The sequence below is a fragment of the Python bivittatus genome, unplaced genomic scaffold, assembly GCF_059951505.1.
Source record: "Python bivittatus isolate LINGU-HERP-01145 unplaced genomic scaffold, Pbiv_v1 ctg000330_np1212, whole genome shotgun sequence".
NCBI classification, from domain to species: domain Eukaryota; kingdom Metazoa; phylum Chordata; class Lepidosauria; order Squamata; family Pythonidae; genus Python; species Python bivittatus.
Genome location: NW_028277058.1, coordinates 18,133,557 through 18,205,645, shown reverse-complemented (window position 1 = coordinate 18,205,645; position 72,089 = coordinate 18,133,557).

Below are 72,089 nucleotides of genomic sequence, written 5' to 3'. Positions count from 1 at the left end.
GGAGTTGTGCTTTGCAAATTATAGGTTATAGCTTGGAATTTTATGATAACCCACATCTAACTGGGATTATTCAACAAAAATTATTAAGCAACCCATGCCATGCCATGATGTGTGAACTAGTCATTGAATTACACATCTGCAGAGAACATATAGCATCAGCTTTTATGAGGGTTATATGTCAGAAATAATCATTTTGCTAATATGAATAAATATTTATAAAATCTCAGTGGAAAGACTGAAAAATCAGATGAAAACCAATGGTATAAGAAATATACCAGAATCAATATAATGTATGTTTTCCATGACTGCAAAATACTGAATTATAAACAAAATATAAGAATGCAATCTAAAGACAAGGGTTATCATTTCAGTTCTATACATAATGCCAGGGCTTAGACAAGTTGGTATAGAAAAATAATAATAATTTATTAAATTTATATGTTGCCCAACTCCCAGCAACTCTGGGCAGTTATAGCTTACAAATACAATCTGAGATATAGGACCAGGCATTTTTACTGTTATAATTTTTAATAAAATTACTATTAAAAAAGGAAGTTTAGGAATTCATGGGACATTAATACACAATAGGACAAAAAGAAAATACCTATTCAGATGAATAATAATGTGCTTTATTATTTTTGTGGACATTTTTCATTGCAAATGTTGCTGTTCTTGGCCTTTTCTTTTTTAATGTAAGTGCTGTTCAGCAGATTATTTAATACTAGTAAGATATAGAAATGTATTCTTACAGGTCAACTTATCCAATGGAGCAATTATATTTATCTGACTCTAGTGTACACTTGGTAAGACTTAAAATACAAAAAACGCAGTTACACTTATCAGTGAATAGCTGTTTCATATGCAGTTGTGATCTGTTTTCTACCTGTTAGAAAGCTGATAGGTAAATGTGTTTGGAAAACACAAATTTAAGACAATTTAGTGCTTATTCTCTCCATTTTATCTGAACACAGAACTTTGGAGAAGGACAAGATAACTGAATAGTAAGATTTAGTAAAAGCCTAAACTGCAAATTGGAAATTCCCCATTTGAATCTACCATGAACTCAGTAGGAGACAGTAGAGAAGCAATTTTCTTAAATTTACTTGTCATATTTGCAGTATGGCAAATAATAACATCAATGGCATCTCTACACTGCAACTTTTCCATCCACCATCCAATGGTTTAAAGGCAATCTTTATGGTCTTCACTTTTGCCATTTCAAAAATGCTAAGACCAAGAAGCAAAAGTCATTGTCTTGCTCCAAACTGTTGCGGATTCTGAGGCATGAAAGACCCCTTCACCCCATCCTACAGCACATTAAAGGGGAAAAAAGAAAATCCACAAGATGGGTGTTTTTCATCATTATTGGTCTAATATGGGGTTTAAGGGACAGGGCAACTGATGAATCTCATGTCAATTTCACTTCTTTGGCTTGTATCTGAGCTACTGAGAGGCATCTGCAAAGCCATTAAACCAGCTACCCTAATTAAAATATACCACCCCAGCAATATTTTCAGAAATAGCTTTGTAGTGGTTTCAGCTAGAAATAAATCAGATCAACCTCCTTATCTCTTATCAAGGATAAGGGTGGTGAGAAGCCTCATATGGAAATTGGCCTGACTTATTTTACTTTTTTTTAGAAGTTAGCTAAGTTAATTACTTTAAGTATTGCCCATTTTAAATAATACCCAATACATAAATTCTTTAATCCCACCTGAATTAGCTAGCTTTCATATACTAATCCAGAGAACAAACCTCTGTTAAATAATTTAACAAAAATATAAGTGAAGGATTACTGTCAGTCTGACTATGGCCTTTCAGATTTTTCTTGTTTCTTATTTATTTTTGTGCTGTACATGATGCACAGTCATATTATTTGAGTTTGGTGGCCTCATAAATCTAGATGGTAAATGAATAAACAAATAAATTTTATTTTCCTATGAGGCCCTTCTAACATTTGTCTGTAATTTCAACTTGCATTCTTTGTAGGTTCCTCTTCAACTGCTGTTTCTACAGTCCCCAGACTAGTCTGACTATTTATTAAGTTTATGCCCCGCATTTCTGCTTGTGCAAACACTTACACAATGCAAAATATAAAACTGAACCATAAAATCAATGCTATATTTAAATATTTGTCAAGATATTTAATATAGTGAAACAAAGAAATGTTAACTGATTCAATAGAGTTATTTTTGCTGTATATCTGTGATAAAACTACAAGCCCGAAGAACAGAAAATATAAATATGTGCTCAGCTATTTGCCACAAATTAAATTAGTATCTTAGTGTGGCTTCTTTATCTTTTCATAAATAATTTGTACTGACTGGAATATCTTGGGAAAATGGTAGAACTGTTTATTTAAGGTTCATGTAGATTTTAAAAATCACTATGTTAGAAGTGCCATATTAAGAATATGGAACAGATGTAAACCTAGGCTGTGCCTGAAAATGCCTTTATGGATCTCAGCACAAGAAGCATTTTATAGGAAAGAAACAGCAGGCAAAGATTTGTTTGTACCAGAACACAGAGAGCTTAAGATGAAGTCAAGAGAGCAATTGACTATAGAGGGATTTAGTTTCCAATGGTTTTCATACTCACAATTAAGAGAAAAATTTAATATAGATAAAAATATAACTGGGATTGAACAATATAAGACAGAATTTGAAATGGAATTATGTACAAATGATGAATATGCAATTGCTAAAATGTATAAACTTTTGCTGAGATTGAAGCGGAAGAACAAGTTAAAGAGTGCATGATAAAATGGGCTAAGAATTTTGGGTATAATATACAGATGGACCAATGGGAGAGAATATGGCTAAAAGGAATGAAATTCACATTGTGTTATAATTTAAGAGAGAATTTTTATAAAATGACCATTGGTATATGACACCTGAGGAAGCTCTAAGTTGTATAAAGGTACTTCCAATCAATGTTGGAAATGTGGAAAACATGAAGGACCATTTTACCATGCATGGTGGGTTTGTGCAAAAGCCAAAAAAATATGGGATACAAGTACATACACCGATACAGAGAATTTTAAAGATTAATATTTAAATGGATCCAGGACTCTTTTTATCGAGACTTATTGGCAACCAATTAGAAAAGTCCTATGGAAGACTGGTTTTGTATATGGCGCTGCACCAAACTTAGATGCACAAAGGTGGAAAGAAATACCCACAATGGAGGAATGGACTGTGAAGATGATGGAATTAGCAGAAATGGCAAAACTGACCTGTTTGATCACGGACAAAATAACAAGTACTTTTATTAAAGACTGAAAAAACCTTTTATGGACTTTTTACTGAGAATGGAAAAAAATGATTTGGTGATTTATGGATTTGCTGATTAAAAAGGGTTGAATAATGGGAAGAAGGGAAATATGATGTAATTTTAAACAGGGAGATAGGAAATGTGGTTTGCTTGTAACTGCTGTAAAGGAATTTGGGAGTTGCTTCTATATATACTTTTCCTTTCTTGTTTCTATTTGCTTTTTCTTTCTTATACTTTTCATACTGTTTCATTTTACTTTTTCTTCTTTCTTTCTTTTCTTTAATTTCACCTTATATTACTTGATATTTATCCTTTATATCTGAGAATTATTTTAGATAAAAAAATATTATATAAAAAAAGGAAAAGGGGAGAAAAGGCATTCATTACAAACAGAGGACAAATTGTCTTTAACTTCCCTCAAACCATGGCTTAGTTTAACAGGCAAGTAGTATGTTATGAAAGTAGACTAAAAGTACAATTATCTTAGGTGTTTATGCTTCAGGGTTTGTATATGTGTTCTGTAGGGAGCAGCATTTTAAAAACTGCCATGAGTCGTTTGTACAGATGCACCTGGGAGGGGAGAATCAGAACTTCTGTATTAGAGCAACATCTAATTTTGAGCAGATCTGGGGCTTGAGTTAAACAGCCTGAAGTCTGCTGCAAGATTCCTCCCTTGATCTGAATTTGCTGGGGAGAAACGAAAGCATATGCTAATGACCATATGCATTGTGCATTTCACTGTAGTTATCATAATTCTCAAGAAAGCAAAATATTATATATGCTAAAAATAATGTGGGCCAGCTGTGCTTCTTCTGGGATATAAGATACCAGCACTTAATTGGGTAAACCCTTCTAATATTTTCCCCATGGTATGCAAAGTAGGCTGCTTATAATTATCGCCAGCAACTCCACTTAATTTGGGATTGTATTTTCTCAATATTATTTTTTCCTGTAGCTTTCTTTTTGTATCTGCTTAGTTATCCTGTTGGAAAATTGCCTTCTTTGTATTTTTAGCTCCTGGAAACCGTTGACATATAGTATTCTATAATTAATGATTCTTTTATTCTGTATGTCTGAAGGTTTTAAATTTATTGTCCAAGATTAACTCATGGATACAAATACCAAAATATTTAGATCTGAGTTTGTAGTCAGTTTCCTTCAAATGCATATTGTTGTAGAAAAAAGAAACCACAACATGCAGGGTGGCTATGATCATAAAGAGACAGCCTATTTGTGACCAGGGACCCTGCTGTGAAAATATGGAGTGTTAGTGTCTATTTGTTAGGAGGACTGCAGAGACAAGCTGGGGGTTCTGCTAGTGTATCAACCACTCTGCTATCTAGCAGGATCCTCCCCAACCTTATGGAGCTGTTTCCTGGCAGCAGAGGAGAATCTCTCCCTTTTTAGCTTTAGTCCGCTGGCTCTAGAGGTAGGCTCTGGTAAAGCTCAGGAGTTCATGGCCTCTTTAGCAGGTCATCGCTTTGGGTAAATGATGCATCTGAATGCTCAAGCACCAGAAGTGATACCTGGAGCATCAGTGGAGAAAGGTGAGGAGTGAACCTGACTAAGCATGGCTACGTGTCCCTGTTCAGACCTACACCTTGGCAATAAGGGAGCCTACTCCTCCTTATTGTGTCAGTGGGCTGTCATCAAGCAGCCTTGTTTAGGATTTGTGTGAGTTGTGTTGTGTGTGTCTATGTGCTTCGGAATCACTGTTGACTCCTGGCAACTGCCTGGATAAGTCCCTGCAGTTTTCTTGGCAAGATTTCAGGTGGTTTGCCATTGCCAGCTTCCTAGGGCTGAGAAAGAGTGACTGGCCCAAGGTCACCCAGCTAGCTTCGTGCCTAAGGTGGGACTAGAACTCAGGGTCTCTGAGTTTCCGGCCTATTGCTTTAACCACTACATCAAACTAGCTCTGTTTAAGATTACCAAATCTTTATTAGGGAGGAATCAATCTTGTGACCTCCCGCTGAGTCAATTAGACTGGTTTGCATAATTGATTGATTGACTGATTATGTGCCATCAAGTTGGTGTTGACTCTTAGCGACCACATAGATAGATTTTCTCCATGATGATCTGTCCCTAACCTGTTCCTTCTGGTCTTCCAATGGTGCACCCATTGCCACTGTAACTGAGTCCATCCACCTTGCTTTTCCTCTTTCTTTCCACCTTTCCTAGCCTTAGACCATCAAAGGGACTTTCCTTGATGCCATCTTGCCTTCGGCTTCTTATTTTATTCTTTACTTCTTGTTGTTTTTGTGTCCTTATGTTTCTATGTGGGGGTGATGTGGTTATCATTTTCATTGTTATGATTGGTTTGATTGATTTTAACATCGTTGTGGCTGTTTTAACTTTTGTTTATACTATAGCCTGTAATTCTCCAAGAGTCATTTGATTGTGGTAGGGCAAAAGTATAATAGATAAATAAGTCACCAGTATTGTCATATAATTGGGAAAAATCTCTTGGGTTTTTAAAAAAGTTATTAAAATATTTCATTGCAAATAGCATTATTCTTAAAGAAAGAGTGAAATAAATAAAACTTGATATACAAACAATATTACTTTTGTTAGCATTTTAAAGATAATATTTTGGCACTGAACCATTTGCACCTGTTCACATCTTTTGTAAACATGCTAGATATAATTACAGCACCATATGCTACCCAGGATTGACATAATATGATTAATATAACACCGGTGCCGGCCTCCTAACATTGCTGAAGTGTTATGGAGTACTTAACATTTCACTATCCATTAGCAGTTTGTTTTTTTTCCATCCATGAGTTTTAAAACAAATGTCTTATATTTGATATTAATCTAATGATGTTTTCTAAAAACAAAAAAATAGAAAACCCACCCCCTTCATCAAGTATATTCACTCTGAAGAGAGAGCACCAGCTCATGAAACATGCATTTCTTGCCTCTCCGTCTCCCTTCTTCCCTCTCTCGATCATCTCTCTCTCTCTCTCTTTCTCTCTCTCTCTCTTTTCCTCTATACATTACATTGTTCTAATGAACCTAGAAGGAATAAGAACAAGCTGTTGAAGAGCTGCTGCCAAAAAACTTCAGTTGCACATCATTTGGGCAACGTGCCACTTGCAATCTGCTTTCTTGGAAATGTATGCAAACATACGCTGAAGCCCTGTTCAAGCATTTGCCCGAACATGAGAGATTTAGAGTAGATAGAATGATGTGACTGCACATTAGGGTTGTGCAGGTCTTCAAAAGGGTGCTTTGCTTCGTCAAAGGTTCAAGTGAAGCCCCCCTTGAAGTTGCCTTGTGACGCAAGGGGCTTCCCTTGCCTCTCAGTGTGAAGCAAAATGGTCATATTGCTTTCCTTTGCCTGGTTTGATGCCTTCCCCAATACATTTAACTGCTAGATAAGTCTTCCTCGTGGATGTCATGCAATGAACAGAAGCCCGTTCCAGCTATGGAAACTCAAGTTAAATCTGGATGCATCATGCCTTGGAGTGGCATATTACATTGTCTCTTTACTTTGACAAAGAGAACAGTTTTACCTAAGCTACCCAGAAATGCTTTGGAATTGTTTGTAACTAGGGCTGTAACTAGGGCTAGGGAGTTCAGAGTCTGGACTAGTCCTGAAAATACCAGTTTGGGAAGAGACAAAAGAGAGCCACAGGGTCATGCTCATTTTAACAGCCAAGTGTTGCAGTGGCAGATACAGTATTGTCATTAGGATTAGTATTGTACATTAACTCCAGCCACAAAACAGAAAATCCCCAAATTATTCTGCGAGTCATCGCACAGTTTAGCAGTCCGTAACATCTTGCAAATTGGGGAATTTTACCAAATGGAAACATGTAGAATGTTCATCAGGATAAGTATATAGAAATAGCTTTGATACACAGAATGTGTTTATTACTTGGTTAGGAACAGCAGATACAGTGTCAGCAATTGTCACACTTGGAGCATCATTGACCAGGTATTCTGAGAGCAGCAACAGTAACTGCAGATGGCTTGACAAATGTGGGTGGATGTGCTTTTGCAAAAGTTGACATGCTAAAAGTAGATACTCGATGTATCCATATGGCATAACCTTCAGCACACATGGCTGCGTAGGCGACATTTGTATTGCTATAACTGCACACTATGGCCTGGCTGCTGAACAGGAAGTCTAGGTGTTGGGCACATCAATTAGCCTTATCAAAGTGGCCCTTTCTAATGTTTCTAAATTTGGCTCTGTCATTATACTGACCCAGGAAAGAGAAGGGCCAGTACTGACTCTGTCAAATAATGGTATTACTTAACTTTATCCTAACTTAAAGGCAATCAATTAGGGAAAAAACTATTTCTGCAAGTTCTGCAATTTAATGTATGCTTTGCCGTTTCAGTTTTAAAAATTTCAGTAATTTAATTAGTATTTAAGCAGATGGAAATATGCAACATTTGCCAGACACTAAAAAGGCAGAATAAAACAAGTGCTTATATCATGGGTCTGACTAACTCTAGCATGCTGTAATGCTCTCCCTACAGCAGTTTTGGAGGGCCGATACAAAAAGTCCCATATGAGTTGAGATTGTGCCCCTGTGGACAAGGAGCTATTGAAACTATAGCACATGTCCTGTTATACTGTTTCCTATAAGGACTCACGAACCCATTTAATAACTCCTCATCTGATAAAATATCCAGGGAATTCTGATCTTTTTTACTTCCAGTTGTTGCTATCTGATCAGAATGATTTAGTTTCCCTGAACGTAGCTAAATTTTGTTATACTGTCTGCAAAATTAGGCAGATTTTGACTGCCCACTGATGATTGCACCAATCTGTAAATATATCATCATGTTCTGTTCACTTCATTTAATGTATTTTTAATGTATTTAATGTATTTTAATGTATTTTTATTTGTAATTCTGGTCTGTGACTGTAATAAAGATGATGATGATGATGATGAAAGACTGGAAATATTTCTGGATTAAAGAAAATCAAACACTTTATCTTGACAAAAAAATCAGGTTTAAACCTTTAATGTGACTGTCATCTTTTCCCACTCATAGCAGCGATTTCATCAAGAACTCTATCTTTACTAGCATACTAGCATGGAGATACTGAAAAGCAATGTTTGTTTATCGAAATCCCTATCAGCATGAGAGTCAGCACTTCAGAAAGAGAAACATTTTCATTCTGAATTCTGTAACTGAGCAAACAATTTAGATTAGATTTTGAAATAATAAATCATGGCTGCTATAAAAGATATTCATCTGTACAAATTTGATTCTGAAAAGATGATGTAAATAATAAAATAAAATCCTGCCAACAAGCAAGTCTGTACTCCTCATTTCCTTCCCTTCAAATCAGCTTACTACAGTGAAATGCAATTTATGTTATAGAGGCAGCCCAAGAGTGACATCCCTAGAGATTATGTCAGAAACTATAGGGCTATCTGCCCCAAATATTTCTTTAGTCTTTATCCTTTAAGTCAGTCCTAGTCCTTTATTTAGCCCAGGAACTGAGACTGATAATCTTTCAGAATGCAACAATCATCACGTAGCATGTAGGCTTTGGTGAGTGTAGTGGCTCAGCGTGGACAGTTATGACAGTGTGACACCTCTACTCTGCAAGTTGCATTGGTTGCTGGTATGCTTCCAGGTATAATTCAGGATGCTGGTAGTCCTCTTTCAAGCCCTTCATGGCTTGGGACTGGGTTACTTATGGGATCGTCTCTTCCTGGTTGTATTTACCAATTCCGTGAGATCCAGTAGGAGAGGCATGCTCCAGGTCCCATTTTAGGGAGTGTCATCTGGCAGGATTAGGAATACAGCCTTTTTTGACATGGCACCCATTCTCTAGAATATCCTTCCCATGTAGATCAGTCTTGCCCAAAACCCTGCTGGACTTTCCAACACCTTAAAAGCCTGGTGTTGTCAAGCCTGGATTCTGATCATGTGGGTAAGCCCGTTGCTTGCGTGTGCTAACTGTTGTGAAAGATTGCTAGCTGTCTTGTTGTTTTCTCAGATGCCATTTAGGTTATTTATGATTTTGTTATACTGTTTTTAATTATTGTTAGCCACCCAGAATCACGTATTTGAGATGGGTGGCCATATAATTCTAAAAAATAAATAACATAAATAAAATAATTTCCTTGGTTGTAGGAAATCTTATTAGCAGTACCTGAAGAATAACTCACGTCTCCTTTCCCCATCTTATTAGCTGTTCATTTGTGTTTCACAGTCCTATGACCCTGCAGGTTATGCTGGTTGAAAGGTAATGAAGCAACTATCATATAGCATCAACATCAAAATATCAGAATATTTTTAAAACACGGAAATCTTCACTGTGATTCTTTCACATGGAGTTATATTTCAGAACCTAATTTACAGACAAAACCAAAGACATTAGGGTTATGATTCAGCAGTAAAACACAGGTTTTTCTTTGGACCTAGCATAAATCTCTCATATGTAATATGTATTGTCATTATATATGTATTGGGTGTATGTGTATACATGAATATACTGTATGTGTTCTTGGGAACTGAATTGTTATGAGCCATAGAAAAAGCTCATAAAAGATGGACTTGGCCAATTTTTCCCAATCTGTAATTGAGGGTACAGAACCTGTTTTAAATTCCAAAACTGCCCAAGTGAAAAGGAATAATTCTATGTATTTATTTAAATTTAAAATTATTTCTTTAAAATTATTTGCCTACCATTCTGTTCACTAGGCAGTACACAGTGTCTTTTGAAAAAGGATTTAATTGCAGTATAAAACACAAGATGACATACTGTAATAATAAGTATTAATAAATAATAATAAAAGACATAAAATAATACAATAATATTTCTGATGTCACTTTTATCCATGTTTTGCAATTACAGTTTGCTCTTTTGATACACTTACATATATCTCTGTAACATTTAACAATTAAGAGGATGATTTGAAGCAAAGGAACTGAATTTCTTGAAATGGATCATAGATTTTAGAAAGGAAAAATTGGACCAAGTGGGTTGTTATCTGGGATCTTATTCTCATAACTGCTATTAGGATGATTTTGTGTGTGTCTGTGTGTCTGGATGTGTCAGTCTGTATGAGCCCCTTGCAAACAGATATACTAGTTGACTTCAATCTAGTAATCGTTTCAAGTCAGCAAATTGGAGAGTTCAAGATGCTGTTTCTGAATATTCATTTTTCATTCCAAGGAGAGAAGGATTTGCATAGCAATAACACCATTTTGAGCAACAACGTTTTAGAAGATTTGCTTTTGATCAACAACATTGACTATCTGCTAATAGGATCATAGCAGAAATAAAATGAAAGACTCTTTAAGATGAGGAAAATTGCAACTGGCCATGTAAGTTAAATAAAATTAGGCATTACTATGCTTGGTTTATAAATTGAGTCAAATTGATAAGGCTGGTAATTCTAATCAAGCTTTTCTGTTACCTTGTATAAAACGTATTTAATCAAAAAATGCCTTGTATCATTCTTAAGTTAAAAAAGAACTGAAACAGTGCTCCCTCCCAGTACAGTACTCCTTTTGCCCTTATGTTGCCTCAAGTGATTCTGTCCATTTGGTTGGTGAGTTTTACTCCTTTCCAGGTTAACCCCAATGATTCATTGGCTACTTTGCTTACGCAGGAACACTCCTTTCATGGACGCAAAGATTGCTGTAGTCTCAAATGCCTTCTAGAACTTTGTCAGAAATGCTACAATAGTACAATGGTTATAATACCTGCCTTGCAAACAGAGGGCTGATGTTCAAACTTGGCAGAAATGTGAATGTTTTAAATGGTATTTTTCTTTCCCTGAAATATCTACTTTTCTCTGGGTTATTTTTAAAAATAAGCCCAGAAATACATTGTTTCATTATTTTTCCAGACAGTTGAGATAAGAAGCTTTCACTCCTAGCTACAAGGCAAATGTAATAACCATTGCATTATTGTAGTGTTATTAGTAATGTTAGCTCTGCAGGACAGCAGAGGCAGTACTAACAGCTCAGTAAGAAAGGAATTTAAATTTATAAATTTAATAAATAAATAAATAAATTTTATTTTAAAACTGGTTTTTGTGCCTGCATATATGTGCATTTTGATGCTTTACCTTTGTATGTATAAACTAAATTTAACTAAATTTATCTAAACATACAGACCTTTAAAAATATATATGTTCAGTAAGACCTTCCCACCAGAAGAAAGCAGTTGGCATTTGCTTTCTGGGGCCAGAAAACTGAGAGGGCACAGCAGCAGGGGAATTGTTCAATGGTACCCTGCTGTCTAAACTGAATGCCTAGCCAGCTGTTGCCTAACTGTCTCAGTCTGGAAAGGAAAGCTGGCATTGACTAAGCTATGCCCTTAGACCAGGGGGTCTCCAAACTCCAGCTCATCAACCTCTTCATGAAGTTTCAGATTGTTCATCGACACCCCCCGAACATTATATTATATGAAAATAATTTAATAAATACTACTTTAACTAACAGTACTACAAATAATCATAATAATGATACCTTGAACACCATTAAACAACATCTGCCTATCCTAAGTCCCTGGCAAGGACTTGATAGGTGGCTAAAAATGCCAGATCCAGTCTAAATATCTGGCTGACTGTGCGATCAACAGTAACAACAACAACAATGGATAGTCTCATTGACCCTTGGGGGTCAATATTGACCACTTTGGAGAATCCTGCCTTAGAAGAAATAGGTGGTTTCTGTTTTGTTCAGTGCAAGCAGTGGACTTCGGAGTCCGATGCACCCTGCTATGGTGCTTCTTCCCTCTACTCTCCAGCTTCAATCCTCTGATGTGAAAGAAACAAAGGGCTTTCCATTCACATGCATGTGGGGAATAGCTTTCAAAGCAGCTGCATGATCCTTGCTAAGGACAAAGCTGGGTTAACACTTTGAGTAGAGATGCTTTATTTGTGCTTATACACTTTGCAAACACTTTATTTTGAATGAGTTTACATCTCCAATTCTAGATGGATTGTCCTGATATGAGAATTATACTGAGAGATGATGTATCAAGTTTGTCATCAAACTGGACGGAAGCATTGAGAGAGATACAAAAGCTTTCTGTTCTGGAGCCTATACTATTCTTCAACATTGTTATTAGTAAGTTGGCTTATGATGTGAAAGGAATGAGCTGAAAATACAGCATGATTTTTAACTAAGACAAATGGAGAGTTTTTCACATATGAAACAGAAACCAAGTGCACAGCTATAGGATGGGGAATTTTGGCTTAGTAATAGTATGTCTGAAAAGGTTTGCATTTGGAATCAATCACAAGCTAAATATGAGTCAGCAGTTTGATCTGGCTACTAAATAGGTAAATGCAGTTAATGCATTTCTATACCAGTAGAAATACAGTTTCTAGATCACAAACATTAGTCATTCAACTTTATTATTTATTTGGTCAGATTCCCCACCTCATACATTGTATCTAGTTTTTGACATTTTCAGAAAAATTCAGATAAATTGGAACAGGTTCAGAGGAGGCCAGTGAAGATGATCAGTGGATTAGACCCCTAGCCCTATGAAGAGAGGTTAAAAATGTTTAACCTTGAGAAGAGTGAGAAATGTTATAGAATTCCTTAAATACTAGAAAGGCTACTCCATCAAAGAAGATCTAGGCCTTTTCTGTATTATTCCAAAATATAAGACTTGGACTTATGGAATTAAATCACAAGCAGATATAGTCAGATAAATTTTAGGAAAAGCAGTTTGACAGCACAGTCAACTGTCCAAAAAGGGAAAGTGTTCCCCTTCAGTGATTGTGCCTAACCATCATTTGGATGATGCCTTGATTTGAATGTATGCACTGTCTACAGCAGTTGTTAAACTTTTTTTTCAGGAACCCTTCCTATTTTTAAAAATTATAGAGGACCCCAGAAGAGCTTTTGTTTGTATGGGTTATATTTATCAATATTTACCATGTTAAAAATTAAAGTTCAGAAATTTACTGCTGTTACTGCTTCTCATGATTGTTTGATGGGATTGTAATACTATATTATTTTTCAACCTGGACTGGCAAATAATTTTGATTTTGAGGACCCCTGAAAGAGTATTGGGGGACCGCCAGGTGTCCTAGGACCCCACTTGAACAAACACTTGTCTAGAGGGCTGGACTCATTGATTAGTGGCCCTACAACTCTGTGATTCCATGAATCCTGGCATCATACTTTGGATTTCAGCCAACATGAAGACATTTTGGGGAATTTACATGAACTCAGGGTGCTGATTCATTAATGCCATTCTGTAAAACAACCTTTTAAAATCTATAAGATGGTTTTGAATTGTTAAGGAGCTCAGCTTCATTTTGCTCAATGTTTGAATTTCTTTACTATGCTGTGTGTTCTAAAGCTTCTGCTAGATCTATGAGGCCTTCATTTTATACAATTGTTTCTGCACATTTATTCTGTTTACAAATTCAATCTTCTTTAAAGTGGAAAACTATTGACCCATGCTAGGTTAAGCATATAAACACAAAGTATTCTTTGAATTGGAGTCAGCTGTGGATGATTCTCTAATTCAGTGAGATTTTAAATTCTTTGAGCAAATACAAGCAAAAGCAACATGAACACGATCAGGTTCATTATCCAGTTGTTTTTCAAGAACTTTCATGGAATAAGTATCCTATATTACCTGTTTAGTTATGAGGGTATTATAGCCTAGAACACATCCCTCCAGCAGCCAACACCCAGATAAGCACCAGTTAATCAGGAAAGAAACAATACTCTAATTAAGGAACCATCACGGAGGAAGCTACTCCCCCACCAAGACTGGCAGGGCTGTTGGAAAATATGGGGTTTCAGCCAAGCCTGTCTCACAGGAGCACAAAGGGAGGGGTGACTTTGCTGCAGCCTAGCTTTGCTGCTTTGTGTGGGAGGGGCCTGGATCCCGCCTTTTTTCCTGTTTCCCTCATTTTCTTTCTCTTCTCCTCATGGCTCTCCATGAGGTAGGAATGAATCCTCTCTCCTCCTCATGGTTTTTGTACTAACATTTCACAACCCCAACAAGGGCAAGCTACTACATACAGTGAACAAACCTCACTCTCCTTTGCACTGATGATGTTAGCTAGCCTGGTAATGAAACATCTGCAAAAAACCACACCGAGCCCAGAAAGCGCCAAGAACCCAATATAGTGTTGTGTGTTTGGCTTATACAGTAGGATTCCCGTCAGGGATGGACAGTTTCTGAATATTAAGTAGAAGTTAGATATTGCCTGATAACAACTATGTCACTTTATCATAAAACTGATAGGCAACTATTATGAAAACAAAATAAGGTATATTTGGGAGAGCCACTGGACTAATTAACTGCTGATGAGCACAGCCTTTCCCACTGTTAAAAATAACATGTTCTTAGCATAATTCTATCCTTTTATCTATCAAGTATTTCTCTGTGTTCCAGTGTTTGATGGAACGGTGGGACATTATTTTATGAATTTTAATTCTATATCAGTTTTCTTTACTATAAATGTAAGAATGCTACTATATTTATAATCATCTGGGAGGTAATATTTGAAGATTAGCTGATGCAAAAGAGATTTCTAAATTTATTGTTTTGTTGTTGTTTTGTATAATAATGACAGGGAATCAGCAAATTACAATTTTATAATTTCCATGATGTGTTTTAGAAGAAAGCAGATTTCTTCAAATACAGATGTAACTCATTATTTCCCTACCTCAAATGGAGATAGGGAATCATATTTTAATCTCATAAATGTGGTTTGTGGCATAGTTATTGGGTGCAGGTTACGTTGTTTTGAAATGCTTGAAGTGCTGTTAGTTACATGAGGCTAGTAAAACTTGTTACTGTCATAGATTTTTGGGAATGTAATTTAGTACATTTTTATCCCTTTGCTTTAATATTTACACTGAATGTCTTGGAAACAATTCATGTCAGTTCAAGTAAACTCACATGATCTGCTAAGAGGGCAATGTGATTGAGCAAACTGTATGTTTGAAATTAATAAGTGAGAGACCTTGGACTAAATTTAGTTGAACTAAGGTTAAATGGTATTGATCAAACACTATGATTGGACAGAATGATTCTGAAAAGCTTTCGTATGATTAATACTATATAAACTGATTGATTCAGGGGAAATGCTATTCCCCTAGATATGAAGCTACCATAAGAAAATGGACATCTTTGCCAATTGCTATACAGATTTTTAGTGATTATTCTTTGGATGGGTTTGTGCATCATTACACAAGAATTTCATAAGCAAACGCCTGAGTATTAGAACAGCATGTCATTTAAAATTTATATAATGTCTATGAAATATGCAGGTAGTACGTAGGCCAGGATTAAACTTTTTGCTCTCAGGACCCCTTTCCACTTTTAAAAATTATGGAGGACCCTAAAAGAACTAGTTTGTATGGGTTATATTTATTGATATTTACTGTATTAAAAATTAAAATTGATGCATTCGTAGAATATTTATTTATTGAATCATGTAAAAATAATATTACATCTATTATATATTAACATAAATAAAAAAAATTCATCAAAAAACCCTACAATAATAATGAGAAGACTCACATTGTTTTAAATTTTTACAAATATCTTTAATATCTGGCAAATAATTTTGATTTCCCAGACTCCAAAGAAACACTGGCATAGGTATTATTGGTGCTTTCTTATTATAACAATCTGATCCTCATGCTGAAATACAGGGTTCTAGGGTATTACTATGGTTAATGACAATCTTACATAGGTAATAAGTACTGCACATATTTTGCAGCCTTATCCAGCATCTGGATTTGGTGAGTGTACCCCTGTGCCTATTCTGCACGATAATGTCAGCCTTGTGAGGTAGTCCAGACAGGAAGCATGCCCAGATGAACTAATTCTACTTTACTGTATGGTTATCTTAATAGAATCTTGCAAGTCTGAAAGTACATTTCTTCCCCTTCTCCTTTACAGCCCAAGAAACTAGGGAGGGTCCCGACTGAAACGTTTGCCACTCCCACATTCCTGCTGTGGGCTAAGCTGCCTGTTATCCAACTGCTCCCTTGGCTGTGGCTCTTCCCCCTGTCTCCCAAGGTCATTCCCACATACCATTACAGGTAACACTGATCTTTGGTGAGAAATGGAAATAAGTTGCTATTTCTTTAAATGGTTTCCACAACATTTGATAGGGATATATTCACACAATAAATGGAAAAGGACCATTTTAGTAACTTATCTTTTCTTTTTTATCTTTGTCAATATTAACTTTTCTTCCTATTTCTCCACTTACCTGGTATAAGCAATAATTATGTAAACTCTGCAAGGATACTTCAAGGATGGTTTTATATAATGTGAGCTTTTTGACTGGCATGTATAAAGGAGTATTCTACAGAAAGAAAAATTATCCAGTTGAAAACAAAAGACATTATTTTTTTAAACATTCTATGAGAAAATATTCCGCTCTATAGCTAGAAATTATGGTTGGCAATACTTATTGCTTTTAATATACTATACATGACTATTCACATCTAGCGTGATTCTGGATGGCACTAACAAGGAAATCATCTTTGTTTAATAATTGCCATTATTACTGTCATATGACTTCGGAAACATATATGAAAAATTGAACAATAAGTATTTAATAGTTATTTTATATTGGCTTTATTTTATGTGAATGTATTATCATTGGTCCGCATTTCTGCCCAAAGGACATTTTCAGAGTTTTCAAAGTTTCTAATATTGTAGCCCATGAGAAAGCATATAACTTAATAAAGCAGACAATCAAGCATTTATAACTCAAATTCACAGACCACATTTAGGAGAATCCAAATAAGAAATAATTACACAATGCACTTCTAATGAAGATGGATAAAGATGCCCAATCCTAGGTTTGACTAGAATACCATCTAAAGGACTGTATTTCATGAAGATATTGACCTGCTAAATCCCTGTCTAATTCTGCAAAGTTCACTGTACTGTGTCCAGCCAATATTACCATGCTGATGAAAAATGAAGGAAGCAAACGGTTTGGCTAAACACTGAATCACTGGGCAAGATGCTGATCCTTAACAGGGATCTTACTTTTATGTATGTAAAAGACAAACAAAAATGTATGCATGCCAATCATTTTGTTACTGCTAGATGGGGCAATAATTTGCCATCATGAATCCATTAGCCAAGCTGAACCTTACATATGGAGACAACAAATGATTTTCTTATAAGTTATTTGCTTTGCTTTGCTCTGCTTTATTCTTATTAGTATGGAAATTATGAAGTCTTGCATAAATAGGCATTTTTTACTAACCCACAATTGTGAATTATTCTAGTTCCATAGGTGGAAAACGTAATTTCATCTTTGTTGGTTAGCTTTCATGAGACAAGGCTCATACACAAATATTTCTTCTGAATGGGATTAGCATAATTTAGAATAATTTTCATTAAAATGTTAGTTCCTAAGGTAAATTTTCAACAGTTACATGGATCTAATGTTTTCCTGAATATTCTTCAGGAAAATTTATTCATAAGAAATATTTTGTCAATGACAAAATAGATGCTTTTTTTTTTTTTTTTTGTAAACCAAGAAAGAATTTTCAGATAGCGGGATCAACTATTTGCCAGTGCCATCCTATAGCACAAACGTATTTCAAACATTTAACATTTTTAAAAGGTGGTATAAACATTTATACTTTGTTGTTTTGGATACTTTTTATTCTGTAGTTTGCTTTGATTATTTTTATGAATAGCAATATACAAATTCAGTAGACAAAAAGAATAAAACGATATTAGATCTCAGAAATGTATTTTATATTCAGAGCAGGAAATCACTATAAAATATAGAAACCAAAGTCAGAATATGAGCAACATCAGAAAATCACAGCCTGATCACAAATCAGAAATAAGATTAGGTAGCCATCTCCCTTAGGAGAGGGAAGGACAGCAGATAGCCAGGAAGTAGCAAAAAATGGAAAAGCTGTAGGGGTTACCAGTACCATATTTAATGATGCAGCAAAGTGGAGAAGACAGAATGATATGACAAATGACCTTATCATGCTTGGACAGATGATGATGTTATTGGCAACATGAAATATAGGATGTGACGTATTGTGCTCTACTGCTGGTAGTAGAATGCCTAGGATCAAGGTTTAATTCAGAAATTTATTCAGGAACCAGATTTAAGAGATATGTAACAGTGAACCAAGGGAGTGTGTTCTAAACAGCAAGGACCTGTAATTCTTGTTGAAACATCAGATAGTCCTAACTCAAATGGGAGGGACTGAATTCAATGAGAAATATTGATCTGTAATAAGATAATGATTGTAAAATGTGGGTTTGCAGAATTTTTGCTACAACTTCTCTTGCTGCTTATGTGATTGCCTTCCATGTGGCACTGAAATACCACATCTTTGCTGAAGATAGTTCTCACAAGGTCTGTGCAGATCTTTGAAGGAGTGCTTCACATTGTCAGAACTTCAATTCAAAGTCCCTCTTAAAAGCAAAATAGTGAAGCAGTTTAACATGTGTACATTATGAGGCCCATTACGAAGAGGCAGATTGTCTCCACCATGAAGCTTTGTCATGGCAGACATGATGAGCACTTGCCACAGGAGCAGATACCATTAAATTAAATAAAAAATTACATGAACCCACATGTAATCTGTGTCATGAATTGTAATATATTATAATGTGTCACTTATAAGTAGGTTATAAGGAGTGTATAAAAGAAGCCAGTCAGCTCTGTGTGCATTTACAAGTGACTCTCAACTCCTCATGTAGCCTGCAAGCTGCCAGTAAAGCTGACTTGTGCTTTCTATTTATTTCCTATATTTGTTGTGCTAACAAATATAACAACCTATACTCAGGCATTGCAGGGAACACATACAAGCTGCCTTCTTAGAGTCAGTCATTCCACATAAGTAATTAATAGGTGGTACAACATATAACTTCTCCATTAGTTGGAGTATAAAGCTTGCAATAACTGACTTTCTGTATAGAAAGCTGCAAAGGTATTCTACAACTGAATGAATGTGAAATTTGACATCAAAGATGCTGTGACAGTTTGTGCATAAAACTGACATTTCACTAAGTAATGTGTGAAAGATCTGTATGTATTGAATTTTCTTCCCTCTTGCTCTTGCTCCTGTTCCTCTTGCTATCTTTTATTTATTTAGTCGGTTTTGCTCAAATTCTTGTTCACTTAGAATTGCAAGAGCACAGAATCAACTCAATAATGTTTGATGCTGCAAAACTTATCAAACCAGTATCAGCAGTTTCTCTTTATGTTAACAGGAGGTAGAAATGATTGAAAGTAACCTTTGAGCTTTTTAATCACTTAATACCATGTGTTCTCAGAACAATTCAGAATTACTAGAAGCAGAGTTTATTAAAATCTGTATTGGTCTTATATTTTTTAAGTAAATGGGATGTAATAAACTATTGCTGGGAATATGGAATGCATAAAAATATCTGGTTTTAGGGCATTTTTATAATTCCCTTTTCTGCCATCTTTTACTTGGACTCCATCTGTCTCCTTCCTTGCTCTAAGACTTGGGTAAATTATATTATTAGTTCCAGTTGCAACTAGAATCTCCCAGCCCTTCCTAACATTGCTGCTGCAGACTTTTCACTGTAATTCTTTTTGCTCTCCTTCCTGGTTGAGGCACTCAAGACAATTACTGAATAAGTCTCCCTGTTGAGAGAAAAACCTGAAAAAGTATGTCTCAACAGCAGTCAAAATTATCCTTGATAAAAACAGCAGTCTTCAGATCTGGCACAGTAAGATCTGACACACATCAGATTTCTGAAAATGCTAGCTAGGAAAATAAGGAGCGTGTTTAACCAACACAAAGGAATGTTATATCTGATTAGAATTAAATGGATGAAGAACTGGGATAGGTAGTCCTTTGTAATAATCTTGGAAAGCATGGATGATTCCTTCTAAAATGAAAGCTGCCTTGGAAATGTTAAACACCATTCTGAAGCTTTTCATGGTTTCCCAACATTTCTCAAACTGGGAGAAACAAAACAAGTATTGGCTTGCTTGTAAAGATATATCTTTTCCCCCCATGAATCTCTGTGTGACGAATACTTGCATTATTTATAGATCTACTAACACACTACTTGTGTATATCTCTTCCAGCATCTCTCTTTAATAGGCCAAGTTTTATCAACACCAAACACTTTGTTTTTCAATTCTTCTCACAGTAAAATCATGCAATATTTTTCACAAATATCCTTTGCTTTCATTTGATAGCGATGAAACAGTCATCATGATTCTCCAGATTCAAATTTTGATTAGTGTTTGCTTGCTAAAATTTCTTCCAGCTTTTGCCAGAAATCAATGCAGTTGCAAAAAATCCACAGGGCTTTGCACACGTCATGGAAATCAATTGTTCTTGTTTTTATTATAGTATTAGTAGTATAGATTTGTGTAGGACAATCCTATTTAGGCTTGATGAGGAAGTAATACTATGTGCATTGTTCAAGTGTAAATGGGATGCTATTTGCTTCAAAGAGGCATTTTATTTCACTCCAACCATTTCATCCAGCATATCCAATAGCTAGAAAAACCATCTGCATATCTTATACAGAAACCTTTTCTAGACTTTCCAACACCCCATTAGATGGAAGCTCACTATTTTGCATTGTCCTGTTATCTCATTTAACACTGTAAGTAAAGGTAATACTTCATATATGCTAAAGATATATAGTGCTTGTCCCTTCCCCCATCTATGGGTAGTAGGCTCTAGAACTCATAATTCTTTAGAGCATAGCATGTAGGAAAGGGCAAAATTCTTTGTCTCTAAAATTACAACTGCTAGTTTCACTGAAAAAAAACTTTCTAAGTTTGAAATCTTTTTCCAAGTTGTACGTATGAAAACCAGTGATATGGATGTCCTTCTGGTATCAAATCCTCTATTGATTTTATTTTAAATTCTCCTTGGGGAATATCGAGGATATCGCCATAAGTTAACTATTTCTGCTTAATTACCATTTCTTTCCTATAAAATGCTTCTTGTGGAGATAACCATAAAGGTATTTTCGGACACAGTGTAGGTTTATATCTACTCCAAATTCTCAAAATGGCATGTCTAATAAAATGATTCCTAAAATCTACATTAACCTTAACTTTATCATACCATAAATAGTTGTGCCACCTAAATCTCAATTTGTGTTGTTCCAAATCCAATAGCCTGGTATTTCTCAACAACACCCATTCTTTCAAGCAAACTAAACAACAAGCAGCAGAATTTGAGATCAGGCAAGGCTAAACCTCCTCTTTCTTTAGCATCTTGCAACACCTTATATTTAACTCACAGTTTTTCACCTTGCCAAATAAATTTAGTTATATCCTTCTACCATTGCTTCAATGGTGCCAAATATTCATATGTTTTAAGGCCAGAGTCATGCCCAAACCCTTGTGACATTCTTGATGACTTGCTACAATAAAAAGTCATTAGCTTTGTAGCATACTATCCATCCAGGCATAGTGCAGCTCTCATAAAGATGTAGAAGTAACTATCTGGAAGAATAACACAGCAGAACATTTTATTACCACCCATTTATTATCCTTCTGTCTTAGATTTTCTCTCGTAATTTTTCCAGGTAGTTCCTTGATGAGGTTATTCTAATTCCATTTACTGCTCTAGCTAAACACTCATCCAGTCAAAAATGTTTCTATATCACTTTATGAGATGAACTGCAAAGTGTAGGCAGCTCACTCTAAAATGCCAGCTATTCAAGTTATTGGCCATGGCTGGAGAAATAGGCTTTCCTCAGACATGAAAAGGATATATGCTTTTCTACTGTTGTTTTTCGCAGAGCAGGGCACCTGCAGGCAAGCAACTTGAACAAATTCATACCTTTCAATAAAGCAAAGATTTTAAAAAGTGAGGAGTTTTTTCCTTATTTCAGAGCTTCCTCTTCTCTCCCTCTTTTCCCTGAAGACTACAATACATTTGCAAATGTGATCAACAAACGGGAAATGCAGCTTGGAATTACAGTGCCTAGGGAATGTGTTGCAAGTCAAATGTTTGGTATAGCAAGTCTCCATAGTGATAGAAGAGGATTCTTAACTATAATACTACGTTTTTGACTAAAGGCGCCTGAGGGAACTTGGCCCCTGAGAAGGGAGTACCTATGTACTCATAAAAAGATAAGAATAGTCCTGCTGGACCAGATAAGGTGATCTTAGCTCAGCACTTTTTTCCTTACAGTGGCCAACCAGAAGCTTCTGGAATGTTTGTAAGTAGTAGGAGGAAATGCAATCTCCTTTCACCATTGTTCTTTTACATGTGGTTTGTAGACCACACTATCCCCAACACAAAAGGGACCTTGAGTCTTAAGACTAAGAATCCTTGATAGATCTGTCTTCCTTAAATTTATCCAATTCCCCTTTGAACCCATCCAGGTTAGTGGGTCTCACTATGTCATAAGGTAATGGTTAACTATTCACTGTGTTTTCTGTGGCCTATTTCATAAGTTAAGATAAAAGAGAAGTCCACTTTCTAGGCTCTCAGAAGAGAGGTCACGGTCAGAAGAATCCATGAGTTTCTGGACGTTAAAAATGTGGCTTAAGTTTGGCTAATTTAGAAAAGTTTGAGGCAGCAGCCCTAGACTCTTGTTTGGAGGCAGGAGATGGATGCTGACAAAAGCAATTACAAGAGCTACAAATTCAGGTTTGTTTTTGAGCACTTTTAAACTAAGAGTTTCATAGTTGCAGATTATAGCTTTATTCTTATGTTGTCCACACAATTCTGTCAAAGTCAGAGCAATTCTCAGAACAGATTTTAACACCCACAATGTTATGTACAGTTTAAAATAACCCTCTTACACTAAACAGTTGCTCTCAACACATTTTAGTTCCAAATCATATTTGCACCTTATGTAATAAGATGCAATATGTGCTGTCATTAGGTGTTGAAAGAAAATATTTCTTATTAGTTTAAATAAATTTCAGATATTTAGGATTGTTTAGAACTGTCTTACATTTTAAAAAGAAGTTGGAATGTTTACTATTCTATCCAGTTTACAAACCACTTGTGAGAGTATGCTTCCAAATCCATTTTTTCTGGATTAAATCAATGTCATAACTTTTCTTGATGACCACATTTTACAATTACAGCACCCCCTCCTCAAGTCCTCTTTATATCCTTTGTGTTCATTTTTAATAAGCTGTACTAGTGAAATAGTTTCCATCATGCTTTCCAGTAGGAATGGGCAGCCTTTTTTCTCTATGGATAATGAAAGGCCTTGAGAACTGTAGAATACCTGCTGGTGGATGGGATTTAAAATCCATGGGTACAGCCTAAATGATGGTCTATCCATTTTATCTTTCATATTCTGCATTTTTTCCTCCTGTTTTTGCCAACCTCTTTTCTCCAGATAGGAAATCAGGGTGATAGCCTTGCAGTCACAGATGGGCTAACCCTACCTTATGATATATTAGCAGTATTTAATCCCACATGAAGGAAAGAAACATTCACCATCCTATTCACATTGTTTCATCCTTACCAGATGGTCCACCCATCTTGTGTTGCCAGTGGAAACTCTGAAACAGAGCTTTTAATCATGTGACAAACCTTTTCACTCTGCCACAGATCTTTCCTTGTAGCAGAGAGAAGATAGGATAAATGAATGGGACCCCAAAGCATGCTCTTAATTGCCTCTCATCCAAGCCTATTTGTAATGGAAGGCTTGAGTGAGGAAGATACTGAAATGGAGGATCAAGGTTATCAGGAGGGAGGGGGAACATTCCAGAGCAAGTGCTTTCTCAGTCTGCAGCAGGGCCATGGGAAGAGAAAGAGGATGAGGCTAGCCCCTCCCTAGAGTCTCACGGGGTATATCCACTAGTTGCTTTAGCATAGTTTTACCCTGGCGAGATTCTGTCTATTAGGTGTGAGCTAATAAAGGAACTGAACTGTACTGGATTGTCTCGTTGCTGTTCTTGGGCTGAACCTGACATCAATCTTGCCAGACTAAACCTATGCTAAAGCAACTAGTGGCTATACCCCATGAGACTCTAGGGAGGAACCAGCCTCATCCTCTTCGTCTTCCCATACTCTTGTTGCGGACTGAGGAGGCACTTGCCCTGGAATGTCTCTCCCACCTCCTGACAACCCTGAAGTTCCATTCCAGAATCTTCCCTGCTCATGCCATCCATTACACACTAGTACATGAAAGCTTTAGCATCTGAACAAGTCTAGATGCCTTGTATGCTGTGTCCCAAAAAAAGCACAATTTTTATGCAGTAAAAAATTAAAATCCCTTATACAAGCAATCCAAATAATACCAGGATATACTGGAATCTGTAGTTAGTTAAATCCCCCAAATTGATTAATTCTGAAGATTTTCTTTTCCTTGAAACAATTCATTCTGCTATGCATGCTTCTTTGAATAAATTATACACATTTGACTTATAATGGAAGGGGTGAAATGTTATAGCATGGCCCCTCGGCCCTAGAAATTCTGCACAGCTGCTGAAAGTATAACAGGGAACCTTCTCAAGTATATGCCATATGTCTGGTGTCTTGCTTCTTTTTTGAAAGAAAACAAAAACAAAATTCTGAAACATATTCACAGAGTAATCTGGACTCCAGTATTCTGTGATTTCTGTATCCGCCAGTCCTATCTCTGACTTTGGGCGAAAAAATAGATAAGAGAAAAGGAGATTACTTTTCTGAAATTCAGGACTAGGCCTGTTCAAATCAGTCTTGATTTAATTTGAATTAGTGTTTTGGAATTTGAAGATAGCATGATTCAAGATTCAAGGCAACCCTGATTAGATTCAAGCCACTTTGAGAGTTGAGTCCAAAAAAGATTTACCCATAGCCCATAATGGGAAAGCATTAAAATGCCTGCAGATTATTTTTGGCAGACTGAGTTGAAAATTGCAGGCATGGTAGGTCTTTCATGATGTTGATCCTGCCAAGTTTCAGCTAGTATCTTGAAGGATTTGATTGCAATATATATTTTTTAATATTCTCCCTGCAGCTCTTTTATAGCAAAGATAGCAAATCCAGGAAAAGCTACCATAGCAGCCTCCAAATATGTGGCAAAGAGCCTATGTTGTGCTGAACCAATGCAGAAATGTCCTGCATTTTAAAAAATAAAAACTTTAAAAAATGATTGTAAAAGTAAGCTCCTGCTTTTCTACCCACTTTTCTGGGGTGATAAAGTTGGCATGACACTGAAGAATGACCATTAACTTGCTCATATAGACTGGTGTGCTTGCTACCCCTGATCACTGGAGTTTCTGGGGTGCTAGGAGAGTTGGCATGGGATAAACCTTCTCATCACTCACTTCAGTAACCACCAAGATGGGGAGGTCATTGTGATTAAATTGGTTTCTAGGCAAGACTTGGAAGAATAATCACTGACTTGCTCTTATGACTACAGAGTGTTTCAAAGCCAGTTAATTTAATCTGCTGCTTTGAAACAGGTTCCTGCCTCAGTTCTTACTGCTCCAGTGGGGTAGTTTGACTATTCAAAGCACCTTTTCAAAATTTTGCACAATCCAACTCAGTACTTCTTTATGTATCATGAAATGTAATTATATAATTGCTAGGAGGCAACAGTGAGGACAGGCATTGTCTTCCTGATTATTTTTGAGGCATCTACTCTGGAGATGGGATGCTGGACTAGACAGGCTGTTATACAGATCCAGTGGAGGTCTCATATATTCTTAGGAAAGCAAGACCTTTTAAATACTTTAAAAAGTTTCCCAGATTCTTAAATAAAATCTACCTTCCTCACTTTTTTTCTCACTGCATCTTTGTCAATGTACTTTTCCTCCATTTTTCCCCATTGAAGGCAATGTTCCACTAGGTGTGAGTATATGACACACCTTAAAACACTGAAAAAAACCCTTGAGATTATTCGACAACTGATTAGTTTTACTCTAAAGGATTGGTCCCAAATGTCCCCTCAAAAAAACAAAAACAAAAAACAAAAACTTCCAGTGTCTTCTAGAAAAGCTTCTGAATTATATCCAATTGCTTGCTTTGGTTTGCCATCAATGCACTCATAAAGAGATGGAGACAAAAATCTTCCCTTCCCTTCCCTTCCCTTCCCTTCCCTTCCCTTCCCTTCCCTTCCCTTCCCTTCCCTTCCCTTCCCTCTCTTATTTCTTTCTCCCAAAGCCTCTTAGAAGACTTCTCATACTGCTCTAAAAGCTACTAGAGAAGATTGGAAGTAGCTTAAGATGATATGGAGACAATGAAGCATCAGCACAATTTTTCTACTCATCTTTCTTTTGTGAAAGTCTTCACTGGTACAAGTAGAACTAGACTTGGTACTGAAATTCATGGTTTAATCATCTAGGCTTCCCCAACATAAGAGCTCAAGGCACCTTTTAAATGGTTACTCAGGGAATGGTAGATAGGAAGGCAGCAATAAACAAGTTTATCAGGAGTTTTCAATCAGACATGGGCATGCTGGTACCCAGTGTATTTGTTTTAAAGGGACCCCCCTCTCCCAATGTTACAGTTCTATATGTTCATTTATTGTTTTTATTTAAAAGTGCATTGTTGTTTTTAATAACAAAAGAACATTTATTCTCAAGTAATACACATAGCTGTCCAAAGGGATCTCCTATTATGACTTAGTTAAAATTTAAATTAATGATACACTGGTAGTTGCAGCTAGACTAAAATGAAACTCAGGTGGATCCGATATAATTTTTACCAATTATGAACACAAATATCATGTTGCATTTATTTGGTTGTTAGTTATTATACGTTAGTAACATGATTTTTGGAAGCACATGTGCATATATAAGAACCAGTGTGATGCGGTGGCTAAAGTGTTAGCTTGGGACTGGAAGAAAAATAGTTTAGTCCTTCAACCATTGGAGCTCACTAGTGACTTTGGGTCAGAATCTGAGTCCAGCTCATCTCAAACAGAATTATTTTTATGGGGACAAAATAGGAAAAGCAGAATGTAAATTTAATAATAATTATTAATAATGTTTTTATTGTATCATAATAGACCAGCAATAACAATATATTATTACAACATAATAAAGTATAAATGGCTGGATGTAACAATAATAATATTTTATTAAATCCAGCAATTTTGCTGGAGAGTTTATGGATGAAACTTTAAAGTGAGTCTACTATCTTCTTCATGGGAAGCTGTAGGATCTGTTAATGAGTCCATCTCAGTAGACTAACAGCTTTGGATCAAGGTCAGCTTCCATTTGATTAATTATGTACAGAAAGCATCTTGGCTATGGGGACTATCTCTCTTGTGGCGCACCTTCTTTACAATTAGTCAGAGTCACTCAAAAGCTTCATATAGTGAAGTCAGCAAAAAGACTCAGCAAGAATTTGTCAGAGAAGCTGAATCTAAGTAAAGAAAGATGCATTAACTGGTGAGCGTATACTGACTCTTTCTAAAGTAATCTGTATTGCTCAGAATTTTCTTTTTTCTGAAAGAATAGACTTGAAATTGCTACCACCATCATCCATTTGAAACAGTTCTTGAAGAAAATATCTTGAAATGACACCAACAAATAGACATTTCTTTGATTAATTATTGTTTTACAGATATCTATAAATTTGAGTACTATTCTTTTATGATAACTAAATCAGAGAAAGATAGTGATTGGAAGTGACTGGTTGAATTCCCTGCCAGTGTAGAAATCCACTGCTAAAAAAAAAGAAGAAAAAAAAGAAAAGCTTTCTGAGATAGTGGTTTTCTCCGTTACTTCAAGAAATAGTTCCTAGAGTTTTGTCCAAAAGACTTTATAATTTGATTCCATTTTTATTTAATCAAGAAATGTTTCATCATCCACAACAACTGTTCAAATATTTGTAGGGGCTATTTGTAGATGTCATACCTTTTAATATTCTCTTTTCTAGGCAAAATGTGTCAAAACATTTAACTTTATTGGATTAGTCTCCAGATAGTTAATTATATTTGTCACTTTGCTACATAATTTTCCAGTTTATAATGTTTAACTTAAACTGTCATATCAGGATTGTTACAGATATAGTCCAAACAGAATTGAATGGGACCATTCTTTCTTCCCATCTACATATGTAATTTCTGTGGAGACATCATAAAAATGCATTTGCCTTTGGAGCTATATGTGTCTATCTTGTAATCCTGGATCTCATTAACCTCTATATTTTTTCCTAGATAATTATTTCAAGTTTAATACTCTATTTTATTTGTGTAGAATTTCATTTGCTTTTGGGCTTTGTTTAAGGTTTTTCATTCCAAGTGATATGGAAATATCAGCAAAGACTGAGAGCCCAGAAGACCCCAAATAACATATCACTGCTTATATCCATGAGTACTGGAATCACATCACAATGCTGATTACTTTATTTATACTGATTTATACCTTACTGTATTTATTTTGATTCCTAATCAGGTGACTGGGGGGTGGGTAAGAACACTAACCACACATTTTCAAGCTATTCACTACAATAAAGAAGGAGAGGCACTCATTCTTCTTAAAATAAAGCTGGTGTCTTTTGAATCTGTGATAAGAATGTGGCGAGAGCAGAGCTTACAAAGATAAACAAGGAGCATTATTTCCCTTACATTAAATTATTATAATTTTAAATCAAAAGAGGTTCTAAATTTTTATGTTGGGTCACTTTAGTAGGTAAAGGTGCACCTATAACAAGGCAGGTGTGTTCTATCTTTATCCTCTAATTTTCCAGGGGTTCATTCATCCACATCCAAGTTCAGCCCACAGATATCAGCAGAATAAAGAAAGACTGCAAGAATAATCTGCAGTGAGAGACTGCTTCCCTTTGGCTTCTATTTAAGGAAAGGTAATTCCCAAGTGAGCAGCCTTAAAATGGATCGTCCAAGCAGACCATTCTCTGCCTCCAGAAACTGTTTTACAACTAGGAGTTTTCTGCAGCACAAGCAAGTTCCTTTCAAGCATGAGTTGATTCCGCAGGAGGATGTTTGACTTTCAAGCAATCTGATATTTTCTGGCGCTAATTCTGAAGGGTATATTTAAGCCTCCATTTGTTGGCAGAGACCAAGCAGGGCACTGTAGAGATGGAAGCAATGCAAGATCATTGAATGAAATTGTCATCTTTAATTTTATCCTCATTGAACAAGCCTATTTCCTGTTTCGGTCAGTTTTGCATTTATTTAATAATAAAACCTTTTCTTTTGTTTCCATATAAGCATGAAATTGTTAGGGCTGTGCAAATACTAAAAATGTTTTGGGAGAAGAGTCCTGAATCCTATGTGGGTCCTATAATGAATAAGCCCAACCTTGTTCAGGCTTCCATGTGAGTCTGAAAAAAGGTGTTGCTGTTTAAGGATTACCTTAAGTTTAATAAGTATATTCTTTAAACCAGGGGCACCTTTTTCAGGTTTGCATCAAAGCCTGAAAAAAAAAAATTGCTTCCTTTAATGTATTGAAGAAGGGGACTCTGCTTGTCCAGTGCTCTTCTTCCAAATCATGTTCAAACCCTAGTGCACATTTCCTCATTCACACAAACATTTGTATTTAAATTTCAATGCAGTGTTCCTTCACACTATACTTCGCTCCATCTTATCCATTTTTTATGCATTTTTCACAAAGCGAATGCTTTATATGCCCTTTAAGGTATAGGTTTATAGGTGCACACCCTTGTCCCAATATACACAGTTCTGTTTTCAATTTTTGCATCAAGGACTGCATCATAAATGCCAGTGAGAAGGAGAACTGCATCCTGACTACAAATCAGTTTGGGAAAAGTGAATGAAAGCAATTCATTTAAAATATGGACCAACAAAGAAGTGGCCCCATCTTTAATTTTAAAATTGCTTGTTCCATAATTCTGTATTTTTTTTTCATAAATCATTTTCTAGCACCACAACCACATGGACATACCTGTAGTGCATTTGTTTTTTAAAAGTATTGGGTTACAAAACCACTATGATGACAATATGTTCTCCTAACCAAGCTATTCTAGCTGGATTGTTAGGTTTATTTTATGGATAGAAAAATTAATCTGGAAAAAAGAAAAGAAAGTTCTTAAAATTTAATAGCCCTGATTTGTACATGTCTTTAAAATTTTATTTTCCCCAATGGATATTGATATTTTAAATATTAATGTGATTTTTAGTATTGCACTGAAAAAGACAAAAGGTTGACACTTTCTTATAATTCCTTCAAAATTAGTACTAGTTATGCATTATTGAGACTTTGATTTAGTTAGTGGCTTTGCAGTGAAAACTAACAAGTATCAGCCTTGTGAACAACATTTCTCTTATATTATTCATCCTAATCTCTTAACTTCAGAGCCACACAAGGCATGAAATGTATTGTCAGAAATACATAGCTCAGAATACTAGCCATTAAATATTGTATCCAATTGGCTACGGTGCTAGAAATGAATTAAATCTTAAAGTGCTTTCCATTCTAGGAATAAGAGAAAGGTAATGACATTTCAGTGTGTTTCCTTGCTCAGCTTCTTCAGATATGTTCTATGTCAGCAGTTTTTTTCAAGTAGAGTATAGCTATGTTGTACTTGTTACACAGCGAGACCCCAGTTATTACCTAAAACATCACCATTGCATTAATTATTGATCTGTTACAAGCTTTCATTAGAGAACTAAAGTATTTTTTTCCATGTTGGAAGAAACTTTAGCTTCTTTTTATTTTTTAATTTGTTTTGTAAAAGAAATAACACAAAATAGGAGTACCAGCACTGTTTTCATTAATGTTTCAAATGATATCTAACACAGTAATCATTTACTCTACTTAAAGTATTCTGAGGTTACAATATTATAATCACCAGTGTATGTATGTCTTTTCATCTAATTTTTTTCTGTAGTCAGGAAGATGGAAAAGAGAAGTGCTATGACCCTGTAATTGATCACTAAATATATAAAGCTATTGAAAACTTATTTCTCATTTATTTATATCTACCACATAACCCAATCAATGCAAAATAGTACATGTTAAAGTTGTGATGTTAAGGTTAAATGCAAGATGAATATGTTACAATGTAATCCCAGATCGGTCTATTCAGAAGTACTGTGAATTTGGTAGCCTTCATTAGGACAGAGATCCAAGGGTGAGTGAATCTTACAATCAGAACATATCTTGGCAGAGCTTGACAGAAAAACAGATTGAATAGTGTATCTGCATGATTTTTTTAAACAAAGACTATTGAAAACTGTTAACATATGACAAAACTAGACGACGTGTGTTTGATGGAATGTATCTACGAAGAGTGTGTGTGTGATGTGGTGGATTGCAGTAGAGAGCAAGGTTATCAGGAAGGAGGGGGTGCATTCCAGGAGGGGAAAGGAGACAAGAGGCAACACAGTCCACAGGGGGAGCATGAGAAGAGTAAGAGATTCAGGATAGCCACTCCCTAGAATCTCCCAGGGTATATCCGCTAGTTGCAATAGTATAGATTTAGTGTGGCAAGATTCTGTCTATATGGTGTAAACAATAAAAGAACTGAATTTGGATGAACTTTTTCCTTCCTGTTCTTGGACCAAGCCTGACAATGTGTAAGGAACTGATATCAGCTAACCAATGGCTTATGCATCCTGCCTAGTGGGTCCATTGCCAGAATGGGCAAGTAATCGTTTATAGAGGGCAGATATGGGTGGTATCACCCTCACCAGTCACCCTCAAGGTGTTCTCAGGATGTCTTTTTCTGCTGAACTTCTGAAGTACACTTTTCTATGTAATGTGTTACCTTGATGGCTCCTGTCAGTTTGGGATGATGCACTCCAGTTTGTTGCAGGCTAACTCCAGCAATTCCTTGGCTGTTTTGCAGAAGAAGGAACACCCCTTCAACTGAGTTAAGGCTTACTATTCTTTAATCCTTTAAAGCAGCCTTTTTACCATGAATGTTCTAATAGCACAATGCCTGTAATTCTGGCTGCTGATTTCAATTGTGTGAATTCAGCATGTGCATTCTAAGGCAGCTACAATCCAATTGGCCTGGAAGGCATCTGACCATGGAATATTTTTTTTAAGGACTGTAATCGTAGCAATAATTTTAGTGAAGACTTTTCAATGCAGTGTGATATGTCAGTGCTAGGTATTGAACAGATCCAAAAACTGACATAGCTTCTAAGCAAAGGAATTCCAGAAGGACAGAGTTGGCATGGTCTATAAAATAATTTTTAACAGAAGAAAATTTCAAGTAGAATAAGATATATGGACTTGGAGGTCCATTGGAGATACCAATGAAAATAAAAGACTGCATGGTTAGATAACATTATACGGCTACCATTATGCTGATTTTATTTTATTTTATTTTATTTTAATTTCAATCAAATTTATAAGACAACTCAAGTCATAAGAAGCCTGAGTAGAGTACAAGTGAAAGATACACTTAATAAAAGAAAATTTAAAAAAGAAAGCGATAATGTAAGGATAACAGAGCCAACACATTCATACAATTCCCTTAGAAGGGATATACTCCTCTATGCTACTGCCATGGAGAAAAGAAAGGTCTTCAAAGCCCATTTAAAGGGCATCAGGGTTGGGATTATCAAACCTTTGGAAGATACAGATGACACTCTTTTAAAGATGGGACTTGGAGCATGTCCACTTTCTTTGGATCTTTCCAGAGAAGTGGTCCCTCAGATGGCCAGGCCCAATGTTCTAAAGGGCTTTATAGGTCACAGTCAGCACCTTAAATTGCATCTGGAAATGTATTGATAACCAGTGCAGCTTGCATAGTACTACCAGTACCTGGTACCTACTTGCATAGGTTTTACATGGGCATACCAAGTTATACCCATAAGTGCTCATGCTGCTGCATTCTGGACCGGCTGCAATTTCTAGTGGTCTTCAAGGGCAGCCCCATATAGAGCACATTGCAGTAGTCCACATACAAGGTGACTTAGGACTAAGTGATTGTGAGAAGGGACTCCTGGTCCAGGAAAGGGCACAACTGATATATGACAGATATCTGGCTAAGGGTCTCTTTGAGCAGGAGCTGTGAGTCTAGGAGGCTCCCAACTGTGCACCAATTCTGTGTGGAGAAGTGCAACTCCATTCAGAACTAACTATGGAAAATCCATGATACCAGAAGAACCAGAAACATACAGCCACTGAATTTTGTCAGTGTTGAGCTTGTCCTTATTCCTCCTCATCCAAATCCCAGGAGCCTCCAGAAATTGGGGTCAAGATATACAACTGAGCATAATCAGCAACTGATATATCTTACCCTGTGTTGATGGATGACTTCACCCAGTACTCCATGTAGATTTTAAACAGAAGAGGTGTGCAGTGGGCTGACAGGGTGAAAGTGCTAAGGCCTTTGGCACCCACAAGTCAGGGGCCTCAAGCTTACCATCATGTCAACACTGACTGGAATTGGTCATGGAGAAAGGGGGAGAGGCATTGCAACACCATGCCTCCCACTCATAATCCCTGCAGTCAGTCCAGAAGAATACCATAACTGGTGATATCAAATATCATATCACATATATCAAAGACTGCTGAGAAATCAAGGAGGACCAGGACATTTGCCACCACCTCCATCCCATGAGATCATCAACAAGCACCATAAATGGTCTCTGTACAATATCTGGCCTGAAAACCATCTGGAATGGCTTTTTCCCCAACAGAAAGCCAGGGCTCTGGCTGGTTATTTGCAGATGCAGTAAGAGCAGAAAAATAAGCATATTACACCATTGCCATGGTGTAAACTCCAATATGGGCTCTTCTATATGTTTTGTTGGACTTACTCTTCATCATCTTCCAATGGCAGTCTAGGTAATTTCATTTCCCAGAGCTCTTGGAAAAATCAGAGAGCTCCCAGCATCAACAAACAGGGAGAGGTTGCATAAGAGCAGTCTGATCTAGGCCTCATTTTGAACAGACCTAAGAAATAAGCAATATCAATTGTTCTGATATTGATTAGTTTTACATGGGACAAATCAAAGTTTGCTTAGCCATTAGGTGTTGAATGAGTCACAATTAACTGGATCTGTACAATACAGTAGATGAAAGCCAGTGCAGTGTAGTGGTTAAGATACCAGCCTAGAACTGAAGATTCCTAGGTTCAGGTCTATTTTCAGCCATGGAAACTGGGTTGGGCCAGTTATTCTCTCTTGGTCCAGCCTGAACACAGGGTTGTTTTGATAGTGAAAAAATGAAGGAAAATCCCTGCATAAGCTCCATGGTGGGGTAAAAAGAAAAGTGTTCTTGGTTTACAATCCAAAATGTGTGTTCATGCAATAGGTTTAGTCAAAATCAAACAAGCTACATTTTATAGGTATTGAACCTATGCATTGATTGCTGCTTTGAAATTATATTTTAGTAAAACAGAGAAGTCTACTTGTAGCACAGCTTTGATTTTGCTTCTTCCTCACATAGTTATTTTTGAAACAAGTTTTTGAGGTCTGTAACTCTAACTATTATGTGTAGTGAGTTGATTTCCTTAGTTCTATATGAAAATAGAGTACCAATTATAAATATATAGAGAGAACTTCTACAATTCCTACAAATCTCCTAGGTTTCTTCCACATTGTTATCATTTTTGTTCACCAAATCTTCAAAAACAACTCTAGTCTGACACTCTATCTACTGTAACATGCTGATTTTCATTATCCTTATCTTTATTTATAATTATACTATTCTCCCAATAGTAAAAATACCTCATAAATCAGGGACCCCATTAAAACTACATAAAAAAATTAACATTAAAACTAAAGGCATATTAATGACGGACAAAGATCATAAATGATTTGAAAGCCTTTGCAAATAGCAATGAAAAGATTATAAAGGTAATGTTTAGTGAACTTCTGTTTTACAGAGTGACCCCAACTTTCTCAGAATTTGGGCAGTGAGGGAGGCCCTCTCATTTTAAGAACAGCAAATAGTGACCAGATTGCACAGCAGTAGCAATAAAAGTAAGGAGTGTTAGGCAGGGAATTTGGTGGGCTGATTACTTTGCTCTTACAAGAAGTTGGGAAAAGTGAGCTGGATTGCTGGATGGAAAAGAAAATCATCTTCTGCCCCCACTGAGTCCTGCAGGACATCTCTTGGTAATGCTCTATTGTGTGTATAATGTGTGTGCATAAGTGTGTTGTTCTCAGCTGCATGTTGTTCTTCAAGCCAAAAATGTTTTCCAGCTGTAGTTTCAAGGATTAAACCCAAACAGTGATATATGAATTTATGGTGTGTGCATAGGGAACAGATTAGCATAATAAATTTTGGGTTTGAAATATTGTTTAAAACTATTCACATTATATTTACTGGGTCTTCCATTCAAAATGTAAGCAGAAAATTCATCTTCAGTATAGATTTTAGAATTTAACCATTAAACCTTTGCACTTTGACACACATTTTACCAGGAAAAATGAACTCTAAATAAGGAAAAGCTAATTAAATCGCCCATTCCCAAACAATCTTGCTGATGTCAGCGAAGTGCAAAATAGGCAATAATTCCTTTTGGAATACATTTTCATTACTAATGAGATTACAGCAGCAAGAAAACACAAGACCATCCTCAGGGGACTGATAGAGCAGCAAATCTACAGGGTTGCTTTCATCTCTCTGGGTTAAATACAGTAAACTTAACTTGGAGGCATGGGAAAACAACAGGATTAGAGTGGAATCATCCTTTCCTACTGCATTTATCCTTTACATTATTTTTTGTAGGAGTTTATTATGCTGGACTTGATAAGAAACATTCCTAAAATAAGAAAAAGCTATCCTAAGCATTTGAGAGTTATTATCAAATAAACACCCTCTCCCTGGTTCTGAATTAATGCAGATAAAGTATCTTTCCCTAATTATCTCATCCTCTCCAACACAAAATAGTGAGGCTGGTAAATAGATTTTTTAAAAATTTAATTCTATAAATTTACACTAATATTCAAATCAGAAAGAGAAGAAATAATAATAAACATGACAGATAAGGATTGTAACATACTTAAAAAGCTGATATATATTATCATGAAACTGTGCTCAGTAGAGGCTGTATTTCTGTGAATGACTGCCAAATTGTCTTCTTTTTCTGATAGGAATATCACTGATTAACAGGCAGCTTGATCTAATGGTGCTGCTATGCTGAACACTCATCCTGATAATGGCAATGTAACATGTTCATGATCTCATACATCCCCAGGAGCAAAAGAGAAAGTGAAATAATACTAGTACATTCAAGAGATAACCACACAATTTCACAGCAATTCTATTGCCACCCATCAATCACAACACTATACACTGTTAATGGCACAATATTATTCAGGCATGAAAGGCATCAATCAGTATACAGTAATGGCAAGACAAACCCAGGAGGTCAGCTTAACCTGCCACAGGGACGCCCACAGCAACCACCTAAACATACTGCTACAGTGCAACGAAGTAGAGTTTGAGAAATACAGTACAGCTATCTCTGCATACCGTTCCATTCTTGTGTTAAAATGCGTAATACGAATCAATGTGATTTATTGTGTGACTGCTAATCCATAAAAACTGAAGAGATTGTAACTGAAGCCTAGCTGATGTTTTGTAACTGGTATTTACTCTAGTTGAAACATCACAAAGGAGTGCTTGTGATAGGAGAGTTAAAGAGCAATAGATTTTCAATTGTCTTCTATATGGTATCCACAAGTACTTGAAAAGTGCTACAATATCTCTCCCCTCAGTTTTATCTTCTCAAGGCTAGACGTAAGAAGTTCTCTCACTTTTGGTTCACAACATTTATTTTCCACTTCCCTGGTCATCCTTAATTTGCCTTTCTCTGCACCTATCATAGTTTCATTGAACCTTTCTTAACATATGATACATTAAGATATTTCTTAACATACTTGAGGTCTCTCTGATCAATGCAGAGTACCGCAGAACCATAGCATCCAGTGAAGTGGGAAGAATACTTCTGCTGATGAAGCCTAATACTACATTTGTCTTGTAGCAACTAGGTCATACTATGGACATATATTCAGCTTGTGATCAATTATACACTGAATATATTCCCCAGTCTGTGTCTGTAAAATTAATATCTTTTTTTTTCCTAAGTGAAGAACTTTGCATTCGATTCGGATAAATTTCATGCTGTTATTTTCAGCTCTACCCTGTCAAGTCCACATTGAATTTTATTTCTGTCTCCTAAAGAAATGAGTTATTCCATCCAATTTTGTCACTGTCTCTCAGCCATCCCACCCAAGTCACAAGGTTGTAGTTGAGTATGAGTATCATTTTACTTATTATTTATTACACCAATTTATATAGCTGCCTATCTCACCACAGGCTACTCTGGGTGGCATACGACAACTCTAAAAACAGTCAAATACATGTGTGTGTGTGTGTGTGTGTTATGTATGTGTGTGTGTATACACACACACACACACTTTATATTCTGAGTATGATTTTCAGACTATTTATTCAATGAACTATCTTACCATCCAACTCATAGTTAGCTAGTTTGGTTATCTGAATGTCATGAAGTACATTGTCAAATGCTTTCAAGAAATCAAGATATATTACATCCACAGCATTCTACCATGATCTACTTAGGAAGTGACCAGATCAAAACATGAAATAAGATTAGGCTGGCTATGCTTGTTTTTGATAAACCCATCCTGACTTTTTGTCACTGTCACACTCATTAACACCAAATGAAATAAAGTCAAATAAGATCCCTTTATGATCTGCTGTAGAATCTTCCCTCCTATTAATGTCAGTTTGTATAGTTGTGTACATTTTGAAAACAATTACAAAAAAAAATTCCTTTGGACTATGCATGAATCTATCAGCTATTCATCTGGCTCCAGATATTTAAACCCATTCAAAATAAACAGGACTTCTATCTACATTTGACTCCATTTCTCATTAGCCTCTCCTGTTATGGGATCATTATTACCATGAGTTTACTAAACTTTATTAGAATCTGTTTTCTTGAAGTCCAAAGTTAAACAACATGGGGACCAATGTTCCAAAATATAGTAATCAATCAAGAATAATTGATTTCTTACTGTTTCCTGCAGGGTCAGTCATGTCATTTTATAGTGAAATCTGAAAGCTAATTTGGGAATTAGTATAGTAATATCAGAAACATACATTATTTTTAGATAAAGCTTTCACAGGCAATTGCTTTGTGTAGATTTTGACTGGAAAAAGAGACAGTAATGGGTTCCAGTCAAGGCTGCTGTCCAATGCACAATGGAGTCTACGCTGACACCTACTGCAAATGCACTGTCATAGAAATCCATGGTTGAGACTTTCACTGTCATGTGTATAGTTCTTGGGGAAAGGCAAATCACTCAGGTCTTCTGCCCAGGGACATTTCTTTCATTCTCATGGGGAAGGAAACATAATTGCAGGACAAATGAGAGAGCTTGATGGCCTAGTACTTGTAAAAGAAAAGAAAACACACCTCTGAAGTCTACGAAACTGAAACTTCTGCACCGTCTTTTCCTTTCATTAACCTTCTTCTCCCATCTTTCAGCATCAAAGTAGAATATCGAATGGTAGTAAGGCCAATGGGGGCTTACAGGATTATCAGTGCACACAGGCTATGTTGAAGCTTTGTATCAAAAGTCCAAATAGTTATACTATTTTCTTCATATTTTCTCTTATATATAAAATTGTTAAAGAGCAGCATATGTATAACCACAAAGTACTAGACCCTGAGTGCTTACTAGTCATCGGTGACGGCTTTCATTCTTAAATCTGGTGTCCTGCCCTTTGGGCATCGGCCTCAGAGATTCCAAAGGTGAAATCTGTAACTGTAGCCAGTTTAGTGGTACATGTCTTATTCTTCCAAGCTGACACTTCTCACTCCCTGCTGAATGCACCTGCCTGACCTATAACACATCTTGGCTCTCTGAGAGTGTACACTGTCTCATGTCTTGTACTGTTTAATTATTGAAAGCATTTTGGGGTAAAGATGTATGGCAGTTGCTTCACAAAGTAATCTTTGTTTGTATCAAGCATGAGGACTTTCAATTGACTTTTTTTTTTTTAAGAAGTGTGTGTTTGTGCGTAAGAGAGACAGAGAGAGAGAGATGATGATGAACATGCCTTTACTATGTGAAACATAGAAAGCACTAGCTTTCTGTTGCAGAAGCAATTTTTTATTTTGCCTACAGGCATCCTTTCTAGCGGATGCATTTGGCTTCAGATGAAACCAGATGGGAGCATTTTGCATCTGGTTCAAAAATCAGAATTGCAAACCTCTTAAAGACACTTCTGCAAGAAACACGACAGGAACATTATATTGAAAAATGAAGTGGAAAAACTGCAGGTGGGCTAAGTTTCTTTCTCATGTGCAGGAGTAAGAAAATGGAATGGAATGGGAGCTTTAAACCAGATGGATACATGCAAGACTCATATTACAGAAATTCAAATACTGAGAGCTGAATAAGCTTCCTCTGCAGATATATATGCTGTATCACTGGATGTCCTGATTAGGTTGATCATATATGTCATTGGCAGAAGTATTTATGCTGTGAATTCTTCCTGCTTGGAATGTACAAAAATGGCTACAGTTATTCTTTACTTTTTTTCTGGGTGATACTACCCGCACAATTTAGGATGATTACCAACAACAATTGAATTTGGAAGAACACATGGGTACTCCTCTTAGATCATATAAATGTGTTTTGCAATGTTCTATCCCTTACAGAAAAAGTTAAAAATTTAACAACCTTAGATGAATTCAGATCAAAATTCTGGATCAGTTCCAAGGGCTATTTAGTACAATTGCGTCTTTCCATAGTGGCCAGTCCAATGCCTACAGGAAGCCTCCAAACAAGGCAAAAATGCAATGCGATTCTTTTAATCATGTTTCCCCTGCAGATTATATTGGAAGCCTTACAGCCAGTGCTAACTGGGGATTAGGACCATGTAGATCATTGTAAATCTGGTCATGCCAATGTTGCAGGGATTGAGGTGTTATTCATTCCATCTTTTTTTTTTCTTCAGTGAATCATGTAGTCCCAACACATTTGGTACTGTATAATTTTTTTCTGGATATTTACAAGATAGGATAGTTTCTTGCATTTTTGTATGCAATGCACATCACTATTATACTTCTTGTATGCAACTACCCCAATAAGCACTTTTTTCTATTCAATTCTTCTTAAACTACTCATTCTCTACATTCAGTTAGACTCAAGATATGTTTCCATATGCAGCTTTCCCAAATTCACCTGTTTCTCCATTGCTTCTATTATTCCACAAAAAACCTAAAGTTTTATGCAGAGTTATATGAAGGAGATATATAAATTCAATATCCTAACATCTTTCCTTTCCTTTCCTTTCCTTTCCTTCCCTTTCCTTTCCTTTCCTTTCCTTTCCTTTCCTTTCCTTTCCTTTCCTTTCCTTTCCTTTCCTTTCCTTTCCTTTCCTTTCCTTTCCTTTCCTTTCCTTTCCTTTCGTGGAATAATATATTTTGGTTGGTTTTACATAGCTAATAATAAATGGAGATTTAAGTCACAAAAATAATTCACCTGAGAGGAACATTTATACAGAGCAGAACATATATATTTGTTTTAGTTTTCAGAAAGCGCCCTATCTCAATTCTTTTCTCTTTTCTCTTTTCTCTTTTCTCTTTTCTCTTTTCTCTTTTCTCTTTTCTCTTTTCTCTTTTCTCTTTTCTCTTTTCTCTTTCTTTCTTTCTTTCTTTCTTTCTTTCTTTCTTTCTTTCTTTCTTTCTTTCTTTCTTTCTTTCTTTCAATTTTCAGAAACTGTGTTCAAGAATTTTCACATTTTAGGATTCCAGTTGGAGTGTGTCTATTTATGGAGACATCTTTTGAGATTTTACTGGATACTTATATATTTTACCTAGAAGACTGTTCAGAGCAGATTTGTAGAACAAGAAAGAAAAATCTACCCCAGAAAGTGCTATAGAGAACAGGATGTAAAATACCAGCTATGTAGAAAACATTTTTTTAATTTTTGTTTTTTGCCTTTATTTATTTACTTTGAAAAAAAGATAAAGCACAAAAATTAAAAAGGAAAAGAAAAGCAACACAACAATAAAAATATTGTACAAACAGGGGTTTCTCAGGGCATCTAATTTATATAAAGTTTTATACCACAGTTTCATTAAATGATGACCATATATAATTTTATTTATTTTAAAATATTCACTTTGGCTAGCTTCCAAGAAGCAGCAGTAGAGATAAGTTTCAGTTTGAATGGAAAAAAGAAAGGAATTTTAAAACAAAAACAGAATTATGCTTAGACTTTCGTATCTTGGCCTGCAAGTACATGAACTACTTAGGACAGTGAGCTAATGAAACTTGTGGATAGTTCAAACATGGCTTCTGTAGATATGTATGAATCAGACCCCGTGATCGATGGTTCAAGATTCCAAAAGGAGAAGGTTAGAGTTGGGCTTGTAACTTAAAATTTGATGGCAAGCCAATTCAATATGAGTCCCTCTAAGATTCAGTTTGGGAAAATAAGCCCATAGGTTATAATAGAGAAGTATTATATGCCTGCAGCTGCTTCAGTTTTTGGCAGAAGGAAAATAAGATAGCAGGGATGATAGATCTTTTAGAGGACATTGACCTTGCCAGGTTTTCAGCTGGATATCTTCAATGTTTTGCTGCCATAAATGTTTTGAAATATTTCCCTGCACACCTTGCTTAAGGCAGAGAGAGTAGATTGAGAAAAAGACAGCAGAGCAGCAGCTTCCAATTGTCTAGAAAAGAGCCTAAATTGTGCTGAACCAATGCAGAACGTGTCCTAGTCTACATTTCAAACAAAACCTTTTAAAAACTATTTAAAAGATGAACTCTTATTTCCCATTTCTTGGGATGACAGGCTTCATGTTACAGGGGAAAATCACCACCAACCTGTCCTTGCAGCAGTCTGGGTTTCGGGTTAACAAGATTTTAGCATAGGTGCTTGGCAGGATCCTTTCATTAGTGGCCAGGCTCACTTGTGTTCAGCTTATACATTAGTTAGTAGCAGAAGAAACAACCCAGCACAGTGACATATCAAGCCACAGAGAAAGAAGCTGGCATAGAACAAGTGGCATTTGTAACCTCTTATTCTTAAAAATAGTAAAGGTTTAGGCCAGCATCTAATAAATATTAATCTGACACCCATTCATCATTGTCCGGAGATGTGACATTGCAAAACTTAAAAAGTTAGATTTGAGTCAAGAACATATACTGCTTTGATAGAATCTCTTACATGAGCAAATGGAGATTTTTAAGATGATGAAATTATTTGAGAGCTTTGAAAATAAAGAAAGAATGGTTACATTTCATACTCTGGAAATGTGAGCAAAATTATCATCTGGCAAACCCCCATTATATATGGATTTAATACTATCCCAGAACCATATTTTGTGTTCAAGCTGAAACACCAGCTTTCTATTTCACATTTTCTTCAGTAAACTAAGCTTCAATAATTAGTTTTTTCCCCTTATGTTAAAATTGAAATCAATGCTTTCTACCTAATTTTCTTTTGTCCACTGTCTGCATATATGCACATGCATTGGAAAAGACATAATTGTTATATAAAAATATGCTGAGAATAGTTAGGATATTTTCCATATTTGACTAGAGTGATATTCACAAAGCTGGTCTTTCTGGCAAATAGCACAGGGAAGTCTGTCAGTATTACTAAAATATATATTAAAGTGGAGTGACAGGTACTCCTCTTGGGTAGATCTACAAGAAGCTGCATTGTATAATGATTACCAAGTCTTCATTTCTTTCCTGCTATTAGCCTGAATTGTCACTGATAGGACACAGAGGTAAAAGCACCTATTGACTAAATCTGCATCCAGTATTTCAGCCATAATAAGTCTTAATACACTGTGTTAAAATGCCTTCTCTCTGCCTCAGGGAGCAGAACTCTGGGTGTGGCTTCTAAAATTGCTACTAAGTTGTTTTTAATGAAATGGAGAGATGAAATGGTGTGAATCTGTGATTCTGTGGCCAAAGGTTTCAAGACCCTTTCAGGAGCCATAACCTATATTTCTAATTTTATTGGATCAAATAAGCACCAATTATATGGTGAGAGCAAGCAAAAAATCCCATCACATGAAATTTCATTACCATCTTGAGACTTTTCAACACTGGCATTTGTAGCCCTGCAGTCCCCCAACCTTGTCCCCTCCACTTACAGAAACATACACCACTCAGAATGCCAGTCAGCATTTCCCTTTGCTATGGTGGCTGGTGAATTTTGGGAGTCACAATCTCAACATATCTGGATGGGAACAGGATATGAAAGGTTACTATAGTGGAATCTCTCAAAAACCTTTGATTTCCAAAAATCATAACACCTAGCCTAACATCGAAAAATCAAAGCAATTAATATAATATTTCAGAATTTGTAATGCTGCTTAGAAGTCTCCAATGGAAACTAAAACACTGGAAGCGATGCTGAAGAATCTGCACTGCAACATTTGAACAGTATGCATAAAGGATCAAGTGGCCTGATTAGCCCCAATTTCATTTTAGAGGCACTTTTGATGCAATGTAGGCTTTGGATGCCCTGGATTTTGCCCTGGGGTATTTATGTGAGAGAACTGAACAAACAAAGCATGTTAGAAAAGAAACTTAAAATCTCTTTTGGGAAAGGCCACATGTGGATACACACACTTCCTTCCTCCCACAAAGTATTAGCATACCTTTTGAACGTCATTTTGATTTCATAAACAGCATAGGTTAAAAATATACTTTTTTGGCACTATGTCTAAAGGCCTTTTGAGAACAAGCACCTTTAAGCTGTTTTCGTAAGAAACCCTGAGTTTCCTATCTATTTTAAATTCCTCAAGACAGCCTTTAGAACTTAGTTTAAAACCCACATCTGGTGTTTATTTGCATGATTTTCCCCAGCATACTTTTTTTTCTATAGAAAAACAGAGATCAGGAGTGTAACAACTATTGAAAACACCTGGGGTAATCAGTATTTCTCCTTTTTCCTTTAAAGAAACTTGTACCTAATCAGTGGAATGGAGGGCTTTTTGGTTCAGGAGAATCTTGCTGCCTTATTCAACATATGGACAGCCTCTATAACTATGCAGTTGCTGGAATCACACATAAATGTTGACAGTAGATATTGCAAATTGTAATAGGGTACTGGTACTTTTTATTGAAGAAGAAAGAAGAAAAGTAGAAAGGCTAAATTTCTTTAAGTATTCTTATATCTATAATATATTGGAGCTTTATTGCAGGTCACCCATGACTTGATCAAAAGAGACTTGGTCTGCTGCATCTAAGCTGAAGATACTTATGAATATGTGATGCACACCAAAAACACATTTCACCATAATTCAAAGTGCAGATATTTGATGAGCAGCAAATCTTGCAAGATAACACATAGAAGGATACAGAAAAAGAAGCAGCAGCAATCTTGCACCATCAGTGCTATCATGTGTGGGTTGAGTGTTTTTGTCTACCCTGCATATTATTTATGGAACAAGAGATGTAGCATAGTAATTTGGAATTGTCTTTTAAGCAGCTACGAAAATACAGCACTGGATTATATATTTCCAATTTGGTTGGAATACATGACAGTGCTTCCAGTTCTTGCTCTGGTTTGGAATTAGCTGAAATGCACTGCAGATCAGTGTTGACAGGGTATATTCACTTAGCACTATGCTATTTTCCAGGTAGTGATTTGTGAATAACTAGTTTTTCCCCCTCCAGGCTATATTTGTTCTGAATGTGTCAGCCCATCAAGGTAGACCAGACTAAGAAACCAGTGCCATATAAGTCAGGACTACTTTTTTTTTATTGTAACAGCTTTAGTAGCAGAATCTTGCAAGTCTGAATGTGCTTCCCTCTCCCTCACTTGATTTTCATGTGAACTAGGGAGGGGCTTATCTGAGACATTTTCTTACATTATTTTCATGGCCCGGGCTCAAGTCTCTCTTATCTGACTGTTGTCTTGGTAGCAGTTCTTCCTCCTGTCCAAGACCATTCCCTATGCTGAATGTAGGAAGTCTGTCATCAAGTGTGCCTTGATCTTCCAGTCATTCCTATCAACATAATAGATGGAAAGGAGCAGTATAAGCTCAAAAATGTGGAAGTTGTGGGAACAGTCAGCTCTTACTATCTGATCAAGGGCTGAGTGGACAGTTCACTGATGAGTAGTGGATGGTATAATGATGCAAAGTGTTAATACTTAGCAGACTAAAAGTACCATAAGTGTAACAGCCATTCTGCAGCCCACAACATCTTGACCAAGTATGGTGTTGGAGAATTCTAAGATGGTGGTCCTGGGGTACTTTAACATTCATGTCATAGCTGCTTTAGCAGTGCCAGGCACTCAAGAATCCATGAGATTCCATTACAGCCATGGACTTGTCTCAAAGATTACAGGAGCAATTCATAGGACGGGTCACACCACTGAGTTATTTTTTGCCTCAGCTTGAGGGGAAGTGGCTTAGATATTGAGGATGTAGTTTTTCCTCTGTCACAGACCACATTTACAGCTGGTAAACTTTTGTATTATGGCACCATGACCCCCCCCCCCATAGAATCTTATGGAATCTTATAGATTCTTGAATTCTCTGGGGGAATTTTCGGAAGTCAGAGCCAGTGATCTTGTTGAAGCTGTTGCTTAGCTCTGGAAAGGGGAAATGAGCCACTGACACAATTGTCCTTAAGTGCTCTCTCCTGTACTGTGGAGCCCAGTTTTTTTTTCCCCCCCGAGGGAGTTACCGTTACCCCTGTGCATTGCATGTAATGAAATAGGTCAGGAGACAAGCATAAATAGTGTGAGACTTGCCAAGAGGCCAACAGGATATGTCTCAGTGTATATAATTGTGCCTACTGTGTGGCAATGAGGGCTGCAAAGAAGTCTTACTATGTGACCTCCAGTACGTCATCAAACAGTTGTCCAGCTACTATTTATTTATTTATTTATTTATTTAACTTATATAGCCACCCATTTTATGCATAATCCTGGACAGATTACAAACAGCAATAAAAATAGTAAAAAGCATAAAACCATTCAAAACCTCCCAGTGCCCCCCCAAATGCTCCCCCCCATCACATCAACAATCAACTTTACTCAGCTCCACCCTTACTCTACTCCAATCCTTGCTGGAAGAGTGTTTGAGTCCTCAAAGACTTGCTGTGATACATTTAAGGATTTAAAAAAACACACAAAAAACTTGTATTCATGCTGATTTGGATGCTGCTTTTAATAGAAAAAGTATGTCGTTTGACCCAATTGTGTGGTATCACTTTCAGAGTATGAGGCCTGTGGATATGGACAAATAACTTGTAGCTGTCTGGTTTACTACATGCTCTCTTAACTTATGCAGATGTGAAATGGACATCAGAAGGTTAAGTGGTATAAAAATGTATTTAAAAAATAACAGACCACCTGCAGATTCCAAAATATGCACATTCCACAAGAGGGGTTCTTAAAAAGGGAAGTAAATAGGCAAAATTGTCAGGATGCCAGTTTATAAGCCATTTTAGTTACTCATATATATGCCTGCCAGATAAAATGAAGAGAGATTCAGTCTTGAGGGGCAGATCTGCCAAAGGGAAGGCGTGTAGATTGGCTGTCAGTGAAGTGAGCTAGCATGCACTGTAAACCACCTCTTAAGCTAGTTCAGCTTTTCCAGTCTGGTGCCTTCAGATATACTAGCATTGCAATGCCCAAGATTATATTGGCATGCTGGTTGGGAATTCTGAAAATTGTAGTTCCTTGGTTGGCCTTCAGATTGGGAAAGGCTGAAATAACCATTTGCTGAGGCAAACAGAATTCAAACTACATTTCCTCTTCATGGTCAGTAACATACCCATTAGGGTGTGGCTCAAGTTACTGAGGCTTTAATGTGCAGGGGCAGTCAGATGATTACTGAGTTGGTATTATTACCAAAGCATCAGGAATTGTGCATTTGATATGCTTAACAGTAAGCTGTTTTACAAAGTTGACCAGGACTGAAATATAGATGTAATTCAGAACATTGCAGATGTATGTTAGGATGGGAAAACACCAAGCAGTAAACAAGTCTTCATAAAAAAATAATAACATTTTATATTTCTTTTGATTTTTTTTTACACTGAGCAGGTATGCCTTTTTCAACTATGTACACTTTATGCAGGAATGTGTAAATTAAAAACATTAAAAAAAAATACAATTTTAAAAATTATGTAAGATGGCAGAACTAATTTTCCTTCTCTTTCTCAAGCTTTATTATTATCAGCTACTAGATAGAAATGATTGCCTTATCTCATGGGTTTTAATAAAGCAATTGGCTCTTTAATGGGCCTTGTTAGGATTTCAGACCAATGCCTTTTTGGTCCTATTTTTTAGCGTTAGTGATACACTACCTGCTGAGTCATCAGCATGGAAACCAGAGGTTAATTTCCTTTCAACTAAATGAAGCAGATAATCAGCCACTAGAGGACAGCTCCTGTGCTGTAAATAAGTCTTGACAAGCCAAGGGACAGCACTGTGCATCATTCAGTCCTATTCGTACCATCTGTCTGCAAATTAAAACAAAGTAAGGATATTAATTTGTTACATTTCAAAAGCCATATTGACAACCCCACATGGACATTTTAAAATGGCAGTGAATAACAGAAGTATTTCACTAATATTTCATTGAGTTATGGGTTACCATTCTTACCAAATTTCATTCTAACAATCAATATGTCAAAATGGCTTTAACCAGATGTTCAGCTAGTGTCTATCAAAGGAGAGGCATTCCAAACTGTTACACCAAGGACTGCCTTTAAGCATCGACCATTGTGAAAACAAAGGAACTTTAGTGAGGAATCAGGATATGTTGGCCCCATATCTGAATCTTATTTTCCTGGAGGGTGAGACTATAGGGTCATAAATTAGAAGATTCTCAAATTAAAAATGCTTAGGAAAAAATATATATAAACCTACTCTTTTCCCCCAAAAAGGGTGTTATAGGACTGAAGATGGTTGAAAATTGCTGAAGGAATCCACTGCTGTCTAATCTTGCTTATTTAAGTCTATATAGCATGATTCACAAATAATTTTTTTTGCGGGGGGAGGTATTTTACACAGTAAAGGAAATGGACAGGTTGGCTTTCAGTGAGTGAATGAATCAGGCACAGCAGATAACAGCTGATGTATTCATAGTATATGGTATTCTTGTTCAGTCCTAGCCATTTCCTTTAAGTGAAATATTCGTGGTGGTTAAAACACTGACATAATAAATACATCTTAGAAATAATAGTAGCAATATAACTGTAATAGTACTATGCTTTTATATTGCTTTGAAGTGTTCAAAGCACTTTGTTTTCATTATATAGTCAGAATCTTTATAACAGCCCTCAGAATAAATGGACCTCTCACTGTTTCTTTCAGGTCTGGGATTCTGATCTTGTAGGTGTGGCCACTGAAAATAACTATTTTTACTGAAATTGAGTAAAAATCTATTTAACATTATCTATGATGAAACATACATGAATGTAAGTTTCCCTGTGTACATGTGATCACTATAGCATTCCTATAGTTAACAAACTTTGAAATGATAGGTAAAGCCTTCTTATCAAATGAATACTGTTAAATAGATAGAATATGGTCCCTTTGGTCATCATATGAAAATTGAAATATTACATTAGCTTGAGATAAGCGATAAGAGATGCAGTGTATCAATATATGATGATGTGGGTTGGGCAATATTTATATTTGGCAGCTATTCTCCTGTCCAGCTAGCTGGTAGCAAATAATTGACCTTGGCCAATCAGAAAATAAATAGGGTCAGATCTGGTTATTATTTGGAGGAGCAACTACCAGGGAATACCAAGCCTATAGGTTATACTGGAAGCTGAAAACAAAAACATCTCAGAAGAAAACTATGGCAATTCCTTCCACAATGGTACTAAGAAAACTACACATATATGAATGACATATCCATGAAGACACCAGAACTCAAACTAGAGACATCTAGCTAAGGTAGATGTCAAAATAAAGACATCTGTGCTAAGGTAGATAGGAATCTGTGGTGTAAACAAATTTTAAAAAAAGATCAAGAGAAAGAAAAAGGGAGAGTGTGCTTTGTGACACTTCAGGACTAACACTTTTTAAATGATATAACCATAATAGAAAGGTTATTCCTAAGTAAAGCTGTTAATAATGTTCCTGAACTAAAAAGCTATAATGGATTTTTCTCTAAAACTTGTAGAGAATCATGTTGTTTTCATCTTGCTGCTATAAATAGAATAGGACAAAACTTGATTGATAAAATCAACTTCAGATAGTTCTAACAAGTAATTCTGGCTTGCCTAAATGGAATAATTGAACATAGCACATTATTAAAAAAAAGAAAACTTTACTTTCATACAGAATTCTCTTTAGTACAATCTATCTTTATGCCAAACTACAGTCAATTAGCAAATGGAACCATATGAATTGAAACGGAGGCAGGAAGAGCCTGCTTGCCTTTTCCCAACACTTTTTTCCACAGATTATAGGCATGTTTTGGAGTGAAATATGGCAAAAAAGCAACTGGATGAGGAGTTATTGGAGAAAATGTAAGTGTAGGTGTAAAGTTGAATGCAGTTGGCAGCTTCTAGGCTTGAGAGCCTTACGGTGAGCTGCTGGATCGCTAGCATGTGGATGTCTTTAGGAAGACCTAAGCCAACAGTCTGGTGCTGAAATGAAGGGCAAGAGACATGCTCTCCTCCTCTGAAAAAAAAACTGGCACTCAAATATGATTTTATTTACTGGCATTGTAAAGCCACCTAATTATCAAATTACTCAAGATCAGAAATGAGTCTAATGACAGATTTCATACCAGTTTTGTTTTTTCTCACTTTTTTCAAAGTGCTGTAAGACTTCAGTTCCAAGGACTTATGTGTAAGCTATTCTGAATTTCTTAGAAGATGAGTCAGTGTTCATATAAATGGGATAGTTTCTCTCTTTCCTCCTATATGTTCATTGATGGAGCTGATTAGATTTTTTTTCTCCTCCAGATTTAATTACTTGGATAGTGTTAATAAAGCCTCTGATGAAATTTTATGAGTTTTTGAATCACAATACCTTTTAAATCACTCTGCTCCTGCCTTTCATTGCATTTACATTATTTTTCAACGGGTTTAGAGTTTTACAGAAATCAGCTAACTTTATTCTGAAGGTAATATTCTCCATGGATTACAAAGGAAGCTAACTTCTCTGTATGTAAGTACAAATTAAATTTTCAAAGGTGTATTTCTCCTCCCCACTTTTTAAAAAATTCATGTTGACTTGGATAATCAAGATGAAACAGAAGTGGTTTAAGAATAAATTAAAATTTAATTCTCATGCTATCAGTGATCTCATTACCATGGGCAAATAGCAGCCAGGTTTGCTTTGGGAAGTCTCTATATTATTATGACTTTAAGAGGCAGCAGCTTCATGTCCCTTGGAGCATTTGTATGTGCCGGTTTTCATTCGACATAAGCACTTGAGGAGACGTAAAGAAAGCTATTCATTTGTTTTTGAAAGGGCTTGATCAAAACACATATTTCTCTTTCTTCTCAGATGAAAGGTCCTTAAGTGTGGTAGCTAGATAGGGCTACTAGTAAGCAGGTGCTAATCTGCTCTCTGAACAGATCCCTCAGATTGGGCATTACCTCTGTTAAGAGAAAGGGATCCTACATATGATCCCCAAGAGTTAAGAAGGCCACTGGAGAGCAAAAGACCACATTTGGAAAGCTTGTTGCACTTCTTTGGTTCACACAGCAACAAGCAACTACAACCTCAGAAACTAGACCACCAGGGAGTCATGAAAAGCTCAGCTGTCAGAGGCAGCAGTTATTCAAGCACAAATGGAGCTGGTCTTTTGCACTGCTTCTTGGTCACTTTTATTCACTTTCCACTTCAACAGTTTTTTGATTTAATTTTATTTCTGTATGAAATCCATCCACTCGCTTAATCAAAAGTGACTACAGTGGTCACCTTGTGATCAGCAATCAGATCCTTGCACTAATTACCTTGTGGCCCATTGTATATGTTCTAGTGTATCTAGTATTTGTTTAAGAGGCTAAAACAGGCTGCTTCTTTTCTGCCAGCTTTGATTTAGTTTCCAGAATCTTTTTTACCCAGCAAAATCAATGAGTCTTGTGTCACTTTAAAGACAAATGCATTTATTGTGGCACATGCTTTTTTTGAATCACAAAAGCATTCGCCAAATGCTTGAAGGATGTGTATACTGTATATGTATGTGTGTATGTATGTATGTATGTACACACACACCCATACATATATACCATGGCTGATCTCAAAACCTATGCAGGGTCAAAGCTGAATAGCCCTTGGATGGGACACTATCAAGGAATAGCTAGGGCTGGAGACTAGACTGGTAAACTGAAAAAAAAATCTTGTGGCAGCCAATGGTAAACCACTTGTGGTAAGTGTTAGTGATTATCTCTCTACTATCTCAAGACAGAGTAGAAGAGAATGTCCATACTTCAAGGAGTGGATAGCCTAAGTATCATGTAAATAGAATGGATTGATCTCAGACACCTACTCCATTGATCTGATTTCTTTACCCATCCATGCGCTATGGAGCAAAAATGTCTTTTGCTGTCCAGAGGAGAAATCTGGGTTGTAAAAATAAAATGTGGATTAGAATAATTAGCTTATATCAATTATTATAGAAGTGCTTTAGACAATTAAAGGTAGAATCACTCCACATAGCTAAAAAAAGGTAGACTTGTAATGCACAGGAATGCAGGCAGAGTCTTAATCAATCCCAGAAAATAAGAGTGGTGTACGATTTTGGTAGATGGAAGCAGCTGATACTTTACTGAATACTGAAAGAGACAAAGAAATATGGTAATAAATAAGAGCAAACTTGCATCTTTATCAGCTACTGGGAAATCCTGTTCAGAGGTAAGTGCATCACCTTTCTGGCCTTGGCTTGCACTGCAGTTCAACCACGGTTTTCCCAGTAGCTACTTTTATATGCTTTTGTTACAGAAAATATTTATATTTTGTTGTTCACCTCCATGCTAGGTGTGATATAACTATTAACTTTAGCCCCTAAAGCAACAACACCTGAGTATAAAAAAGAGATAAATGAAGGTGCAGGGGAGAGGGGAAACAGGCAGGAACAGGTTCACACAACAGCATCTCTTTGTATAAGAATCTTCTGCAAGTCCATTTACAAGAATCCCTCAAATTAATTGATTCCTGAGGATCATATAATTTCCACAGCAAGGTTATGAAAGTGGCTTCCCACTGTTGTTTTCCAGGATGATTTTTTGACTTCTTGGTCTAGCCTGCAGCCGTGAGATTTCGTGGTTATTTCCTATTCAAGTACTAACCACATCCTGCTCTGCTTAGCTTTTTCAAATTCAGTCAAGGTAGCCTAAGTGCTGACACCCATTGTGACTAGCATCTTATATTGGGGTACATCTTATTTATTCTTACATTGTTACCCTGCCTTTCTGCTTGTATCAAGGAGGTTAAGCCATTAAAAATACAGAATAAAAAATATAAAATTAAAATTAATTATCCTTAAAAGAATTAACAATTACAGCTAGTCCTGTTTGGCGACTGTCTCATACAGCAACCGTTCACAGTTATGACAGTGATGAAAAAGTTACTCTGTGACCCATCCTCGCATTTATGACTTTCACAGGTTTGGAAAGGAAATGAAAGCTGAAGTACAATCATAAGCACAATCGTGGTTTCACTTAGCAATTCCTTTGCTTGACAACCGAGTTGCTGATCCCAATTGTGGTTGCTAAATGAGGACTACCTGTAAAAGCTTAGGGCTAATGAATGGAGTCTAAATCAAGGTGAATTCAATCAGCTTTATTTGAATGACAAAAATTGCCTCCAGCTCTTCTGGACCCCCTCTCTTAACGTATTGATGAAGAAGAGGCCACATAGTAGGAAAAACATGGCTAACCTGTTCTAGGGAGATGAAATAGAGGCAGGGAAGTAAATCTTCTTCATTCACCCATTGCCATGGGTGAAACATGCAGCACACCCCTTTTTAGGCCCATTCAACATTTCAGTCTATGTTGAACGGGCCTGAAAAGTGGTGTGCTGCATGTTTGATCTTTGATATTATGAGAATTCTTCCACTTGTACTCCAGCAAGTTTTTTCAATGTTCCCTGCCATAGATCACCTTTTTCTCCTGAAAACTTACTGAGACTTTTTTTTTTTTGCTTATGTTGATGTTCCTTTAAACATTAATATGGAGTTTTTCTGTTTTTTTTAATTTACATTTTTAACAGGTATCAATGCAGGGAGCACATATAGAAACAAAATAGATAAAACCTTATTTAATTAGATTATTTAGGAACCTGGACTGGGTAGTAAACAGTCATTATATGTTTGTTGCAGGTAAATAATAAGTTTAAATCAGGTGAAGTCAAAATCATCTGTGTTATTGTAAGATTGCTGTCTTTTTTTAAAAAAAAAATTTTCCATTAGAGCATACTTACTGCCATGTGGAGATATCTATTTTTTTTTTCTATTTTCCAGGATGTGGCTACTATCTGTCTGTAGTCAATGAGAAAACTATGAATTTCTTATGTTTTAAAGTATCATTTGGCACACACACACTTAGTAAGGCCAAGCTACACTGAACAACTTTAAAAGGCTCCTACATATTGCAATAGGAATCTTTCTCTTTACTTTTTCTGTAACATGTGGGGCGTATGGTGTTAAACACAGTCTTTACAGAATTAGGTTGTCTAATAAGGAAGCAATTCTGGCTTGGAATTGACTACATCTTGTGATCAAGATGGTATGTAATACTATTTTTTAAAGCAGGGTTTCCTGCCTTGCTTTTCCTTGAAAATGTTTCTACTGGATTTTGAACCATTGATCATTTAAAAGTATTTGCTACAACTTATGCTTCAATCTTAAATAATGTTCCAGCTAAGGTCCTTGGTGGCACAAGATAATTCTAAAATGCATTTGCTGGATCAGCAGGTCCTATGATATAAAGACTAAGAAGGTGATTGGCATACCAATCTAGACAAAAAATTGTAACAATAGAATAGTGTAGCTCAGGGTTGAACTATGGAGTCCTTGGACTTCTCTGAGCTTGACTGTTTTCTTGCAAATGTTTCATCACCTGGTTGGTAACATCTTCAGTACTAGAATTCTAGCACTGAAGATGTTACCTAGCCGGGTAATGAAACATTTGCAAGAAAACAGCGAAGCTCAGAGAACTCCAAGGACTCCACAAAAAATTGTAATCTTACCCTATACTCTATAAAGATGCATTCACTGTAACTCCCTTCTATGCCTTGCCTATTTACTTATTAGGGTCTTGTTTTACCCACTTTTTTTAATTGGCCATCCATCAGACTATTGATTAATGCTAAAGCTTCATATGTTGCACAGGTAGAAAGTAGGCATCTAGGAAAAAAATGTATGAATGCATACCTAGTTCTTCTGAGCTACAGCAGAGGAAATATCCAAGATTGTGCTTTTCCTTTACTAAATTAGACCTCAGACTAAAAATTTTGTTAATAAATATAACCAACTTACTTTATGTTATATTCTAACTCAAATGCCTAATAAAATAATGAATAGAATTAAAATACAATATTAAAGTATTAAATTTATACCAATGCTTATAATGAAACAACAACAAAAAGGCAATCAACAATTCAGTTACCCTTGATCAGAAGAATAAAGAATATAGGAAAATCAAATTACCCCAAATCCTTTTTTTAGAGAGCTGGAACATTGACGGACATCTCAAGGTCCAAATACTGGAAACAACTGCCAGGCAAGAGAGTTATGAGAGTATTTTACTCAACTCAGCAGCAAATGGTGGACAAATTGTGGCTCTCCAGATGTTGCTGAACTACATTTTTGAGCATTCCTCACCATCAGCCATTTTGGCTAGGGCTGCTGGAAGTTGCAGTTTAAGGGGAACATTGGGGAATCCAATGGCTTCTCACTCCTAAAATAGACAATGTAATTTTGTTTAACTTGGGCAAGAAGCAAATTTAGATAGGATGGGTTTGACTAATTTCCAGTGTCTGCTGTAAGTACGGATTTTAATAATAAATGAAGACATGTAATCAACTTCATTTTATGGATGTATGCAAGTCTGACAGACCTAAAGCAGCACTCAGATATGTTTTACAATATGCATTCCAGGTGCTTTGGGAACAAGTTTTTGTTGATCATTTGTAGTCACTACAGATGGGCTCATTTAGGGTCTTTCAGGTGGGCAAGGATTATACATGATTTGCATGGTTCAGAAAAAAAAAATTCCTTTTCTATTTCCACAATTTTACAGATTTATATTTGTGAGGGTGGATGCTTGTTAGTTACCCCATCTGTGCTGCAAAGTTTCTGTCTCTTTGCTGCAATCAAGTTGCCATCTCTATTTTGCAGCCCAGATCTGATAGCCCTTGAAGGATGGTAGTGTGAGGTATTTGTTTAAAGAGCCTTTATTGATCCTGTTTGTAGGATTTAACTAAAATAGGATGCAGCTAATTCCAGATTCAGGAGCTGCTAATGGATGACACTATTAACCTCAGAGGAGCACAGTTATTCATCAAGGGAAATTGCTCAAAATTCAGCAGTATCAAAGCAAGCTATACATTTTTTGAAGTTGAGGTAAAACATGTGCGTATCAGAAACAGAAGACATAATAAGTAAAATGTGTATTGGTTGCAAAAGAAGATTAATAATCACTAGCTCTATACATAAGGAAAAGAGCATTAGATCCAGTTATATAGTCTGCTTTATTCCTCATTACATTTTTATATATAGTAGACCAAATATGTTTAAAGCTCTGTAGCAAATTCTTTTAGTTTTAATGAAATCTAACTGCAAAGTTCCATATGCTGTATGCAGATTTTAATGTTGGCTGAAGTGCTGCATTTAATTGGCAGGGAACCAAATCTGCAAAACTGCCTATAAATGGGCAATACAAGATAGAAGAAGGATTAAATTGTTGGCAGCTCAGTCAAGGGGTTAATAGAATTCTACAAGGGAAGTTATTTTCTTTCTGGAAAAGTAGATGCCTATGGCAGATTGTTGACCCTGCTATGAAGCACTATCTTTCTTTCTGTTGCTAAAGGAAATACAGTTCCAAAATATCTTTTTAAAAAATCCATATACTCTATTTTGTTCAAGAAGAGGAAGAAAAACAAGTCTTATTTCCAAATTTAGTCATGTACAAAGTATATGTATATATATATTCCATTTCAAATCCTCCAAATTTACTTTTTTTAATAAAAATTGACACAGCTTTTTGAGTGTTGTGTATTGCCAAAGGTATCAAATCAGAGTTATATAAAATAGTTGGAAATAGATAAAATCTACAAAAAAATTATAGTTTCAAAAGCCAGTCACAGCCTTATATAATAATTACTAATAATAATTTACTAAATTGATACGCCACCTGACTCCCAGCAACTCTGGGTGGTTTACAGATTGTTAAAAACATTTAAAACAAGAAAACATCACAAACAAAAATGTTCAACATTTGGTATATGGACCAACTACCCTGATTTACTAGGAGCTATTCATGTCCTCTGCTATATCTCTTATTATCACTTTCTGTTTTTAATCCCTTTTCTATTTTCATATTTGAGATGTCACATTAAAATTTTGTTAGCATGAATTGCTAGAGCTGGGAATATAGATGTATATTCCTAATTCTTTTTAGAAGATGAATATGAGGAGGCAGTGTTGGACCATGTGGTGAACTCCTGTGAACATCAGTGGTCTTTGAACCACAATTTGAGAATAACTGGTCTACAGGTAATTCACCACATGTACCACCTTGTTCTTTTAATTCAGGAAAGGATGAAGAATATTATTGAACTGTAGCATCCACAAATAATAGTATGGCAAATGGACAGGGTTGATGGAAGTTGTAGTTCAACACATTTTGAAGGAATGGAAGAGGATGTTCCAATGGATCAAATCTTTTGATTAAGTTTTGTCATTGTAATTAATCAAATCTCAGCCAGGATGGGTCAATATATTTATTATTGTTGGTTGCACAGTCAGCCATTTAATTTTGTTGTACGAGGTACAATGACAATAAAGTTTACAACAACTAGACTGGGTTTGTCATTTTTATCCACCATTCAAGTCCTTCCCAAGGACCTGGGATAGGCAGATGTTGTTGTTCGATGGTGTTAAAGGTATCATTGCAGGATGTAAGCTGTTCCAAGTAAAGCTGCCTTTTGCAATTGACTGATGGTGATTTTGTCAATGCCAATGGTCTTCAAGTGGTGCTCCAGCTGTTTTGGGATTGCACCCAAGGTGCCTATAACTATTGGTACTATCTTTGCTTTCTTTTGCTGTAGTCATTCTTCTTCTATTTGCAGGTCTTTATATTTTATTATTTTTCTCCAGTTCTTTCTCTTCTATTATGCTGTCTCCAGGTATTGCAATGTCACTATCCAGACTTTGTTGTTGTTATTTTATTATTATTATTTACTATGTAGATAATAGGAGTATGTGAATTGCAGTTGATCTGCCTCAAGCGCTTGGTTTCAGTCAGCAGATTTGCCCTGTGCATGTGTAGAAGCCACTGTTACTGAGTGAAATGGCTCCTGTGCTGTGCTGAATAGAAATGGGGTGCTTTGCTCAGGTATCCAAAAAGGCAAAACATCTTTGCTGATCTGCACAGCCTTACCAGTTACTGGGGATGAAGATATCTAACTTGATAAAAAAAACATAAGCATTAATTCAAATGTTACGGATAATGTAAACAATGCCTTCCAATTAATTGTCAGCAATTAGAAAAACAGTGTCCTAAATAAGCATTTATTTGAGGGTCGTTTGCCAGTTCTGACAGATTGTCTTTACACTCACAGTTTGTGGCTTTTTCTTCTGTAAACTAAAGTTTTACAGTTCTCATCATTCTTGCATACAATCTGGGTCTGGGCTCTTCCCCAAACAGATAGCTTTAGAACTGCAAAAACCCATCCTGACACTGAAGATATCAGTCTTTGCTTGTAGCAAAATTCTGAGTGTGACAATACATTCTTGTCTAGTGCCACTACTTCTCCTATCAGTCAAGTTGCCAACAAGCAAGTCGTTAGTTTTTCCTCTGTGTGGGAGGAGTGGAGGGCTGGTCTCTTGCTGTTCCTTGCCTTCCCTCCATCAGAATCAGATGTGCTGGGCAATGTCCCCACTTGTGTAGTTGAGGTCTACAACGCTGACCTATTTTTTATGTGTGTGGGGGAAACTCAAATAAGCAGAGAGGCCAAGTCTCCATTACAAACTTTTTCTAAAAACAGAAAGTAACTGTATATTCTCTAGTTTACAATAAATGTGTAGTTCAGGGACTTCTAAAGGCATGGAATAGGTGATGACTTGCTGTTCATTGTATGACTTTTGTTTCTTCTCTCTCTGATGTAAGTCTGCATAAAGTATTTGTTGTAGCACCAGATGATTACATTTATATGGATAATTCTTAATATAAAATGCCCAGTTTGCTATTCTACCCATGTCAGATGAGGAAAACTATCAAGGATTAAAATCATTATAGGAATCTTTTGGCTCGCCTATCATCTACGTTTGTATGCAATATTTGAAGTTTTCCAAATCTCATTAATGTGTATATCAACAATTCCTTACAAAAAATATATAAGCAAGCTTATATTATAATCTTTATTATATTATATTATTATATTATATTATAAATACAATATAATAATACCAAATCAAGCCAAGAATCTTAGTCTCACTTTAAAATATAGTAAACATATAGTGTAAAGCCTTGCTTTCTTTTTTAAAAAATCTGAGTTGCAATGTTTATTTATTGGTATTTTCGATTCAACTATATGGCTTAAACAGTTCCCACTGCCAACAGTGGAGGCTCCCAACCTTCCTGAATATTGTTGTTATCAATGGGATGATAAAATTATTCATAACTGGGAAAGAGCTGTGGCTGGGAAAGAGAAGAATTAAAATTGCATAGGAAATGCCTCAACAAAAATTGATTCTCTGAAATGTAAAAGTTGGAGTTCCTTGCAGAAGATTATTCTCATATTCATTTGCTTATTTACTTGGTAAGGTAAGGATGTTTATTTTATAATACTATTTATAGATATATATCTATATCTAAATTCAATAGGTGCAGTATTTTTCTACACTGTACAGTTTAAAAGGTCATCAAATGCCACTATAGTTTCCAGCTGGTTCAGTTTTTTCTACAGGTTTTTTTTTAAAAAAGCAATTAGACATGAACATATCTTCCTTTGCTTCCTGTTTTGATACATGCTTGCAATATATTTATATAAACAACTACATAAAAAAGCTGAATGTGACTAAACTAACTTACTGTGCTGCAATTTTCAGAAAACGAGGCCAGGCAAGAAAATGAGCTACTGTATTTTGTGAATTGTCATTAAAAACTAAGCTAAACTATGCCAAGCTAGACTAAGCTAAGATAAACTAAGATATGCTGAACTGAACTAATTTCTCAAGTTTTGGCTCAGGATAGCAGGAGAAAGAAAGTGGCTGAAAAGTGATGCTCCCCTATAAACGGTTTGCAGAGTAAATCCTAATAATATATGAGCATTTTTTAGGTTACCGTTGCTGGAGCCTTAACTGTGTTAGTATTTGCATGTAGACAGTAGGAGTTGCCATTAGAGAATTTAATGTTGATAATTTAGAACAAGATGCTGGCTCTGGTGGAAATTATTATTCTGCTGTTAGTTCTTAAGAGTAGATCAGTGTGTTTAAGAAGCAATCTGTGTACTTATTCAGGTAGTTATTCTCTGAGGGGTGAACTCTGCCTTCTCCAGATCATCTCTTCTCTTGGCTTTATGACAATCCTGGCCCTTTAGGTGGGCAAATTTCAACCAAGAATACTGACAGATGCTTTTCTGATCCAATAATTTTCTCCATCAGTAATTACCACCACTTGCTTAGTTTAGATGTTTCTAGCTCCCTAGATGAAACAAGTAATCCTGTTAGCTTTTTTAGTTTCTGGTTGGTAATTAGGCTGGAAAAACCTGATAGCCAGGCCTGGCCAGTGACATGGTCCTCAAGGAATTCATCCTCAATTAGCAGTTTAGTCAGTGAATGGAAATAGGAATTTTAATGATACACCAAATAACAACAGTCATCCAAAACTGGGTTTCTTGTTTACCTACCAAACTGATATAACCTAACCAATGGCATACAAATAGACTCTCTGTTGCTACTTCTTTTAAAGCCCTTTTCTTCCAGGGAACTGATGGATAAAACGCTCTTCCTAAACCAGTGCTGATCCTCCATTTGTATCTCTTTTGCAATTTTCATCAGCAATCTCAAAGCCAAGTCTCTTTACTTCCCATTGTTTTCCCCACCTTCTTCCACAAGGCTGAAGTCCTTTAATTCCTTAGTTGTGGTCATCACATATTTTTCCATTACAGACAAAGTAGCCAGGATATACAGTATTTGCACAGCAATGGTAAAGGGATAAAGTACACATCCACTGAGCCTGTGAGAGACTGGCCTTGGACTGTCCAGTAGTTCAAATCTTCTTTATGCATTATTTAATTAGGCATTATATACCTTCTGTGTCCTCAGGAGGAATGGAAACAAATACAAATACACCTCAGAGCTATTGCAGGTTCAGCTCAAGACCACCGCAATAAAGTGAATATCTCAATAAAGAGACTCACACAAATTTTTTGGTTTCCCAGTGCATATAAAAGTTATGTTTATACTGTACTGTAGTCTAGTAAGTGTGCAATAGCATTATGTCTACAAAAAGAATGTACATACCTTAATTAAAAAAATTCTTAAAATAAGACAACAATGAAGTTTGCTGCATCAATTGATTCTTCCTTTCTTGAAGAATTGAAAGATTTCTCTGTAGCATGCATTGCTGTTTGATAAATGCAATATCTGCAAAGTGCAATAAAGCAAAGTGCAATAAAATGAGGTATGTCTGTACAGTAACTTGCTTTTTGTGTCACCCTATGGATGTTGAGAGCAACTATTTGTGATAGAGAATTTGTGGAGAAATATAATGTGTATTATGGCAATTTGTACATCCATTGTAACTAGCCATACCAAAAATCATAGGTTTGTATGTAGCCATTTCAATGATTAATTATAGAATGAGAGGAATGTTCTCAATGGGTGAAATAGGGATGGGAAAATCAGATAACACTACAAAACAGCAGATGTGGACAATAAGAACTAGGTCAGTGGACCAGATAACTAGCAGAGATGAACAGAGAATGTCAACATTATCAAGAAATTGGTAACGTGTAATGCCCATTAAAAAAAAAAAAAAGTACCAGACTGTTATCTGGTTGAGTGTTTATAATATACCCATGCCCGTGAACTGTTTTAGAGCACAGTCTAGGAAGTATCACTATCACATTCAAAAGGAAGGTGCAAAAAACCTGGTGTGTTCTTATACTGGAAATGGGAATTCTTCTTAGAATGATGTTTGAGATAGTGACAAATAAACACATAGACAGCATTAAGATAACAGAATGTTCACCTCAGGCAATAATAATAAGGGAATAAAAAATCTCACAAGTAAAGGAGTTTCCCAAACTGCCACAGAACAGCAATGAGAGATATTTCCTAATTTTGATGCTACTAAGGAAGCAGCCAAAAGAATAAAGATGTGGAAATGACCAACCATCTCTCTTGTATGAAGAGTTGTATGAAGGGTTCTTAGCTTAACTTGAAAAAGTTAATAAGTCTCAGATCTGGCTAGTACTTGGTTGGTTGGGAGACCATCAGCAAATCCTAAGAGTGGATTGAGCAATCAAATTTAACTAGTCACCCAAAGTCATCCAAAGGAAAGTACATTGAGGCAGCCATTCATCATGAAATTTTTGCCTCTCCAGATTAAAATAAATTATTAAGATTAGCCATTTGGATTGCATGTTTAATAGGTTTAACAGGAAACACCAACAATGCTGAAAACATAATCAATTAATCATTCATATATCATCTAATAATATTGTGTTGCACTAAATTTGATTGTGGTTTGTCTTGTATATAATCTTGCTTCTTCTGTGAGGAATCTTGTTTTACTTCTGTTTTCTCTTTACATCACATAAGAGGCCTCCCATAGAAAACATTTCCTCTGGAATTCACATTTCCAGTATAAGAACACACCAGGTTTTTTGCACCTTCCTTTTGAATGTGATAATGATATTTCCTAGACTGTGCTCTAAAACAGTTCATGGGCATGGGTATATTATAAACACATGAATTGTTAAGCCCATACAGCAGTTTGAATTCTTAAGTTAACCCACAAGAGAACTGTTAAGAGACTTGGAATAAATATAACTTATCCTGTATTTTGACTTTTGACTTTCGCTCCTTGGGAGGAAAGCTATGGCAAACCTGGACAGCATATTAAAAAGCAGAGACATCACCTTGCTGACAAAGATCCGCATAATCAAAGCTATGGTTCTTCCAGTAGCAATGCATGGCTGTGAGAGCTGGACCATAAGGAGGGCTGAGCGATGAAGAATTGATGCCTTTGAACTATGGTGCTGGAGAAGACTCTTAGGAGTCCCTTGGACTGCTAGGAGGCCAAACCAGTCAATCTTAAAGAATATCAACCCTGACTGCTCATTGGAAGGATTGATACTGAAGCTCAAGCTCAGATACTTTGGCCACCTAATGCAAAGAGAGGACTTTTCCAAAAAGACCCTGGTGCTGGAAAGATTGAAGGCAACAGGAGAAGGGGATGGCAGAGGATGAGATGGCTAGATAGCATCACCGAAGCAATGAATATGAAATTGAGCAAACTCCAGGAGGCAGTGAAGGACAGGAAGGCCTGGTGCGATATGGTTCATGGGGTCATGAAGACTTGAACGCGACTGAACAACAAAATCTTGTATTTGCATTAAGAACCATTTATGCACAACTCCTTTAAAATCTCTTGCAGTTTATAAAGCCAAGAATAGTTTACTAAGGTAGTCTGTATGTACAATGAATCATAAGTGAACTACCTCTCATTGTATGGTGGGATCACTTGACTGCATTTTAGTCATTGTATGATAACTCTAAAAATACTCTTATAAATAACATTTAGTAACACAGTTGTTATATCCAGGTCACAAGACCTAAAATAACACAGTTTGCCATAAAATGATTTTCTTGAAAAGGGACCCAGAGATATATAATTTCTTCAGTTACCGTATTTTTCCGGCAATAAGACGCCCCCATGTACAAGACGACCCCCACTTTTCCAACCCAAAATTAAGAAATCAATACTTTAAAGATAGTGCAGAACACATTTTTATTTAGTAATTAGTTAACATTTACCTGATACACTCGGTGGGAGGAGGTCCAAACCGTCTCTCTGCAGCTCTATTTCCAGGCTCTTTTGCATAACTGATTACATTCAAGCAGGAGTGAAACTGCCGATACCTTGTCTCTGCAAACAGCCTTCCTCTAATTGGTTTGTTCAGCATCAGCTGATGTCAGTTACATCAGGCTCGTGATTGGAGGAAGTCTGTTTGGGAGACAAGCTATTTCACTCATGATTGGAGGCTAGCAATAGGAGGAAGCCTCTCTGCAGAAACAAAGTATGGGCAGTTTTGCAACCGCGCAATTCTCGGCTGACTTCCTTGAATAAGACACCCTTCAATTTTTAGGGTAACGATTTTAGAAAAAAGTATCGTCTTATAGTCGGAAAAATACGGTATATCAACTTTTTTCTTTTGGCTTAAAGTTAAAGACTCTTTTGCATTGAGACTTTGTATGACTAGCTAAATTTGATTGAGGATTTGCTGATGGTCTCCCAACCAACCAAGTACTAGCCAGATTTGATTAGCTTTTTCAAGATCAGCTAAGAACTCTTCATACAAGGGATGTCAAGAGAGATCATGAAATAGGTGATAGAGTTGCATTGCTGGGTGTTTAGTCACTACTTCAGTCTTATGTATTTAAAATCCTTTATGCATCTCTAAATATAGGATTGCTTGGAGTTAGGTAGCATGTCAGTTTAATATACTATTATTATTGTTGGTCATTATTATGGTTGTTCAGCCAGCAATCCTAAGTCCTGTATCCACTTTCACCAGATGTCCAGGAAATGGAACAACTAGTGTGGTCCTTGTTGACCTGGGTGATGACCAATCTGGTATAGGTTTCTGTAAATTACATCTCACCATATTGTTTATGGGAGAGGCACTCTTCGTCTGGTTCCTCTGATGAGACCTGTCCAGTATGGTTCAACCTCTAGCATAGCTCTCATCCTCCTTGGAGTATGCAAGCCCGACAACCATGTCAAGGTAGTGCCTCACTGGGGGATGATGATGATGATTTTTAGTTTGGAAGCTCAGTGTGCTAAAAGAGGCAGTGTCATGCATCAAAAAAGGTGGTATTTTCCATAGATAGTACCTATTGTACTATATGGTTTTCCACCATATATATTGATATTGATGACAATGAGTCAACATCTTTGCTTCCCAGGTAAAACATACCTTGCAGCATGTAAGCTAATGCAGGGGGATTACACAAAGCCCTGCCTATTAGCTAGAGAAAGAAATAAAAATTCAGAAATTTTGGAATGCAAGTCTCAAAAATAAGGGGGTATTGCTCTGGCAAGCCCAACAGAAGATATCCTCTTTATCTTTCTGGTTAAAAGCCTTTGTCTTGTTAGAAAGGCAGGGGGGAGATTGCAGGGAGATAATTGAAAGATCTAATGGAAAAAATATGACAGAGCAGCCTAGAGTGGGGACCTGCTTCCCTTAGGAGTCCATCTCAAAGCTACAAGGGCCAGCAACAAATGGTGATACATTGATGATGATGATGATGATGATGATGATGATGATGATGATGATAATTTTCAGTGCACTGGCCAGTAAGGGTCATAAAACATATTATGACTGTCCTTCCTTCCTTCCTTCCTTCCTTCCTTCCTTCCTTCCTTCCTTCCTTCCTTCCTTCCTTCCTTCCTTCCTTCCTTCCTTCCTTCCCTCCCTCCCTCCCTCCCTCCCCCTTCCCATTTCTTGCACAATTTGTATTTAATTACAGTAAATTGAATAGAGCAAAAAAATAATTCACAGCACAAGGCATATCTGAACCCAGCTGAGACATATATTAAAAGACTGAATTACTTTGTCTCCCGGGAACTAAGTTAAATATCTTTTTATTACTAAATGAAACTATCTAAAATATATTTATTTTAAGTTATGTAATCATGCACACAGTCTTGTAATGTCTTACAAGATGCAGAAATACTTTTAAAAATGGAAGCAACATCTATAAAAGGCTAATATGGATGCAAAAAATAAGACTAAATCAAAACGAAGAAAAACAGCAAATCCAACCATCTGAACACTTTTTAAAAAGGACATTTTTAATCACTATTAGAAAACTCATAAGAGAATTCTCCAGAGTGACTCCACTATAAAGACCTTAAAAATGAATGTTGTCACCCATATCTCCATATACATTTTATTTGGAAATTAATCCCACTGTGTTCCATGGGAACTTTCTAATTAGCACGTTTTAACTGAGCAAAGATAATACTTTATCTAGAAATGAAGTTCTGCTATGGAATTATTGCAACATTTGAAACCCAGCCAGAACTTAAGCGAATAGAAGTATGAATGTGGGGTCTTCATCAATTTGTTGGTGATTAAAATCCTGTCAATAAAATTAGTTGGACTGAAATCAGGCTGAAGGAAGTACAGGTAACGTGCCCCAGACTTGGGCTAAATGAGAAAAGGCATAGGAAGATGTCATTCACTGGTTCAGTATACTGATAATATTCAATTTTACATTACCATCCAGGCCATTCTAGAGATGCTGCTGAAATCTTGACCTATTATTTGGAGATGTTTGGGCCTGGATGGGACAAAACAGGCTGAAGCTGAAGAGTTTGTACATGGACATTCTCTGCCAGACTCTTGGTAGAGGCATTATTCATGAAGGAGAAGATCTATGACTTGGGTGTCCTTCTCAACTCATAGATACTATTGGATGGGTAGGTGGAAGCCATAGCACCTTTCCCCAGCTTTGACTGATGCACCAATTGTAAATGAATTAGTGAAAGAACACCACAACCAACCCAGGAGAATTTCTCTGAAATTAATTTCACCTTTGAAAGGATTTCTAAAGCAAATTCTCTTTCATTAAACTGAATAAGGTATTGTTGGAAAATACACATAAAACAGTCTTTCGTAGCACTAATTTGAACCACTGATTCATTCAACTCAAAATAGGCTATTTAGCTAACCTGATCCAGCTAATGTTATGATTGGTGTACACTTGTGATATAACTTTATTATAGTCTTAAAGTGAATATAGCATATTTTTTTCTTGTACGTGGTAGAAAGTTTCACACTCTCCCCCTAGTTTATTTTTATTTATTTATTTATTTTTTAAGTAGGCTAGGAAAAAAAGATAATAAGTCCAGTGATCTGGTTAACAGAATATACATGTCAATATTCCTGGACATTAAATAAAGCCAATGCATAATCTGTAATCTGATTTTTGTATAATGAAATCCTTTACTGGAGAACATTTTTCTGTTGCAGATGAAGCATTATCTTTAATGTCACAGTGATCTGCCATGGTGTGTGTTAGACTCACCCAACATCACAGATAACATAAATCTTGCAAGCAGGCTGAAAGGGATATTCTCTTTGTAGTCATGCCTTTAAAGGTCTAACACAAGCCTCACATGTACAGAAAAGAGAAAAGAGGAAAAAAAGAGTTCTAAAAGCAGTCAAAATATTTACAGATACAAAAGCTTATGAAAAAAGGGGAAGGAAACATTGAGCAAAACAGTTAAGCAAAATAGCCAGAAACTTAAATTAAAGTTCTTGAAGTAATATTAAAGTGGGAAAAAAGCCATATAGAAAAAAGACATATATCTGGCAACTTTTGATTTGCCTCAATAAGGTGCAAATCTTCAAGGGCGTGCTTCCCTTTGATGAAAGCTCAGGCAACACATCTTCTAAAGATGCTTCCCATAATGATATGGCCACCTTGCTTCCAAGGGTGAGGAAAAAGGCCGCTTTGCTGTGCTTGCCTCCTCCCTTGCTGCCTGCCCAGTGCAACTCAGTAATATCCAGAAGAAGCTCCTCTGTAGGCACTATGGCTCCACAGAAGCTTCTTCTGATGCTTCATGTCAATTACTGGAAGCAGAAGAAAAGAAGCCTTTTCTAGCTTTTGTCAACGACAGGACAGGTTGCATGGAGGAAACAAAAGACAAAGAGCAGACTACAAATGGCTGCAAAGTGTTTGGTGAGGATAAAAATCACATTACTCTTTACCCCAGTGAAGAACATCACAGAGTCAGGAGGAGTGAGTTTCAAATGACATTTGGGATTCCCCCCCCCACCCCATGTTTACTGGAAACCTTAGAGATGTTTAAAAAGAATTGGCTGTCAGCTTCACTGTTTTGAAAATGTAAAATGGGTAAAGAGATTATTTCTCCAGTTTGTTGTTACAAAGATGAATATGATTTAAAGTTGTAGTCTTGAATTATATTTTAAGAATGTTGAGTTTATCACTGCATCAAGAATAGTAGGTTTATTAAGCAAGCGACTATAAAAAACATTATTCTTCAATGTCAGAATGACAGTATAACTCCTGTTTTATAATCTTGGATCATTGATATGTATTCAGTTTCTGTTCATGAACTCATTCTGTTTTGATGTAATGGAAGGATTGATAAATATTATTCAGTGTGGTCATCCCCTACATAATATATTATGTTTTTGTGATTTTTTTTATTGGACTGTATTTTTGTGCTTTTGTCTTTTTTACTCCTCTTCTTCTTCTCTCTTTCCTTTTCTTGTTTCTTTCTTTTTTGGTATATTAAAGCAAGAAAAAAAGTACTGTATAGGCAAAACAGCAATTAGCTGTGACACATTTTGACTATTATTTATTGATTACATAGTAGTTGGGCAACATCATGGTCATAGATTTAATACAGGGAAAGCAATTTAAGTTTATCTAAACAAGCCATATTTTTGTGATGAGAGTTACCCATCAGCCTTTTTATACAATAATCATTCTGGCAGTGTTCTCGTCTTTCACTAGCAATGCAATGTAAATACATTAGACTGCCAGTCCTGGAATCAGGACTCACTAGGATTAAGCAAATGCAAGACTCACAGACCATAAGAGGGGCTGCCACAACTGATATTACATCTTATCCCTCTCTCCTTCCCTCCCTTCTTTTTCCTCCCCTTCTTTTTAGTGGGGCAATGTTCTGGCTTTTTCATTTGCAGGAGAAGAAAATAGGAATCAGCTGCAGCCTCTATGACATTTGACATTTTTCAGTGTGCCTGCTCTCCTAGTAAAAATATGTAGAAAGGTAAGGAGGAGAGATTATTAATCTGTGGAATTCAGTACTGGAAGATATGGTAATGGCCACTATCCTGAGTGGCTTCAAACGGGGATTAGATAAATTAGATGCATTCATGAAAGGCTTTATCAAGGGTAATGAGTCATTGTTACCTCAGGATTGGGAGCATCATATTTCCAAATACCAGTTACAGTGGAGCAATTGTGGGAGTAAAGTATATCTTTACCTCCTGCTTGTGAGTACAATAGATGAATTTGGTTGGTCGCTATGAAAAACAAAATACTGGAATAAATGATGTTTATTAGTTGCTATTTATGAAGAATTACAAGGACCAGGAAAGTCAACTGTGTTATTAGGATGTTGCAGGGCCACTCAAAGAAAGTGATATGGTTTTAAACAGTTCTCTTCAATTCTGATGCCAGTTCTGAAAATAGAAAAATTGTTTTACTTTTATTGGTTTTGAAATCAATGTTCTACAATTTTCTACCTTTAAATCTCCTGCTCCAACTTCTTCAGTACTCTGTCAGATAAAAACATTCATGCATAGAAGGAGATCTGCTAGCAGATTTCAGATCTATCCTTGAACAATGCTAGTGAAATAAACAAATAAATAATAAATATAAAGTATCAGAGCAGAAATCAGAGTTCATCAAGGAAAACTATAGTGGGCATAACCCTGCTGTTTTCGATATGCTTACAGGACTAGTCAGCTAAATCAATAATATTCAGACTCTGTGGGCAACTTTGAAAAACAAAAAGGAGGCTTGTTAAAGGATTTTCACTGTTTCTATTTGAAATACATCCGAAGTGCATGTCAGCCATTCAGCCATACTTGTATAGAGACAGGCCTGCCAGCTTGGGCACACTGTGTCAGGGAGCATCAGTATACTCAGAAAATTGATTTATTGTGGCAGGATGACATCTAATTATGTGCATAGTTTACCATTTTGGCTTTTTTTTAAGCACAGAAGAATCCAACTGAGTGAAAGGTTGAAAAACATTTTATTTCTTGTTACTAGTGTTTCTTTAAATGTTCCTTATACCATACTGTTCCACCTGAAACCTCAAAAGCACTTACATGACAACATTTTCATATGACTATATTTTAAATTGTAGTGTTCTGAATATCAAATAAAGGGTAGGTTAGGCCTTCCATTTTGCATATAGTTGTACAACAAGAAAAACACAATTCTATCTCAAGCCCCTGGTGCCAAGTGGGAGGAAATGGGAGAAATGGGCAAAGAGAGAATAGGCCATCCTAAGACAAAGGAAGGCTCAGTTCCTCTTGTACCACAAAGAAACATTTTCTTTTTAAAAAGTGAGGTACCTATATGAAATGAGCACATATAATGACTTGTTTATTTGGGGGGACCAAGATATAAGTAAATGAATGGTTTGTCATTTTTGACCATGCGCTATATGTTATTTGGAGATAAATCCAATGGTTTAGTGCAAATGGATAAAACAGAAAATTGTAATTTGCAGGAATTAAAGAAGATAATGTTCAGTGGAAGCATTTGTCTCCCCATGCCTTTATTCACACAATAATCCACATTCATATTCCAAGAGATCTAGAAGTTGTCTGTGCTGAAGGATTGTTCATAGCCCTCATTCTGATCTGTAATAAGTGAAGGAAGGTGTTGATTACTTTTGTGGTTTTATTTCAACCGCACTTCCGTCTATTGTTGGTAATTTGGTTCTGTTTCGGCACTCTTGGAGAAGCCCATATAGAGCTTTGATCACTCAGAACAATGGGACAATGTTCTCCAGAATTTGGAAAGGGAGAACTGCACTAGACCTTACTGAATCCATTTGTTTACCTGCAATTGGACTATGAGGTCAAAAATAAATATGAATGAATCTCAGCAGAGCAATGCTTTTTCAGGATTTGATCTGAACATAAGAGATGTAGCTTGGAGCAAATTTATGCATATGGGAAAATGAACGCAGATTCCCTGAAAGTAATAGCATATTTAAAGTTCCAAATATTTAAGTATCTGAGTTCTAAATACTGTGTGCACATTTTTGCAGCTTTAGCACTCGTTTTAAAGGGAGTTTCTGAAAGAGCAATTTTCCTAGAAACATTTGGATTATTTTTAAGATTTATCCACCTAATTAACATTTTTCTTACTTAGTGAAACTGCACTTTTTTACTCCTGTCTCAATAATTATGTTAACCAAGGATGCTATTACAAAGAAAATATGTTCTAGAATATTTGCCTTATGAACTGCTCAGAAGTTTGTAGCTTGCAATCCCATACACATTTACTTAAACTAAGTGAGAGGACACGTATAGAATTACAATGTTCTTTAGGAGAGTCTGGCAGAGTATAGTGTGGCAAACCAGAAATGGAGGATCTGTCCCAGGACCTTAGAAACAAGGTCAGTTATCCTCCCTCCTTTACACAATCCCATCAGACCCCAAGAGATGATTCCTGCCCTAAAACAAAGCCCCCCTTAATCCTGTCAGGACAACACCAATAAAAAACACTCAGGACTCAGTCTTTGCAACTGCCCAGCAGCAGACTCATTAAGGACATTGCAACCATGTAGCTGGGTGGAAAATCACAGACTTTCCAGTTCTAGCTTAAGGACATGCACCGAATCTCCCACCGCTCATTAGCATGGGAAACAAAGGACATTTCCAAACACTACTCTCTCCTTTGAAAAGGTTGATCCTTTTTTCTCTCATGAAATAAAAATAATTTGACCCACCCTCTGTGGTCATGGAAACCCACTAGCAAATCAGAGCCTTAGAATTTCCAGCTTCCCAAATCACAACTCCTGTAAAAGTCCTTCCCTTTCTTCTGTTCTGGTTCACCTTTCTCCTATGAACTGGAACCCAATGGTCATCGCCTGCAATAAAGGGTGATCTTTTTCCTCAGTGTTACACTACATCTTTTCTCCTGCTCTTTTTCACTGGGAACTGGAAACTCAAAGCATCTTCTTTTCTCCTGCTCTTTTTCACTATTGCTTCAAATTGTCTTTCACTCAGAGCATATGGAAACAAACAGCTAGACACAAATATTTTTGAATTACCTTCTTACCTTTCTTCAATTAAATTATCCTGGAAGAACAGGGAAAAGTAAGCACACCAAACAATCAATGAGACTTTGGGACTAGCTGTGAAACATATTCAAGCATGAGAACATTCCTTTAAAAATGGCACATATATAATATATACTGTAGTCTTTTGCAGTACAAAGGTAATGTTCAATTGCAGTCTGTTTGAAGGACTCAAATTAACTTTCCTAGAAATCATTTTTTAAAATGTGATCAGACCAGAAACTCTAAAAATGATTTCACACATGGTACAAAGTAGGCAAATCAGTAAAATTGGATTCAAATTCAAGATATAAAGGCATGGAAATTCAAACTGATTCAAGGTTCAAAATTTAATTTGATAAAAACATTCAGCTATAGGCTATTCTGTGCCTGGAAAGCATCAGAATGCCTGCAGTTGTCTTTCTGGCAGAATAGGATAAGAATAGCAGGAATAGTAGGCCCATTGGTGAACATGCATGTCAGATGACTTCAAGTGTTTCATAACACTGTTTTTTAAAAATATATTCTTCCTGTAGCTCTTCAGGGAAGAGATTGCAGAAATGAGGAAAGAACAACACAGCAACTTACAAACTGCCTAGGACAGTGCCTAGAGCAGTGTTGTCCAAACTTGGCCACTAAGATGAGTGGACTTCAACTCCCAGAATTCCCCAGCCAGCCATGCTGGCTGGGGAATTCTGGGAGTTGAAGTCCACTCATCTTAAAATGGCCAAGTTTGGACAACACTGGCCTAGAGAGAAGTTGTGCTAGACCAACATAG